The sequence below is a fragment of the Pteropus medius genome, unplaced genomic scaffold (genome assembly GCF_902729225.1).
Source record: "Pteropus medius unplaced genomic scaffold, Ma_sr-lr_union100, whole genome shotgun sequence".
Classification (NCBI taxonomy): domain Eukaryota; kingdom Metazoa; phylum Chordata; class Mammalia; order Chiroptera; family Pteropodidae; genus Pteropus; species Pteropus medius.
The window spans coordinates 4,009,822-4,070,128 of record NW_024356248.1 but is presented as its reverse complement, the minus strand read 5'-3'; the positions used below and the strand labels follow the sequence as shown (position 1 = coordinate 4,070,128).

The following is a 60,307-nucleotide window of genomic DNA, read 5'->3' as shown; positions in this document are numbered from 1 at the left end:
ATTAAAAAAAAAAAAAAAACAGCTCCAGCCAGAAACCACTCCCCCCAACCACACACTCATAAGCCTTGAACCCTTACACACGTAACACTCACCCACATATGTCAACATACACACCCAGAGTGACACACTCAAAACTCGTACAAATGTGTAAGAGGTCAGGCCATGTGAAAACTGTTTTTGCAGGTCAAGTAAGGTCAAGTGTTGGCAATTTTATATGGTGCAAACGAATACACTCACAAGGAACGCATGTGCCTTCTCCCAACCTTTCCTGTGGACACATCAAATTTTGTAGACAGACCTTTTACTGCCTCTGTCTAGGCGGCCCCATACGTCATATCGCACGGCATTGCAGTTTTGTTTCCTTTCACCAACACTGCCGTCTGGGACCGCCGTGTGGTTTTTACTTGTTTGCGGGGTTAACACCTGTTTCCCTGAAGCCCCAGATGCCAGGCTCCAGGAGGTGGGGAAATCAGTTGTTGATCACTGCAGCCTGACGCCTGGAACCAGGCCCTCAATAGACGGTCGCCGAATCCCAGGACACTAGCGCATCAATTGGTGATCTCAATGTCTGCTGTCCCTTCCTCCACTCAACTTTTCTCCTCACTCCACCACCCTCAAGAACACTTGCTGAGCCAGGAATGCCACTCACTTGGTGGTGAAATTACAGATGCCACCAAAGCCGTTCAGGGACAGCGCCAGGAATATCAACGGAGACAGAACTGCAAAGGGGAGAGGGGTGGGCGAGGGCATTTGGGAGCTGTGGGAGGCCAAGGGCGAGAGCTGGGGTAAACATCCATCTTCAACCCACTCATTCTTTTCTTGTGGGGGCACAAGAGGCCAGACCTCTCACCTTTGGTGTCCCGAGAAGCCAGGGCCGTGAGGGTGCAGGACGCAGCGAAGCTGGCACTGTGGAGATTGGGGGGGGGGAGGAGCCGACTGAACACTCTGAGCCTCCCCTCCCCCCGCAGCACCAGACCCTGCCCTCCAGCTCCCCAAGGCCCAGCCACCTCACCTGCCAACCAGCCGTGTGGGCCGCGGGCCAAAGCGGTCCATGAGGATCCCCAGTGGCAGGGTGGTGGCGCTGAGCACGAAGGAGCCGATGGTGAATCCCAAGTTGAGCATCTCTTCCTGGCGTGCGCAGCCGGGCCACCAGAACTGTGCATCTTGGGTGATGTTGGTGGTGTTCCCAGCTGAGGAGGGGGAAGGGAGGGCTCAGCACATGACAGCAGGAGCAGCTGGGCACAGGAGAGAGCAGCCTGGGGTCAGGGGTCCTGCGCTCGAATCCCATACCTCTGATTTACTGCCTGCCAGGTTGGGGGTGGAGGGAGGGGGCCTCTGTAAATGGCGGCAACTAGTATCTGACCCAAGGGAAGTCCTACACCCAATCAGAGGCCTGAACACTCGGAGCCTCCCCTCCCCCCGCAGCACCAGACCCTGCCCTCCAGGTCCCCAAGGCCCAGCCCGGCCACCTCACCTGCCAACCAGCTGTGTGGGCCGCGGGCCAAAGCGGTCCATGAGGATCCCCAGTGGCAGGGTGGTGGCGCTTAAATATGCTCACGGACATCAAAGTATTTACCAACATGTAACATTCACTTAATGTCCAAGCTTGGGGGGGGGGCGTGTAGACCCCCAAGAGGAAGCACCCTCAAATCTGGGGACAAAGTAAGTGAGTGATACTCGGTTGATGTTATAGGAATTCACTTAAAACTCAGAGGACGCTTTCCCCATAAATGACATTCTGATGAAATAATAGCTAGTAATTATTGAGCACTTAGCTATGTTCTTCTAGGCATTGTTCTTGACGGTCACTGTATTAACTCACAGCTAATGAAGTCTCTCCAGTCTCCAGATGATGAAACTGGGGCACAGAATTAGGACCATGGCACTGCCCTCCGATACCCTTTAGACATTAACCTGGAGGACTTGTCTTCCAGGTAAACTGCCAACTTGGAGTTGTGACAAGTTAAAGAAAAAGGACAGTGATGAGGGAAAGAGGGTGATTTCGCTTCACTCAGTGCTCAGGGAACCTGAGGTGGCTGTTCCCTGCCTTCTTTTTGTTACTTAGGCATCATTGCCAAGGGCAAACTCAGGGTGCACTTGGAAGGAGGAAAGGCTGGGGCCTACATTCTCACCACGCACTAGCTGTGCAAGCTTGGACGAGTAACTTCCTCTCTTTGAGCCTCAGGCCCCTTGGCTGTAAAAGGAACTTCCTTAGGAAATTCAGTTGAAGGTGAGCAAAGACCTTTGCACAGGGCCTGGTCCAGAGACTGTGCTCCTGAAAAAGCTGATGAAGGGGAGATGGTGGCCGCCTGAAAGGTCACTGCGTGGTCAGCCTCTTCTCTATGTGCTGAGGATCCCACAGTGAATAAGACAGGAAGCTTTTGGCTCTTGTGGGGCTTATATTAGATAATAAACAAGGAAAAGAGCAGATACTGATTTAAAGAGTGACAGGTGCTATACAGGAGGATGTGACAGCACCTGAATGCTGGGGGAGGGGGAGTGGTATCTGCCCTCAATGGTGACATGACCCCCGACTTCCGATATCTGAAGGGCATGCAGGTGGCAGAAGGGTGATCTACCTAAGTGTTAACATCAGGAAGAACATGACGAATTTTCAGATCATAAGTGCTGGCCAACCAGGCAAGGAAGTGACTTGGGCCATGGGGAGTTTCCCATTGGTTGGGGAGGATCCTCAGGCACCTGGAAGAAGCGGTTAAAGGTTTAGACCACATGGCCTTTGGGGCTCAGGCTAGCCCCATAATTTAGGGATTGTATGATCACTCTTCATTCCTCCGCCAGGTTTGCCCGCATCCATTTATCCTACATACACACACTCACTGGATATCTGCTGGATGACAGGCACCGTGTTGGGACGTGGACAGTGCAGGAAGAAATGCAAAGGTAATTTAGACCAGAGGCTGCACACGGGGAACCAGACATGGCCCTCACACGAGTTTTGTTTGGCTTGGAAATTTTAATTGGGTGCCAGTTTAAAATCAGGAGCTATAACATAAAAACCCAGAAGTCTGGCTTCTCTTTAAGAAGTCAGAAGATCAGGCCATCGCTGGAGCTGAGTGGTGGCCACCCCTCTCCAGCAGGGCTTGCTGGGTCCTCCGAGTCTTCACCTCACTTTTAGCTCTAGGTCCCCCGAAACCTCACCTCACTTTTAGCTCTCGGACATTAGCCATCTTACACCTGCCCTGATTCACCAATTACTAACCGCCCAACCTCTGTGAACACTTGAATTTGCAGCCCCTGACTTTTAGACACTGTCCCTGCTCCTAAGTCTTTGACAATCGAATGACACTTTCCTCTATGAACAGTCCCACTAGCTCTCAATTAATTAACACCTACTTTGTGCCAGGCTTTTTAAAGTAGTATCTCAATTTAATTCTCACAACCACCGTAAAAAGTGAGTATATGATCGCCATGTTATAGATGATGAGGCTCGGAGAAGCAGAGTTGCTCACAGCCACACAGCGTCCTACAGGCAGGCTCCGATTCAAACTCAAGACCGTCTCCAGAGCCCGCGCGTTCCCCTGCACCACAGAGCCCCCTCTGTCCTGAACGGGGCAGCTTAGCACGTTTCCCAGGCTGATTTGAATGCTGGCAAAGAAACACGTCCTTCCATTGGTGCGGGATCCCAGCCACCTAGGTGGCTAAGAACTCCAGGTCAATTAACGCATTTGTTTCTCAGGTTTATCGATCAGCCTCTTGTGAGTTTGACTAATATGAGCTAGTTCCTGAGACCCGATCACTCCGCGTGGCTGGATAAAGCCAGACTCCCGAAGCAATAAGGAAGCAGGCCAAGATGCGAAGACCTCTTAGACCTCTATCGGTGTCGGGATGACAGAAGCGGTCTCCGAAGTCCAACCCTTTTACAGACCAGTCAAGTGAGGCGTGGGGTGGGACAGAGAAAACATACTGGGTTAGTGATAGAGTTAGGCTTAGAAGCCACAGAGAACAGTGTTTCCTCAAGTGTGGTCCACACAGCAGGTGGAGAGCTCCAGATGGGCTTAGGAGGCATATGCAACGGTGTTTGATGTTTCATAGTTATTAGCCTTCTGAACAAGCATCAAAAACATACATACGCACACACAGATGTATATGTACATACAAATATACATGTATACCACACATGTATATGTGTATTTATTAGGAATACATATGTATACGTATGGAGGCATTAGAAACATGTGCATGGTGTGTGTGTATAAGTAACATCAAACCCAAGATTCTAAGGATGTTACGCTTTAAAATGAGGTTAATTTTTTTTAAGCGAGTTGATTTAAAAGGAAGAATTAAGTAAATAACAGCACTTATGGCACACAGAAATAGCAAAATCATGAAGGTGAACTACAAATGACTAGGTCTGGGGAACGCCGGAAAACAGGAACGTAGCTGAATTCTGGCTCCACTAGCTGTGCCGCTGCAACCCTGAGGCTCTGTTACCCCATCTGTGAAATGAGGGTCGTGGTGGCAGCCACTTGAGAGGCTGGCTCTGAGGATCGCCACACAAACACTCACAAAATGACCCCATTTTTTTTTTTTGTCTCCTCTGTCAGAGAGATCTTCCTTAGAGCCTGATGCTTCTCTATCCTACAGCTGACATAGTCACATTCACCAAAACTCCCAAAGGACTGGGCTCTAGCTAGTTGTCCTGTCTATGTCTGAACTCCCCCAGGAGAACCCTAAGCTGAAGTTCGGGGACTGATGTCTACACGAGGCGTAAGAGAAAGGTTCCGGAGTCAGATCTGGGTTTGGATGCTTGCTCTGCTCCTTATTTATTAGCTGTGGGACCTCAGGCAAGTTACTTAGCCTGTCTAAGCTTCGGCTTTGTCTTCTACAAATGAGATTAAGAATAACACTTACATCACAGATTTGTTGTAAGGACTAATGATCTAACTAGCGAACAGTAAATGCCTAATGTACTTGAACCCTTGTTTTCACATTTCGGCACTTATGTGGATATACAATAGTGTATGATAAACTGAACTGCCCCTGCCTAAATTCTGAGTCATAGAGCCCCCTTCAGTCATGACAGCCCTTTAGCTGAGTTAACCACGCACCCCAGGGTGTACCTCAACAGGAGGACAGCAGAAAGCACTGAGGAGACAGGGGGTGTGGACAGGAAACCCCAAAGTTGACACCAACGAACACCTCAATAATGAGCTCCACGTGTGTTAAAATGACATCATTTGGTCCTCACATCACTGCTCTGTGGCACGGAGGGTGAGGGCTGTCCCCTCCATTGTACAGACTCAGAAGTGGAAATCAGAGAGGACAGGTGACTTGCCTAAGGCCACACAGCAAAGGCTGGCACAGCTGGGTCCAGAACATAATAACAACCCCTGCCAGTTGCCTGAATTTTGCAATCCTGCTCTCGTTTCATTTTCACGACAGCCCTGAAGTAAGGATTATTGGTCCCGTTTTACGCAGGGGGAACCGAGAGAATTAAGAGTGTTAAATATCTGGTTCACATCGGCCAGCCAGCACGTAGCAGAGCTGGGAGTCATGCTGTGTAACCATCTCCACATACCGTGGGGACACAGACTTCTGGGCTGATTCTGTGTTCTTGGGACCCCGTGGAGGGAGGCCAAGACCTCAGTGAATGAGGCTTCAAGAAGCACGAAGTAGGTGTGTTTAACGGGGCAGCATGACTGAGACGGAATGGGGTATAGCACCCCCAATCGCCCTGATGTCTCAAGGACTGAGGCTGGAGTCCCTTGAGTGAAAGGAAAGTGGGGAAAGAGAGACATGTCGTGCCCTCCTTCCCAAGAGTGGACAAATAATTACTGAGAATGGGGGGAGGGTTCGCTTTGGTCACCTCTAGTGAACCCAAACAACCAGGCTCAGACGCACACTCACTTCTGGGCAACTTGACACAGCAGGTGGATATCGCACACCACACACAAAAATTAACTCAGCGTGGACCAAAGATATAAATGTAAGGGCTAAAACTCTAAAACTCTGAGGAGAAAACACGGGTGTAAATCTTTGCGACCTTAGGTTAGGCAATGCTTTCTTAAACATGACGCCAGAAGACAAATGCAAAAGAAAAAATACGTAGATTGGACTTCATAGATTCTGAAAACTTTTCGTGCACCAGAGGACAACATGAAGAATGTGAAAAAGACAACCCACAGTGGGAGAAAAAATTTGCAAATCACTAGCCGATAAGAAACTTGCATCTAGAATATGAAGAACTCTTACAACTCAATAAAGAGAAAAGGCAAATAACCAAATTTAAAAATGAACACAGGATCCGAAAAGACATTTCTCCAAAGATATACCAATAGCCAAGAAGCACATGAAGATTCTCAACATCATTAGCCATCGGGGAAATGCAAATCAAAACTACAAAAAGACAACACTTTACTTTACGTCCACTAAAACAGCTAAAATTAAAAAAATGAGCAACGAGTGTTGGTGAGGATGTGGAGAAATCGGAACTCTTGCACACCGCTGGAGGGGATGTAAAATGGTGCAGCTGCTTTGGAAAACAATCTAGCAGGTCCTCGAAATGCTGAATGTAGAGTTATCCTTAGGGCCCAACAACTCCACTCCCAGACATTTACATAAAGGGGAAGGCAAATGACCACAGAAAAACTCGTACCCGAATAGAAGCGTTATTCATAAAAGCCCAAAAGTGGAAACAGCCCACATGGCCATCACTGATGAATGGATAAATAAAACATGGGAGAGTCATACAATGGAGTATTAGTCACAATGGGAAGAAACCAAGTCCTGACACATGCTACAACCTGGAGGAACCTCGAAAACACCACGCTAAGCGAAAGAAGCCTGTCACTAAAGACCACATATTGTATGATATCATGTGTATAAAATGCTCAGAATAGGCAAATCTATGTTTGTCATAGGCAGACCTATAACAGATAGTAGATGAGTGGTTGCCTAGTACTTGTGGGTGGAGGGAGGAGTGGGGAGAGTAGGCACTGCTCATGGGTACAGGGTACCTTTTGGGGTACAGAAAATGTTCCAAAATTGATTGTGTGGTAGTGGTTGCACGATTCTGGATAAACTAAAAACCATGAAGACGTATACTTTATTTTTTTTGTTTTGTTTGCAGGTATTAAGTACATTTATTCAACTGCAACTATTTCTTCAAAGACCATTTCTTTATTTATTTTTAATAGGTCTTTTAAATTTTATTTTTCAATTACAGTTGACATACGAGATTATACTAGTTTCAGGTGTACAAGATAGTGATTAGATACTAATATAACCCCAATAAGTCTAGTACCCATCTGACACCATACATAGTTAATACAATATTACTGACTATATTCCTTATGCTGCATTTTTATATGCCCATAACTATTATTAAATTGTGTACTTTAAATGGGTGAATTGTAAGGTATGTGACTTATATCTTAATAAAGCTCATCGACATTTTTAAAAAGCACAGGTGGAAGGAGAGGCAGCAAAAGGGAAGCAGGAGTTTTGGGGGTGATGGAAATATTCTAAATATTGATTTGCTGATGGTTCCCAAGGTGTACAAATTTTGTCACACCTCATCAAAATGTGTGATATAGTCTTCCATAAAGTTGATTTAAAAAAGAAGACACGTGGAAAAGGCGGGAAGGAGCTACTGGATCAAGGCCATTAGGACAAGTCCTCCCTCGTCTCCGAGGTAAACAACTCAGACGGGACCTGGACGCTCCACCTCCATTTGCAAACGCAGCTCCCCAAGGCCTTCCTAGCTCTCTGCCTGGTTCTCGCAGCCACCCTGGAACCCTATCATTTCACCCCAAGCCCGCTCCTCCTGAACCAACCTGCCTCCCCAGGCCAGCTGCTAACTCTAATCTCCACCTCCTCTGGTCCCCATCGCCCTGTCATTGGGGCCATCCCTTGATGCCACCTGCTGCTTCCTTACAGATAACCCTAGCAGGGGCGGAGCAGCCCCTGGTGGAGCGGGTGCTGCCCAGAGCAGAGTTTAAGACCTCCCTAGCGCCACCCCGGAGGCCTCAGCTCTCCTCCCACAGCCAAAGCAGGTGCCCCCAGTGACTTGGGCTGAGGAGCCGGGTAAAGGGGGGAAGGTCACTAATATTTATCACGCACCATTGACTCTCACAGCACTCCCATGGGATAAATAATATTATTCCCATTTTGCAGACTGGGCAATTGAGGTTCAATGTTTTAAGGAACTCACTGATGTCACCCAGCTGGTAAAACTGGCGGGAGGTGGGATTCGAACCCAAGCTAACCTTCTTCCAAGAGCCTGTTTCACCATATGGAGGTTGGAGCAAAAGAATAAGCAGGGGAAGTGCCACACTCCACATCCATCCAGCTCCTTAGCCAGAGCTTGTCAGCACAGCTCTCTTCCCCCCACCCCCACTCCCAAAAGGAAGACACCCTTCCAGCAGACCGCCCAGGGCAGTTATCAGTGAGATATGGTGAGATCCGGTTAAGTTAGCTTAGATATGGAGCATTAGACTTCCCACTCCCTCTTGGAGTGTCACAGAAGTTGAAATAGAACAGGGGACCCTCCCTAAAGCCTAGCCTAGAGGAAATGAGGCTATTAACTTTGTACAAATGGGTGCTTTGAAGACCTGGGAGCCAAAAGGTTCAGAAAAAAGACTGCAGGCCCTTTACAAACAATCAGCTTTGCAGGCTCTCCTGGGCCTTACTTAGCTTGACCAGAGAGCCCTAGTCAGAAATCCCTCACCAGCTTAGGAGTCAGCACTTCCCCTTCTAGAAGTCTCCATCTTGCTCTAGGCCTGAGGCTGCCAAAGGTTTAGGACTCAGAGGTCAGGCCCAGGACCAGGATCCCCTGCAGGATGCCTGGCATTCAGCGAGGACTGGATCAGATAAAGGAGGCAGAGAGTGCCGCCCATCCTGTAGATGGAGTCTGACAGGGGTCAGGAAGTGGGCTGTCCAACCCCCTGCCCGGTGCTCCGGTTTAAGCAGCCCTGCTTTCTGTCCACTCGGCCACCTGTCCTTCTCTGGTGTCCACCTGCCCCCGCTGCTGCCCTTCCCCCAGCCCGACTGGCCCCTTCTCGGGCATACCTTGGCACAGGCTGGAATAGAAGCCCTCTTTCTTGAGCATGATCAGCAGGGAGCCCCAGCCCAGGAGCACGGCGGAGAAGAAGAGGTTCTCCACCACTGCGGTGCAGACCATCCACCAGCGCCTCTGGTATGCCTGCTGCAGCGTGGGGGCCATGCTGGCCGCTAGCCTGTACAGGAACAGAGCACTGAGCGAAGGGCCCCCCAGCGGCCCCTGGCTAGGGTCTTGCATCGTGGTGGCTCCTGAGACCCCTCGAGCCTGCCCACGAGGGGGCCTTCATGGAGACCCCATAGAGCCCTGGGCTTCCCAGCGGGTGCCGCTGAGCCGGCTCTGGGCGCACTGGCAGTGCCAGGGGCACACGCGGCACTGAGTTCCCGCCGGGCCGCTATCGGAGATAAGGCAGGTCCCGTCTGCTGGCAACATCTCGCTGGTGCGCTGCCCAGCTCTTCCACCTCGGCCAGAACGCTTAGACCCCGTTCCCGGGGGCCAAACCAGCACTTCCTTAAGTTCCCAAAGGTCAGCAAGGGGCAGAGCGCGCTCTGAAGCCTTAACTAGCCAGTAGCCGACCTCCTGCGCCAGGAAGGACCCCCAGGAGCAAGCGTGGGGAGAAAGGGGAAGTCCGAGGCTGACATAAGAACCCCCCACTTCCTGTGGCCCCTATAAGACCACTCTTCTCCTCTGGAGCTAGACGACAGCAAGCCCTCCCTCTCTACGCACCCGGCCACCCGTGTCCCTACAGTCTCTCGGTGCAAGGCAACAGCTGCCACGTGGACGGTGACCCAGAGCGGGCCCTCCTGCGCCCCTGGCGCCCCAGGGTGCCCCTCACTCACTTCGTAGGGCTCAGAGCACCACTCCGCACGCCCGGGAGCCCGCCCACCCGCTCCTGCCAGGGGAGGGGGCGCGGGCTCCAGCAGGAAGTCCGGCGACCGCCGACTTTATAAGGGCAGAGGCGGCGGATGGGCTGGCGGGCGGGTGTGTTTACCAGGAGGGAAAGCGCCCGAGCTCCCCCCGCCCTGGCCGTGGCCGCGGCCGTAGCCGCCGCCGCGGGAGGAGACGGGACGCGCGCGGGGCGGGGGCGGGGAGCGGCCAGGGGGGTGAGGCCGAGGAAAGCAGAGAAGAGCCGGGCAGGGAAGAGCAAGAGGGGGGAAGGAAAGCATAAGTCGCTTCTCCAGGGGTGGGGGGTGGAAGGGGGTGGGGGACCTCATTACCCTCATTCGTGAATGGGGCTTTGGGTTCAGGCACTCTCAGGGGCCGTTCGACCCCCAGGAGTGTCGCTCTGAACAGAGGAAGTGTAGCCAGAGGGGGCCGAGAGGGGGAGGGGGAGTCGGAAAGAGCGGAGTAAAGGGGAGGGAGGGGCGCGCTTAGAGCGACCAGACAAGGAGCCGCAGGACCCAGGGGCTCAGGTAACGGGTTCTTCTTGTAGAGCCTGGGTGTGTCGGGTGTCAGGCAGCCCAGGTGGCTCTCAGCGGATACGTGGCCGCGGACCCCTACCCCCCACCCGCTGCTCACCTGGGCTGGGGTCCAAACGCCCCTCCTGCCGCAGCGGACGCCTCTGGGAGCGCAGCTCCTTGTTGGCGCGTCCACGCTCAAGGTGTCCCGTGTTTTGCGGGCCCAGCCCAGCCCAGCACCGGCGCTCAGCACTTCTCTGCTGGTTGGGTTCAGCCTGACATTTAGGTGTTCTGGCCTCCGCTGCCCCCTTGGAACAAGTCAGGGAGCTGGGAACCCTCCGGGAGACACCGGACCGCGAAGCGGGACAAGGACGAAGTGGACCTACAGAGTCAATAGTTTACTTATACCCATCCGGGGCAGCACCCTGAGGTAGGGGCGGGGGCTCCCTTCCCATCCCCTCCTCCTAGGTCGAGTTTCACGCGCGCGTGACTCACCCTCTGGTCTTCCGCACGTGCTCCGGCACCTAAAATTTCTACGCTCACCTCCCCCCACCCCCCTTCCTTCGGCCCCCCAGACCAATCAGGCAGCGCCCTCTGTATCCTCGATCAAAACAACCAAAGATTGGGCTGCAGCTGACAGATCGCGACGCAGGGCAAGCTTGGGTGGAGTTTTAAACTGTGCAGTTGAGCGTAATGTTTTTAAGAGCAGAATGACACAGGTTTCTTTGGAGTTAAGTCAAATCGAGGTCTGAGCCTTGATTTGGAAACTTGATTTGGAAAAAGCCTGGGTTACCTTGGGCAACTTGCTTTACTTCTCTGAGCCAGGAGGTGAGGGGTGGAATTGGGTGTTAGGACCCAGGGAAAATGCCAAGCACAACGCTTGATACCTAGTAAGGGTAATGTTCATTTTGTTGCCGCTGTCGTAATTTTTTCAGAAGGCCTTGTGACGGGATGCTTCCAGACACTGACTGACTGATCGATCCCTGGTCAATTTCTCAACTTCCTGGGCCTGTTTACTCATTTGTAAAAGAGAGGAGGTGTCACTACTTGGACAGGGGTATGGATTCACGAGATGACAAAGGCAAATCAATAGAGAGAGAAGTTTAATACAGTATGTTGAAAGTAAAATTGGTGATAACCACAAAGCTCTCTGGGCATGCGAGCAACTGCCCAGAAAGTTTCAAGAAGACATCGGACAACAGGGCATCTCTGAACAGCTGAGCCACCAAGCCAAGCGAGGAACTAAGATTTGCTAAGTGGCTATTATATATGCTGGGCGCTTTCCAAACGAAAAATGATCATTAAATCCTCAAAACATCATGGTCTCATTTAAACCTCACAGAGGGAAAAGACAGGCAGCTAGCAGCTGGGACACGGTGAGTAGAGGCAGGATGCAGACTCAGATCTGTCTGACTTTTAAGCGTGGCCCTTCCCATCCCTCCAGGTTGGGAGGAGGGCAAGAGCAAAGTCATCACAGCAGAAAAGGCACAAGGGGTTCTCGCTGGCAAGAGTACAGGGTCAGGCTCTCATGGTTTCACTTCTTAAAATTCATCACTGACTGCCAGTTCAAGCTCAAACTCTGTAGCTTAGCACCCTAGAACGCCTTGAACCTAAGAGGCACTCCGTAAGCACCTGTGGAATGAAATGCAAAGCCAGCTGGTTTCGCACTTCCTTGCCTTTGCACCTGTTCCTTCTTGTGTGAATGACCGAGTTCCTTCTGCATTTCACCCCTCCACAACTCACCTCAAGTTTCACTTCTTTCTGGAAGCTGTCTGATCTCCTAGGCTGACTTAGGAGCCCTGCCCATGGACTCCCCCAAAACACTATTCTAATCTCTATGGATTCCTGATCTCGAATCATCAGTTTACATCTGCCTTTCTCCCCGTGAGATACAAATCTCTTGGGGGCAGCAATCGCATTGTAGGTGGTTTGTATACCTGCTACCTCTCACAGGACCTGGCGTGTAATAAACCCATGGTAAACATTGCTTGAATAAATAAAACGAAATGATGGGAAATGAAGCTGAAAAGGCAGGCCGGTTCATTTTGAATGACCTCTGTGAGGACAGTGACTTCCAATGCGGTGAGATAGGTGACTGGAAACTCTTGATTTTGTTTTCTTATTTTCTTTTGGCTTTTTTTTGGTTGTTTGTTTGTTCTGAAGGAAAGGAATAGATATGGATGGTCGGGTTTGTGTTTTTAATAAGTGGAGGAGGATACGTGGAAAAGGAGACTCTGAACCCTTGGCGCAATCTATGGCTTGAGGAGCACAGTGTCGTCACATTGGACCTCCTGCAGGCTCCTGGCGGGAACACAGCTGAGTGGACAGGAGTACAGGCTCGGGAGTGACATGAGGCTGGTCCTGATCCTGGCTCTGCAGGTGATTAGCCATGCAATTTTGCCCAAGGCACTTAGGCTTCCTGAGCTCCACTCTTCTAGTTAAGTGCCAGAAAGAATAGCAAATTGGATTCCTGGACCCAATTCCAACATTGGTGGGAGAGGTTTCCCCCACTCCGACAAACAATTCACAGGACACCCGCAGGGTGTCAGAATTCAACTCAATTCTGACACAATCTACTCAGAGAGAGCTTCAGATTCCATAGGTTAAGGGTTCAGTCCTGAGGCCGCCCCCACCCCAAACACACACACACACACACACACACACACACACACACACACACACACACACACCGCTGACGTCAGCCACAAGCCCAGGCTCTATGTGCTTTTGGCTAACCGGCTACAGACTGGAGGTCCCAACAAACCCCTCCTTGGGTTCCATTAAATTGCTAGAGCGGTTCACGGAACTCAGAGAAACATGTTACTAGATTCCTGCAAAAGGGCATAACTCAGGAACAGCCAGATGGAAGAGATGCATAGGACAAGGGGTGAAGGAAGGGGCTTGGAGCTTCCATGCCCCCTCCAGGCCTGCTGCTCTGCATCTCCACGTGTTCACCATCCAGAAGCTCCCCCAATCCTGTCTTCTTGAGTTTTTATGGAGGCCTCGTGACACAGAAACGATTGATTAAATCATTGGACATTGGCGATTACTTCAACCTCCAGTCCCTCTCCCCTCCCTGGGAATCAGGAGGGGTGGGACTGAAAGTTCCAACCCTCTAATCACTTGGTTGGTTCTCCTGGCCACCAGCCCCCATTCTTCGGTGCTTCTGAAAGTCACCTCATTCACATCACAGAAGACACCTTTATCACTCTCAAGACTTAGGAAATTCCAAGGGTTTAGGGAGCTGTGAGCCAGGGACTGTGAGAAATATATTTTGAGAAATATATTTATATATGAGAAATATATTTCGGTCATCTGAATGACCAAATACATACTTCTTACAATATCTCAAATAGAATCCAGTTCACTAGGTAAGAAATTACTTATAATAACAAATAGTTATTATAAATGTTTGCATGAAGAATATAAATAGAATAGAACGGCTGCTTTGGACAAGTTTGGCAGTTCCTCAAAGAGTTAAATATAGAGTTACCACTCTGGCCAGCAATTCCACTCCTAGATATATACCCAAGAGAATGGAGAACATACGCTGACACAAAAACGAATACAAATATTCAAAGCAGCGTTATTCGTTATAGCCAATACGTGCAAACAACACAGTTGTCCGTCAACTGATGGATAAACAAAATGTGTGTATACTAATATACAATATAATATTAATTGGCCATAAAAAAGATTAAAGTACTGATTCATGCTACAAGATGGATGAACCTTGAAAACATTATGCTCAGTGAAAGAAGCCAGACACACACAAAAACAACACATGTTGTATGACGGCACTATGTGAAACACCCAGGAGAGGCAGGTACATTGAGACAGCAGTAGACTGACTAGTGGTTGCCAGGAACTAGGGGAGGGAAAAATTGGAAGTGATTGCTGATGGGCATGGGTTTCTTCCTGGGCCAATGAGAATGTTGTGCAGTCGGATGTTGGTGATGGTTGTACGACGCTGAATATACCAAAATCCACTGAACTGTCCGCTTTTTTAAAATTCTTAATTAAGTTTATTGGGGTAACACTGGTCAATACAACTATATAATTTTCAGGTGTACATTACCATTTGACATTTGTATATTCTATTGTATGTTTACCACCTAAAGTCCAGTTTCCTTCAGCTACCATATATTTGATCCCCTTTACCCACTTCACCCTCCGCCTAAACCCTATATTTATACCCCTTTACCCGTCTACCTCCCCCTTCCTCCCCCACCCCATTAGTAACCACTAGCCTGTAGTCTGTGTCCATGAGCCTCTGTTTGTTTGTCCTGCTCATTGGTTGCTTTTAGATTTATATCCCACCTGTAAGTGATATCATGTGATTTTCAACTTTTTCTGTCTGGCTTATTTCGCTTAGCATGATTATCTCAAGGTCCATCCATGTTGTTGCAAATGGCAATCAATATTTCATCTCTTCTTGTGGCTAAGTAATATTCCATTATATATATGTACCACAGCTTCTGTAGCCAATCATCTATCGTAGGACACTTTGGTTGCTTCCATGTCCTGGCCACTGTGAATAATGTTGCTATGAACATTAGTGTGCTAATATCTTTTTGGATGAGTTTTCAAGTCTTTGGGGTAAATGCCCAGTAGAGGGATTGCTGGATCATATGGTAGATCAATTCTTAGTTTTTTGAGGAAACTCCATACTGTTTTCCATAGTGGCTGTACCAGTTTGCAGTCCCACCAGCAGTGTATAAGGGCTCCTTTTTCTCCACATCTGTACGCTTTTTAAAAGAATGAATTTTATGACATGCGAATCCTATCTCAATGTAAAAAATTTTAAAAACAACTTTGCATGTGTTTAGGCATGAGGGATTTGATTGTGAATAAGACACAGACCCCACCCTCAGGGAACACAAAGTCCAGTGGGAGAGAGACTCAGACGAATCAATCGAATAGTCACATAGGAAGTGCAGTTCCATCTAAGGGAAATGCCATGGAGGAAACAGATATGGTGCTATGAGAACATGTCATTGAGGCGGGAGGATGCTGACCTAGACTGGAGGTCAGGGAGGAGTCCGTAAGGAGGCTGCTTGTGCTAAGATCTGAACGTAGCTTTCTATATCTCGATCAGTCAGATTTATCATCTCCTAAGAGAAAGACACAATATATTCAGAGGTCCTACAACAGGAAGATGCCTGAGACCTTCAGAGAACTGAACAAGGGCCAGAGTGGATGAAGCACACGGAATGAGGGGACTGTGAGGTTGCAGCTGGAAAAGCAGACATGGGCCAATTGTACTGGATCTTCTAAGAGTAAGAAGCGCTCGGTAAAGACTAAAATGACCCACGCCTTCCCTAATTTGCTCCTCCTCTACTGTTGCCTGTCTGGTTTAAAAGCACCACCCTCCACCCAGTTGCTTAAGCCACGGAACTGGAATCACCATGACTTTGTTCCTAGCCTCACCTCCACGTCCAACCTGCCAGCGAGCCTGTGGTTCCTACGCTTAAAGACCACTCATCTCCATCCACTGCCATCCCCCAAGCCCAAGTCATCATCAGCTCCCACCTGGACTCCTGCAACCCTTTCCACCTGGCCTGTCCGATTACACCACGCACATGACCCCACCGTCCAGTCAGAATGACCTACTGGAAACACAGATTCAATCAGGCCACTCCCGGGAAGCTTCTCATGATGATGGAGGAAATGTACAAACCCCCAACAGTGCCCCGAGTCTGTTGGGCTTCACCTGCGGTCCCCAGCCTCCCTCTGGCCTCCCTCCACCATTGTGCTTTCTTGCCCATTAATACTCCATGTTCTCTCCTGCCTCAAGTTCCTCCTGGGCCTGGAACATTCCCCTGTCCAGGCCTAGCTAAAGCTTCAGATTTTGACTTAATGGTCACTTCCTTGGGGACGCCTCCTTGCCTATCTCCAGCAATATAATCCTTTGCTCTGTGACCTACATAACATCCAAATTTCTCTTTGACAAAACTCACCCCAATGTGTCCATTTCCTCTGATGGACTGTATGGGCCGGAGAGCAGGGACCTGTGCCCGCCTTCCTCACCACTGTCCTCCCACCACTCAACTCAGAACCCACCATCCACCGAACCCCCTGCCTGACAAACCCACCCATCCCTCAAATCTCACTCGCCTGTGACTTTCAGGGGAACAGCCTGCTCTGAGCACCCAGGCCTGGGGGCGCATTCCACACAGCTCCCGGAACATCCCCTGCAGCACTTTAAAACAATGCTCTTCACAAGACTCCTCACAGGTCAGACCGCAAGGATTCTTCTGAAAATCCCTAAAATTCCATGGAAAATTCTATATGCATGTACATTTTCCTAAAAAATAGTCCGTGGCTTTCATTGGTGTTTCGAAGGGGGTCTAAGATCAGAAAGAGGTTAAGCACCTCTCTCAAAGAGCTGAGGGAGCCGTCTTTCCTTCAGAATCATATTGCCAACCCAGATGTCTACTATGTGTTTATGTGAACCATCCCCACTAGAATATGAGTTCCAAGAGGGCAAGGGTCTTTATCTATTTTGTTCACTGATGTATCCCAAATGCCTGGAATGGCGCCTGGCTCACGCTCGGTGTAGCTGTGGAATGACCACAGTTTCAGGCAATTGTAACAGCTATGAGAACTGGGTGTGTATTGGTTACTTATTGCTGCATAACAAATCACCCCAAAATGTAATAGCTTAAAACAACATTTATCAACTCAGTTTCTCTAGCTCAGGAGTCAGGATGTGGCTTCAATGGGCCTTTTATCTAAGGATCTCTAACGAGGCTGCAAAGTGCTAGCCAGGGCTGTAATCATCTGAAAGCTTGACCGGAGGATCTGCTTCTGAGCTCACTTGCGGTTGTTGGCAGAATTCAGTTCCTCCCAGGCTGTCGGCTGGAGGCTGCCCTCAGTTCCTTACCACGTGGCCTCTTCACGGGGCAGCTCACCAGACGGAAGCCTGCTTCATCGGGGTAAGCAAAAGGAGAGGGAGAGAGAACCAACTAACAAGATGGCCATTACAGTCTTTTGTACCTTAACCTCGGAAGCGGCATCCCATCCCCTTTGCTGTGTTCCATTAGAAGCAAGTCTCCAGGTCTCATGGGAAGAGGGTTATACAATGGATGAACAGCAGCAGATAGAATATTGGGGGCCATCCAAGAGGCTGCCTACACCAGAACATTTACCAGCGTTTTCTCATATGGTGTCTGGCTCATTTGAACACCCAGAGCAGAAGGCACGAAAAAAATGCCTACAGGTCAAGCAGACGATGACGAGGGAAGAAATTAGTGGTGGGAGGTGTGGTGGACACCTCTACCTATCCTCCAGCAGACTGCTACCAAGCAGGAATGCAGGCTGAGTTGTCAGATCTTCTAACTTTTCAAAAGAAGCCAACGTCCAGATTTTTATGAGACATATTGTGATTTTTAAAAACATGATGAACTAGCAAAAACACATCTGAGGATTCGTTTTTGACTCTGCTCTATGGCACAAAGGACCTAAGCCATCCTAATACCCTTTTACGTTTGTTCCATCTCTGCTATACCCACCCCTCAGCCCTTACACTTAATTCACTGAGGGCAGGGAACTAGAGAATTCACTTTGGATACTTTCTACAGCTCTCTGCATGTAACAACAGGTGACAGTAAATACCGTTGAATGAAACATGAGGTTGCTGACCTGTATCTCATTAGGGAGCATTCCCCCCAATCCTAGGGGACTGGTTAAAAGTTGGCACTGGTGTTTGAGTAGGTTGGAATCCTGGCTCTATCATTTGCTGGCTGTGTGACCTTTAGCTAGTTACTAATTTTTCAGAGCCTCATCTATAAAGTGAGAATAATCATACCTGCCTCAGTTGTTATAGGGAGGGATTAACTGAAATAAGTACACTTATTAGCACAGTGTAGCAACTCAATAGCTGTTCTTACATCATCCCTTCTTTCTTCACTGGCTCCCTGGCATGGCTCCTTTAATCCATTAAACCATCATTTACCACTATCCACTTGGCTGGCAGCTAGAGGGAGCCTTAAAATAACAGCTGTCATTCACACTGCCAGGGTTTACATCCCTCAACAGCTTGCTGATCCCCTTAGTAGAGAAAATCCTAACTCTTTAGCAGCTCACCAGGATCTTTTGGAGCTGTGCCTGGCCAGCCCTGAAGTCTCATCTCTCACCGCTATCTCCCTCCACACTCAGCGCTCCAGGCACACCCAAGCTTTCCCGAAAGCTCCATACTTCCTGCCACTTCACAGAAAGTGCTATTCTCTCCAGCTGGAACTTCTTCCACTCCTACCGCCCCTCCTAGATGTTCCACCTATGTGCTCAGAAAATTCTTGATGTTCCTTGCTAAACCTGAGGACAGGTACAATATCATTTTTCCTCACCACGCCCCTCTTCCTAGCACAAAGCCCGCATAGAACAGGCAAATATAGAATTGGCCACAGCAGTGCTGATTCCGTGAGCAGACAGCGCCACCTGTTGACCCAAACTTGCACTTCAGTACTTAGCAAGGAGCGTTTGCGCCGTCCACCAAGGTAGATGGACAATGGTTTTGAAGCTTTCCAGAGGTCTGTCCGCTGTCTCCTGACACCAAAGTAGCAATTAAACCAAAAAAAGAGAGAGCTAACATTATTACTTAATGTGAGAGAGCTAGCATTCGCTCGAATGCTTTAGTTTATTAACACATTTAGTTTCACACTCAATGAGGTAGATAACCTTTATTGCCATTTTGCAGATAGGGTGACTGAGGTAATTAAGTGCCTCACCCAACATTACACTGCTAGAAAACTTCACCTCGAGCGGTCTGGCTTGAATCTGCACCTTTAAGACTGAAACTCACTGCCTCTATTGTTTCCTTCACTCCACACTGACCTGGTGAAGTTACATCCCAGACACCTCTCTCTACTGTGAAGGCCCACTGCAGAGGCGCTGCTATCAGTGGCATTGCTGTCAACCCAAATCCCATGTGGAGTGAGCAACCCACACATCCTGAAGGCTGCACAACTCCCCAAGGGCACTCCTCAGGGCAGGAATTCAGCGTGATGGTGAGACAGCAAACGCAGCAGTCAGCCCCGGCCTCCATGTTAGTGCTCGACCCGTGTGACTTCCGGCAAGAATCACTCCTCTGAGCCTCCAGTCCCTAATAGGACCCTTGGCCCAGCTGGCTGGACCAGAATGGATGGATATTCGTATGAAGAGCGAGGAGCACAGTCCGATTCAGGTGAGAGGCAGTGATCACTCAATACCCTACCTGGATCACTCACATCATGAATGAGGTTGAGTCCCTTCACGTGTTCGTTATCACCATTTAGAACCAAGAGGTTGGCTGCTTCCTTCTTAAATCCCATCTGCTTTTCACTCGCTCCTCTAAATATTCCTTTATGTCATTTGTGAAAATGCCTGCCTCCACTTAATTTTGTTAATATATACTTATGTATATCATTAATTACTTATTTTGTTAATTTATAATTAATTTTTATTAATCATTAACATGTAAATTCAATATATTTTATAAATTATAAATTATTTTATTTTATAACATAAGTTTCTTATGTATTTTAAGTATATAATATATATTAGCTGTATATAATATATATTAGCCATGTATATTTAAATATATACTATGTTTAAATGTAATATGTATATTTAAATGTATATTTAAATATACTTGAATACTTCCTATACTCTAGTCATTATTCTAAATACTTTACACATATCAACTCATTTAATCTTCACAACAGTGCTATGATTATCCCCACTTTACAATGAGGAAGCTAAAGTACAGTGAAATGACACATTCAGTGTCATACATCAAGTGGCTGACCTAGAGTGAAAACCAAAGTCATGTACCAGTCTATACTTTAAATGCTACATCAGACTCCCTCTGCTGGTGGAGGCTGTGTCCGCTGCCTTTACTCCCAGGTGCCAGGCACACTGCTTCTCACATAGGTGTTGACAAACTTGTTTTAATATATATATACACACACACATGCACATGTACGCAGTCACATTCCAGTGTGACAAATACCCCTTCTTCAACCAGGAGATAGCACTACCATAGTCTGGGCTCCTGGAGACTCCAGAGAGAGCCTAGGCCTGGCAGTCTCACAGATGACACCCAATGGGAGCAAGTGGGAAGGGGCCGGGTGCACCTGCCTGGGGCTTCACACAGGCCCAGAACTCTGCTGCACCCTCTTCATCAGCTCTTCATCCTGCATAGACAACTCTGTCAACTTTTTGCCCATCCGCTCATGGATGTCCAGGTACTTGGAAACACACCGATCCAGGCACACAGACTCGCCCTTGGACAGTTCTGCTTCCTTGTAGTGGGGAGGCACACACTTCCGGTGGCAGGCACTGGTCATTCTGGGGGAAAGGAAGGGCAAGGTTAGGTCAGCAGCATCCCGAGGCACACCAGGAACTCTCAACCATCCCTGCCCTGCTATACTGACTCACCTCCTAGGAAGGCAGTGTGAATCCTCAGTTTGCACCTCAACCATCTTGGAAGGTCCTTGAGGAGCCTTGCCTAAACCCACGTCTAACACTAACTAAACAGGAACCATTAGCTGAGTACTGGCTATGTTCTAGGCATCACGTTAAGTGCTTGACATGAATCTGTTATGCAATTCTTATAATCCTACGACGTAGGCATGGTCATTATCTCCATGTGACAGATAAGGAAATTAAGGCACAGAGAGTTTCAGGACCACATAGGCACAGGCCTCAGCCTCCCCTAGATTGAGGAAAGCATTTTTCAGAAGTCCACCTCTATTCTCGGAATAGAAAGGATGACCTAGGATCATGCTTCTAAGGCAAGGTCGCGCAGAGTCGGCTCTTACCTATTGTACATATCAGCCATCATCTCTACCTCCAACTCCGCTGCCAGCTGCTGGGCCCTGAGCGGATCCATCTCAGCTCCGCACGGTGGATATCTCCTTCTGGCCTCCTGGTCCTTGGAGCGGACATCACATCACCGTCAGTGCCCACCCCTCCTGTTCACTTTCCCAACCCAGGGGCTAGCGTATGAGGAGACAGCAAAGGGCATCAGACTGGCGGGGGCCACTAACCTCACTGAATTCAACCACCCCATTTCACAGATGTGGAAACTGAGGCCCCAAAGGAGAACACTGCCTAGCCCCAGGTCACACAGCACGTCGACAGCGGGGCTGGAAATTTAGCCCTGGGACCCCGATGCCCATTGCCTCTAGATAACTTCTATCCAGGAGAAAATCGAAAGACGGGTACGAAAACACGCTAAACCTTGGGCCTGAACCTCCGAGGCCCTGAGAGTTCGATCATACGCGTAATTAATGCGCCCGGGCCCCGGACCTGGGGCTGCACCTCAGAAATGACGGCGCCATCGTCAGGGTCACCTTGATGTTAGCGGTCACTCACCACGGCCCGAAGCCGGTCACAATGCCCCCGGTGTCCCCAACTTCAGGTAAACGCTAGAAACTTACGCAAGACCCAGGTAGGGCAAAGCGGAAGCACGTGGGGTCACTTCCGGGAGGGAAGTCCCGCCTCCTCTCTGATACAGACTCGCTTCCGGAACGAAGTACCAACGAGGCGGCGCTGGGAAATCGGCTACCATAGAGAAGGAGCCGCGGGCCCTAGCTGAAGGTGGAGGCGACTTGCAAATGCTAGAGAGGACACCCAAATATCATAGAGGTTTGGGTGGAGTACAGATCGCCTGCAGCCCGGTTGTCAAATCTCTGGGGCTGTCCCCAAGAGGATTGAGTGTATTGGTTCTGTAGAAGGGGCAGGGCGTCAGAGCTCAAAGAACCTGGTCCCCACCCCCGGAGAGGTACGCCAGGTTACAAATCAGGCGTGGAGCAAGAAGAAGGCCCCCAAACAGTAGGTCCCCAAACAGTAGTTCTCCGTGTGTGCTGCTCGTTAAGGTCACCTGAGACGCTTTTAAAAATCCCGATGCCCAGTCCCTCACCTCATAACATATCAATCTCTGGGAGTAAGACTCAGGCATCAGTAAGTTTTTATTTTTATTTTTATTTTTTTTAATGCATGCAGCACCTGGTCTTCCTAGGTGGTCTCCCATTCAAGTACTAACCAGGCCCAACTGGAGATCAGACGGGATCAAGCATGTTCAGGGTAGCTTGGCCATAGACATCAGTAAATTTTTTAACTCCCCAGATGAATTAGATGTACATTAATGTGCATTAGATGACATTTAGAAATTTGAGAGTGAAAATGACACTGGAAAAAAGACTTAGAGATAAAAACAGATGAAGATAATATGGCTAAATGTTAATTGTTAAATCCTGGTGATGGGTATATAGAAGTTCAAAATACTGTGCTTGCCACTTTGCCGTGCGTTTTAAATTTGGCCTAATAAAAGTCTAAAAATTAAAAAACATAAGAACAATGATTTCTTTTTATTGAGCATCTCCCATGGACTAAGGGGCTTTAATGACGTTGTGCTTTTTTTGGTAATGATTTTTAAAACTTTTTTTTGAAATAATTATAGGTTTACAGAAAGTTTCATAAATAGTACATAATTTCCTTTTTGCAACCAAGTTTGGGAACCAGTGCTCCAAGAAACTTTGTGTGACTACAGCTGCCTGCATGCAGGTCACTGCACTTTCTCTGGGGTTGCAAAGAGGCACGGTTCCTGCTTGTAGAAAGAGGAGACATGTACACTTATGCTTTATTCAACTTCTGTTAGACATGCTGCCCTTTGAAGAAGGTGGGCTGGACACTTTATGCGGTCGGTCACATATGCTTTCCTAATTGTCCAAGAAAGATGTTCAACACTGGGCCTCATTACTGCTCTAAGGACTCATCTTTGTTAATCCCTGTTTCCTGATACTTTAAAATTGAGGTATAAATAATATTCATACAGTAAACTATAAAATACATGAATCTTGCATTTAATTTTAAAATACATATTCATTCCTATAAGCACCATTCAGATCAAGATACAAAGTACTTCCAGAATATAACCATGAAAAGTTATTTCATGTTCCTTCCCATTTAATACCCCCTCTCTTACAATTAACCACTATTTTGACTTCTATCACCACCTGTTTTGCCTTCATGAAGTTCTTGTAAATGGAATTATATATTATTTTCTGTTTTGTGCCTGGCTTCTTTAGCTCAGTGTAATGTCTGTAAGATTTTATCTATATTGTTTTGTATTTTTCTTTTTTATTGCTGTTTAGCATTTAATTTATTCTTTTTTATCGCTGTTTAGCATTTATTTGTATATTCGTTCTCCTATTGACGGAGAATTTATTCTTTTTTATTGCTGTTTAGCATTTATTCTTTTTTATTCTTTTTTATTTATTCTTTTTTATTGCTGTTTAGCATTTAATTGTATATTCATTCTCCTATTGACGGACTTTGGGGTTGTTTCCAGTTTGAGGGTATTATTAATAATGCTGCTATGAATACTATTGTCCATATGTTTTAGCGGACATATGTTGCCCTGGTTTTGGCTTTTGAAAATATAGTCAACATATTGTAGAATATGAAGAAATTTTATGAAAAAAAAAAAAGACATGGGTTCTTACAAAAAGAATCTGTTTCCTAGATGGGGTTTTTGTTAAGTGAAATGAAAAGTTGAATATCGTATAATGTCATTTAAATAACATTCTCCAAATGACAAAATTGTAGAGATGGAGAAGAGATTAATGGTTGCCCGGGGTTAGAGCTGATGGGGGAAAGGAAGGAGGTGTGTCTACAAAGGCATCGCACAAAGGAGATCTTTATGGTGATACAATGGTTCTCTATTCAGGTGGTTACCTGAATCTACACATGTGATAAGATGCCATAGAACTATGCACACCATTGTGCCAATGTCAGTTGTACCAATTGTGTCAAATTGTGCCAATTTCCTTCATTGCTTATAGTTATGTAAAATTTACCTTTAGTAGAGCTAGGTGAAGGGTGCACAAGGACCTCTTTGTACTATTTATGCAATTCCTGAAAGCCTACAATTATTTCAAAAGCAAAAGTTTTAAAAATCATTGCAAAAAAAGATAACAAACAAAAAAAGGTAATGTAATTAAAGCACCTAGTTCATGGTAGATGTTCAATAAAAAGAAATCACTGTTCTTATTTTTTTTTAAGTTTTAGACTTTTGTTAGGGCAAATTTAAAATGTACAGAAAAGTGGAGAGCACAGTGTATTGAACTTCTATATACCCATCACTAGATTTTAACAATTGTTAACATTTAGCCATATTTTTTCATCTATTTTTATCTCTATCAGATCAAGTCTTTTTTCCACAATGCTATTTCCACACTCTCAAAATTTTAGTAATTTCTTAATGTCATATAATGCACATACTCAATTCCCCCCAATTTCTCAAAATGTTATTTTTTTTTTTTTAGGCGAGGCAACCCTTGGTTGACCTCACAGATTGCAAGGACCTTGTCAATTTACAATCCCTTTTATTATTATTATTTATTCTTTTTATGCCTACAGCACCTGGTCTTCCTAGGTGGTCTCCCATCCAAGTACTAACCAGGCCCGACCCTGCTTAGCTTCCGACCCTGCTTAGCTTTCGAAATCAGACGAGATCGGGCTCGTTCAGGGTGGCATGGCCGTAGACTCAAAAATGTTTTGTTTTTTAAATTGTGGCAAGAACACTTAACATAAGATCTACCCTCTTAACATTTTTAAGTGCACGATATACTATTGGTAATTAGGCATAATGTTGTGCAGCAGCTCTCTAAAATTATTCATCCTGAATAACTGAAACTTTAGACCCTTCGAACAGCAGCTCCTCATTTCCCCCTCCCCCCGGTACTTGGGAAATCATCGTTCTTACTGATGATGACATTATTATCATTATTGTCTATGAGACTGTGTCTTTTCCTTCCTGTATTTATATCATTGGGGATTCGAAGACCCATAAGTGGAATCTCCAGTTGTTCCTGTTAAGATTCTTCTTGTAAAAGACAGTTTGCATAGCTCCCGCCTTCCAAGGTCTCTGGAGTCCAGATACGTCATCCGAAACGCTGACCCCTGTCAGCCCTATGCTGAAGCTCTGGCCTCTCACTCTATCCTGCCATCTGTCCCTTCCCAGCCTCACAGCCTCCCCAAGGGGAGTTGTGTATTTGTGACTCCCCATGGTCAGTCCTCTTGGATGGGACCTCATCTCTGAGGAAGGGATACGGGGTTGTCGCCCAGGATCTATCTCCCCATGTGGGCCCTGACCACTCATGAGAGGTGTGGACTCCCCTGAGATGAGCAGGAGATGAGAGAATAAGAACGTCAAGGGCTTTAACGGAATGGTGGTTCCGTGACCTGGAAGAGAAAGCCGGCACAGTCTTAGTCACTGTTATCCACCATTGCTGTTCCTCACCACGTCTCACCTCCGCTGCTGACTGTCAGGTCCAAGCCACCATCATCTCGCACTTGAGTTATTGTCATAGTTTCCTCACTGGTTTTGCCCACTTCATTCATTCTCCCCCTTCAGGCGATCCTCAGAACAGCAGCCAGAGTGATCTTGTTAAGAACTAAAGTGAGCTCATGTCACTTGGCAACCTAAAACACTCCAAGGGCTTCCAATCACAGAGCAAAAGCCGAAGTCCTTACAAAGGCCTCTAAGGCCCCACATGACTCGGCCCCCCACTGCCTTTTATCTCTCACTATCCTCCAGCTCCATCACTCTGCCCCAGCCATGCTGGCCACCCTTCTATCCATCAGACACACCAAGCACTCCCACTTTTCCACTTGCTGTTCCCTCGGCCTGGAAGGCTTTCTCCCCAGATAACTGCATGCCTCACTCTCTCACTTCCTTCAGGTCTTCACTCCAATATCACCTTCTCAAGGATGCCTTCCTTGGCCCCTCTAAGTATATCACCCGCGGCCCCCAGATAAAACATTTCCTCATCTTCTTCTCTGCTTCATTTTTCCCTCTAGAACTTATCACCATCTAACATGACATATTCTGTTTATTGACTTGCTTACTCTCTATCTCCCCCATACAAAATGTAAGCTCTAAGATCTGGTGTTCACTGCTGTATTCCCAGCACGTACTAGGTGTTCAAAAATCATTTGATCAATGAATACATGAATTGTCTAAGAGAAGTTGTAATGAGTGATACAACGGTTTTATTTTTTGCTGTTTGCAGTGCCTAATGGCAGTAGGGCAAGAAGAGAAATAAGTTTTAATTTTTAAAAAGGACAGCAGACCAGAGAGATACATGGAAAAGCTCACCGATCTTGAGCAGATAAATTCTAGATGGGCGAAAAAGACATCTTCATACTAGAGCCAGCCAGCAACCATCAATATTGGACTATTCAACCACTGGTACCCAACCTTCGCTTTCAAATCATCCCCAAACACAGATCCCCAAGTTCTAATTCCGTATTTCTGTTAACTAATTCATTTATTCAATATATATTTATCAAGCAACTCAAATGAACCAGTTAATTTGCTAGTTCCCGGGCCTATAGCCATGAGCAGAGTAGATAAAGACCCTACTTCATGGAGTTTCGAGTCTAGTGAGAGAGTTAGATAATAAGGAAATGAATAAGGTAATTTTGGATTCAAATAAATATTGTGAAGAAAATAAAACAGGTTGAAACGATGATGAGGAACCAAAGGCCATGAAGCCCTCTCTAAGGAAATGAAATCTGAGCTCAGAGCAGGAGGATGAGGAGGAGCCAGTCTTGCAAAGACCAGAATCAAAAAGGTTACAGTCCTGAGTGTGGAAAGAAATCCATTTATCTGAGGAACCGGAAGGAGGCCAGTGCGGTTGGAGTTTGGGGACATGGAGGAGGGGCCTGGGGGAGTCACAGGCTCCCCAAGTGGTGGGGGGTGTCCCCTGCACACATTCTGCAACAGTGGTGCCTTTCTTAGACCACGGGACACGTAGAGAAGGTGAAGATTTGTTTGTTTGTTTTTTCTGAGCAAAATCTCCATTTAGTACAAAAATTTGTACAGAGCCTACTGCTGTACCAGTCACTTCACTCAAAATAGAACTCGGCTTAGGATTTTCTAGACTAAACCTAGCGATCCATCTTCTCCTCATTACCCCGCCCCCCACCATGCCTCTCTGTCCCGTGGACGCCGAGAGACAACCCTCCCTGGGTCCAGTCTGCAGCTGTCCCATGCGCCTCCCCCCTTAGCCCACCCTTCAGCAGCCGCTTTTGTCTGAGGAAGAGTAAAAGGGGCTATTTAAAGAAACAAGGGGACTGGGGAGCAAAGGAGGCCTCGCCTGCGCTCTGGATGAACAGGGGAGGCCAGAGGGCTGGTGACCATCCAGATGGGCCCGCAGATGGTTTTTCAGGTCTCCAGGGCCAGGCAAGTACATTGAGAAGAAAGATGACCACAGGATGCATGCTGCTGGGGTCAGCGTGAGAGGGACGGCCGTGCTATGATTGAAAGGTACCACCTGTCAGGTCTCCGTGGGAAACCCGAGCCTCCCAGGCCAAGGAGAGTGTTGTACCAACAGGGTGTAAACAATGCTCTTCTGAGGCCCAAGGCTCCTGAAGTGGGGGGTGGGGTGGAGTGGAAGGAGGGAGGAAGGTAGAGGGGGGACAGGGACGGAGGAGCTGGGGGCTAGAGGCCTCTGGGGCTTAAAGGCAGCCCAGAAGTGAGGCCGCTCAGCTAGAAGAAGGAGACAGCTCCCAAGTCCGAAGGCAGAGGCCGCACAGGTAGGAGAAGCCCTGGGCCCCTTTCTAAGCCCCTCCCCCGCCTACTCCATCTGCCAACTCCTCTCCCACCTTCCAAGGGTGGGAGCCTTCAAGCCGGGGGGACCCACAGTTGGAGAAATCCAGACTTTTTTCTAATTCTCTCCACTACTATGTCAACTGTCTTTAGAGGCCAGACTCAGGGACCCAGCCTTGGAGTGCTGAGCAGCTTGAGATCACCTACAGAGCAATCTGCTGGTGGCCACCTTGCAGAGGACTTGACAGGGACCTGACAGGGTAGAGCGTCTCACCAGTCCAGCTGGGTAGGAAGACAGACTCCCCAAGCAGTTAAGGGTGGCCTCTCCCAGGGAGGGTCCCTGGCTGGGGCAAAAGACAGTAGAAACCTCAGGACCACCTGAAGACAGATGGGGTGACAGCGGATCTGGAGGTGTCAGCAGAACCATCGAATGTCATCTATACTATTTGGGGCTTGGAACTCGGGCTCCTGGGTTCCTTTCCTTTGGGTCTGCTGCCAAGAGCCGGGAGAGAGGGAGAGAGGAGCTGTCTGCAGTGCTGCCTCAGACACGAAACAGGGACGGGACGAGGGCTTCCTGGGGAAGGAAGGAGGAAGGAAAGTGGAGAGGAACGAAGGAAGGAGAGGGCCTACTGTGCCCTTAGAAGAGAGAGAGCTGAATTCCTGAGACATGACTGTCTGTCCTCCCCAACCAGGGGTCCCCTTGCTCTGGGCAGAAGCCTTTTAATGGACACTGGCTGAGGACCTGGTTGGAGTAGCATCTTTGGCACAGGCTCTAGACTGGTCGTCAGGGGTTCTAGGAATGATCTGGCCATGTAATTGTCCTATGACTTTAGTCAAGGGACTTTAACTCTCCCAGCTCCAAATTCCTAATCTGTACACCTATTCTCTAGGATTGGGGGGCTGGGGGCGGGGGGCGGGAGGGAGCGAGCGAGGTGAAGCGGGCACTGCAGTGAGAGCTGTAAACTGCTCTAGAGTTGTGAATGCTGGGGGTGGGGGTGTTATCCTGGTTGCTGAGCGTTCTGAGTTTCTTCACTCCTTGTCTATTTATGACAAGCCTGGAGGGTGGAAAGCTGAGGTGATGAACAAGCAAGATGGCCAAGGAGTGTGCGTGCATACGCGTGTGAGTGTGAGTGTGTGTGTGCGCGCGCACCTGCCCTTCCCCTCCGACACGCTAAGCGTGTAGCATGTAGATGAAAGAAAAGATGGTTGCAGCACTCTGCTATGTCTAAGCCAATCACGACCGCATTCTGAGGTATAGAAAGGGCTTGTTATCGACTTCCTGGCGTTCCGTTCTCTTTGCCTTGTCTTACTAACTAAACGCCCTCACGGCTGGGTCAGGGCCTTAACCTGGCACAAGGCAAGGCAGAGGCCAACCCACGCCGTACGAGCCGATGTGCACTGAGAGCTCCCTCCAGGCCAGGTACGCCTCAAAGTACTTCCTGTTCACTGGCTTTCGAACCTCCCGCCACCCCGCTGCAGTGAGACCTATTTTTACCTCCAGAAATCAAGACACCGGGAAGGCAGGTAGCTTGCTCAAGGTCACACAGCTAGTCAACTCTGGGAGCTGGGATCCCATCGTAGGAAGCCTCCCACTGCTCCACACCGTCTTCCAAACAAGAGCGCAGGGCAGGAAGGGGTCGTGTGGGTCATTCAGGTCAAAAAAGGAAAGAAAGCAAAAAATAATGATAGTAATAATTCATGGTCAAACAGGTGTGGAGGAAAGTGTGTTAAATAAGGCTAAGCAAAGTTAAGATTTCTCTACTGCGGGGTATCTAACTGCTAACGAAGAATATTTCTAAAAGGGTAAAGAGTATGTTCTTTCTGGAACAATCTTAGCCAGAGAATAAATCCCCTCCCCCGAGCCCCTGTTAATGTCTTAGGAGACCCTAGTTTTCTACAGAACACAGTTTGGAAAACCTGATCAAGGCCAATCCTGTCATTGCCAGTGGAAACTGAAGCCCAGAGAGGCAAAGGGACTTGCTCAGGTCTTAGTGTGAGTGACTGGGAGACAGTGGTCAAGGCCAGCTTCGTGGCCTCCTGGCTCCCTGCTGATGTGCATTCCAAGTCCTGGCTCATTTGCTGCCCTCTAGCTCTAATGCGTGCTGAACTGCGAAGGGGCCCTGGCAGGAGGGGCGGAGCTGGAGGACAGCGTGAGCCTCTTTGCAAATCCTGGCCTGCTTCCCAGGAAACAGTGGGAACACCGAATCCAGGCACCCCAGGACTCTGGTCTAGGGGCAGTAGGACCCACATCAGTGGCAGGATAGAGCCATGGCCCTCATCTGTCTGTCTTCCTGCCTCTGTCCCAATTACCCAGGTGCCCTGTCGCCCAGAAAGATGGCACTGCAGAGGGCAGGAGGTATTTTTAGCCAGTGACAGGAGTGTCTACTTTTCTTTCTGCCTGAGTCATGCCCTGAACACTATTTGGGGATTCATTTCTCTGTAAACAGACCCCCGAGAAGGGCAAGGGGATTCAGGAGCTGGCCCTGTCCCCCCACCCACCTGTTTTCTTAGATCCTAGAGTAGATACAGTACTTGAATAGGAAACCCCAAGTTAGGGTGTCGTAATCTCCCCCACTCCTGCCACCCGCAAGCAGTTGGGGTGGGGGTGTCAGGTTTCCCTGCAGAGATTAGGGAGAGAACATTTCTATTCTTCACCAACAGAAAGTCTTCCATGCCCAGGCCCACCTTTTCCTAGAACCAGAGGCTGGCAGAGGATGCCAGAGCCCCAGAGACGAGCTGGCCCAGGCTTTCCCAAATTTCAGGCATTTTTCCACCACTTCCATGATTTAGCGACATCTGTACCACCTGCATTCTGCTTTCCTGAATACCTTTCTCTGAATTAGCTGATTTTTAAATTCCATACATGTACTTTTATTATTTTTTTGTTCACTTTTTAATTTTATTTTTTAACACCTACAGCACCCAGCATTCCTAGGTGGTCTCCCATCCAAGTACTAAACAGGCCCGACCCTGCTTAGCTTCCAAGATCAGATGAGATTGGACACGTGCAGGGTGGCATGGCTGTAGACCAATACATGTATTTTTAAACGAAACTTTATATCACTATTAGAAATAGAAACTCAGTATCATTGGCCAGAAATAGAAAGTAACTAAAAATAAATACAATGGAGACCAAACAGTATTACTAGACTCTGTCTTGACGCTCCTGCCTGCTTTGGGCTGAGTCCGAGGCTAGCCACCTCCATTCAGAGGGGAGAGTAGCACCTGCTCCACAGGTTTTGCTGGATGCCACTATGGCATTGTAGCCGCCTCATTGTCTTGATCCAAGAGGCAAAATCCTCGAAAAGGCATCATGCGACCTAACGTTCTGTGGCCCCAGTCACAACCTGCGGGGGGCCGGGAGGTGAATGCCACCCAACCTCGAGTCGGCGGGGCCCTCACCCCACCTCTGGGGGAGCAGCCCTCTGCCCCTTCACTTCACCCCAAGGAAAGCGGGTGCTCGGGTCACATGTCCAAGTAGGGGGGACCCAGAACCGAACCACAGGCCTCCAGACTCCAGGCCAGTGCTGTCTGAGGGCGGGCCTTCATCTCACGCAAACACGGAGCATGACCGGGTCGGCCTGTCTTCTCTTCCCAGAGATGGAGCAGAAGGAAGAGAAACCCTCTGAGGATGGGGCCACTGTCTCCCCAACCGCAGGAACTCCGGGGTCACTGGGAGGTGGAGCCTCTGCAGAGGGGGAGGCCAAAGGCACGGCGGTGAGCACCATCACAGAGGGGCCTCCCGATGGGGCAGGAAGGCAGGAAAGAGCTCTAGCCGGGGATGGCGTGGCAGCTGAATGCCAGGCGGAAGCCGATGGGTTGGGTGAAGTAGAGGTGGAGCCCAAGGTGAAGGCCGAGCCTCCAGAGAAGGACGATGGAGAGGAAGAGACCACAGCTGCTCCTCGGGAGCTGAGTGACGGGAAAGAAGAGGACAGAGCTGAACCCAAGCAGGCTGAGGGGAAAGAGGAGGCAGCGCAGGCCTCTGGGAAGCAGAAGGCTGGTGTGAAAGCAGCCGAGCCCGAAGCCGGGGAGAAAGGCAAGGTGGGTGACGAGGCCAAGGCTGAGCCAAAGCAGGCTGCTGGGGAGCCAGAGGCCACGGCGGCCTCTCAGGAGGAGAGCCACCGGGCAGAGATGCCCAAGGCCGAAGCCCAGGAGAAGGCCGGTGCCCCAGAGGCCGAGTCGGACTCCGAGAGGAGGGCTGCTCCTGAAGCCGAGGCCAAGGCCGGGGCCGAGACCGAGCCACAGGAGGGCGACCTGGAAGAGGCAGAGGTGAGTGAGGCGGAGCAGCAGTGGGAGGGGGCCCCACCCCCTTCTGGAGTCCCCAGGCCCCCTGCTTTATTCCTTGGGGAAAGGCCAGTCTTCCTCCCACTGATATCAAGAGCCCGGGGAGCGGGGTGCAGCACTGTGGTCTCAGGCTGCCTTCCAGATCGTTCTGAAGCCTTCACAAAGCCTTGAGCAGGCTCTTGTGTGACTGCATGCTCACACGGATCACGTTTGTTCCAGAAGCCAGGCAGTCCCAATGAAGAGCAGGACCAGAGTGTGGAGAGAGAGTCAGAGGAAGGGGCAGGGGTGACCCCCAGCTCCCCCGAGGAGTGGCCTGAGAGCCCCACGGAGGAGGGCCACAGCCTTAGCCCAGGTGAGTCAGAGCCTAGGAGCCCAGGAGCCCAGGGGCTGCTGCAGAGGCGACCCCCAAGGGGCGGGCAGGGAGCACGTCGCCGTCACTGGTGGCCCCACTTCCCTCCCTCCTGCTCCTTTCCTCCAGATGGGGTGGGCCCAGACACTGTAGCCTCTGGAGAGACCAGTCCTTCAGCCAGGTAATGTCCAACCCCGGGGCCCCGGTGCCAGGTCCCCCTACCACCTGCTCCCTTCGAAGTCTGCCCTCCCCTGAGCCTGGGCCTCCCCAGCACCTGACCTCTAGACGTTCCAGAATTCCTGGCGTTCAGGCCCTTTCCCAGGGCAGAGCCCAGGAAACCAAAGCAACCAGAGCCAAGGGCGTGTGCGGCACACCTGGTCCACCTCTCGCTCACGGCTGACGCCCCTCGGCGTCCTGACAGGTCTTACAGGGACCCTCATCTTGCCGCTCAGCATGCTTCCAGGCTTCAGCACCATCCGTAGAGCACGGGCAGAAAGCCTGAGTTTGGACGAGGACTCTGCCGCTTACCAGCTGTGTGACCTTGGCCATGTCACTCGGCCGCTCCTCATCTGTGACGTGGGTGCAGTCACCGTGGTTCCCTCACGGGATTATTGCGAGGCTTACATTACATAACGTGTGCAAAGCACCTAGCACAGGGCCTGGTGCCTGGCGGGTGCGAGATCAATTGAGAGCTTTATTCTTGCCATTAGAAGAATCTTCCTTTATTTGGACCGGAAATCCGCCTCCGTGTCACTTTCTTGGGGAAAGATAACCAGTGACTAGTCACTGAGCACTCAGGCAGTTACGTGACAGACACAGCGGGGCGCTGTCCATTCCCCTTCTTACCCAAGCCTTAGAACCACCTCGTAGGTAGGTATTGTGGTCCCTATTTTATAGATGAGGAAGCTGAGGCTCAGAGAAGTGACATGACAATCCCAAGGTCACACAGCAAGTAAGAGGCAAAGCCAGGATTCTAACTCTGGTCAGACCTCGGACTTGTCCTGGTCCTGCCCACACATCCCACCAGACCACATGCTCCCCAAGTTAGATTGAGCCTCATTTTTCCTTCTCAGCCCTCTCCCCGTGCTTGGCACAGAGGAAGTGTGTGCCCCTTGGAGGAAGTGGGTGCCACAACTGTGCATGCCTCTTCAGACCACACCCCGGCCAGCCCCGCCCCCACCCTACACCCTGTACTGGCTAGTCCCAGACCCTCTTACATGTCTTTGAACCTTTCCACGTAGTGAGTCTTCGCCCAGCGAGGTGCCCCAGAGTCCCACGGAGCCCCCGCCCCCACAGGAGAAGAAGAAGGAGAAAGCGCCGGAACGCAGGGTGTCAGCCCCTGCCCGGCCCCGAGGGGCCCGTGCACAGAACCGCAAAGCCATCGTGGACAAGTTTGGCGGGTAGGATGCAGCCTTGGTTGGGCTGGGCTGGGCTTTCTCCGGGAACCATGGCGGGTCTGGGGGAGGCCTGAGGGGTGGTGGTAACAGCCCAGGCCGAGGGGGGAGAGGGCCTGGGGCTGGGGCTCCTCCTTGAGGGGGCCCCCCACGGCCTCCCACCTCTCTGGCCTGGGCTTCTCCATCCCTCCCCTCACAGGGCAGCCTCGGGCCCCACGGCCCTGTTCCGTAACACTAAGGCAGCCGGGGCGGCCATCGGTAGCGTCAAGAACATGCTCTTAGAGTGGTGCCGGGCCATGACAAGAAACTACGAGGTGGGCACGGGACAGGGACCCTTCCCCAGGGCCGCAGGGCAGTGCAGGGTCTGAGCAGATGGGAGGCCCAGAGCTGGCCGAGCCCAGGCCCCACAGCCCGAGGCTCACTGAGGCCCGCTCCGGTCCGCCCGCCCGCAGCACGTGGACATCCAGAACTTCTCCTCCAGCTGGAGCAGCGGCATGGCCTTCTGCGCCCTCATCCACAAGTTCTTCCCTGATGCCTTCGACTACGCCGGGCTGGACCCCGCAGAGCGCCGACACAACTTCACCCTGGCCTTCTCCACAGCAGAGTAAGCCGCAGCCGCAGACGGCAGGGCCGGTGGGGGCTCGGGGCGCCTAAGCCCAGTGCCTCACGCACAGCGCTTGGGGAGGGGGCTGCGGCCACACATTGGGGTAACCAACAGTGTTTGATGGCCAGTGAGTGAGACCGGTAAAATCCCTGCTCGCCATGGCTTATGCTCCAAAGAGAGAGAGATCATAAACACACACGCACGTGAAATAGAGTGCCAGGGGCAGGTGCCATAAAGACAGTGCCAGCAGGTGCCATAAAGACAGTGCCAGCAGAGGAGAGGCGGGTCGGATCTGCTGTTTTAGACAGGGTGGTACAGAGAGTCAGGGTCAGGGTCAGACTCAGACTCAGCTGTTTGTCGGCTGCGTGATCTTAGGCTCCTTCACCAACAGATCTGAGCCTCCATATTCTCTCATCCAAGTACTAACCAGGCCTGACCCTGCTTAGCTTCCGAGATCAGACGAGATCGGGTACATTCAGGGTGGGGTGGCCATAGATAGAGCCTCTATATTCTGATCATTAAAATGGGCTGAGGTTTCCTCTTTTGCGGGGCTATTGTGAGAATTAAGGAACTAAGTAAGCAAGCACCCTATAACAGTATCTAATTTGTGGCAAAAAATCTTAATAGCTGTTCCTGTATTATAACGAATGATATCACAGCTGTTATGATAACTATTATTTGCTTTGGAACCTGGAGGAGGTTTTATTGTTGAGATTCACATAGCTGTGTGCTCGGGTGGAGCACACAGGATGGAGAAAGGGGAGTTTCTAGAAAGGCAGGAGGGACGTGAGGAACAGTGTGGTCCTGAGAGGCAAAGACGAGACTTCCGGTTGGTGGAGAAGGGAGAGGCTCTCTCACCAGCAAAGCACCGAAACCAGCCTCGGCCGGAGACCTCCATCTCTACCCACCTGCGAGGCCCAAACGCCTCGATGGCCTTCGGGCCCCCAAGGAGTTCATGCAGGGAGCCCCGGTTCTTCTGGCCCCAGAGAGAAGCTACTGGGCTTCTTGGTAGAGACAGGACGGTGCAGAGGGCAACGGCCAATGAGGGCGGCTCCGGGTGCATTTCTAAAGACCTGTGACAGGGGAGAAGCCACCTGGGATGCTAGCTGTGCCTTGGCCTGGGAGGCTGAGTCCTCTGGTCCAGTCCAGGCCTGGCCACCAACTTGCAGGGCGGCCTGGGGCAGCAACCTTCTCCTCTCTGGGCCTGTGTGTCCCCATCGGCAGAAGGAGAGGATTGAATATTGATCTGTGCTTTTCAGACGGTATTTTGTTTTTATTCAGCAGATTCCTCAAACCAAATATTAAGCGAATGCCCAACATACAAAACAGATTAAAACAGATTTTTAGGTTGGGAGGGGTTCCTGGAGCTCAGAGCCCAACCTCCCTTCCCAAGATGGCCCTGGAGGCATGTCTAAAGGGCCCAAGAGCACCACCAGGCTTGCCGTTCCAGAAGACTCCTCCCAGTTTCACAGGGTCCTGCCCGGGGAAGGGATGAGTGCCCCGGGGGTGGGCGGCTAAGAGGGTCAGGAGCACATGTCCTGCTCTGGGCTCAGAAACACCTTTAGTGTTGATGACAAGCCCCGGAATAGAGAGGGATTAGCTGCCAGGCGTTCTGCTAAGTGCTCTCCTTGGAGCATCCTACTCGATGCTGACAGTGATCTTAGAGTGTGGACACAAGTGGAGAGGTTATGTGACACCCTGGGGTCGTACGGGAGGGCTGTGGCAGAACCGGGATTTGCAAGTGGACTCCGAGTTGGGACTGAGAGCTCCAAGTGAACATCAAAGGGCATGTGGCTCCACCCTGACCAGATGTCCCTGTCCCATGGGGCACAGGTCATCGTCCCGTGGCTGCCTTGCCTTGGTTCCAAGCCAGGCAGAGCCAGAAGAAGGCGGAAGGAATGGTCAGTGATAATGACAGGCTGACAGGAGGCATCAGGCAGCAGTGAAAAGGGGAGGACATGGTGGGGACCGTGGAGCTGGAGGGTGGAGAATAGAGGTTGAGGTGCTGGGTTTGAATCCTGCCTCCTGTCCAGCTCTCTGACCCTCAGCAGCTGACTTCACCTCTCTTAGGGGTTGGCGTGAAGATTAAGTGTGCAGAGTAAGGGAGCCCCTGCTTTGGCCATCGCACCCCACTGCCCGTTCTAGAACTGTCCTCTGATTCCTTGGAGTCCTGGGATGAGGGAGGGGAGCAGCCGGTGCTGGAGCCCCCGTGGGCTCGATCAGCCGTGCTGCTGGAGGAGTCAGACCCGCTCCGCAGGGCCAATAGGAATGAAGCTTTTGCCTGTCCAGGGTGGAGGGACAGGGCCCACAGGAGCCAAGATCACTGCAATGGTTCCAGGGAGCTTGGCCCATTCTTCGAAATCCTCCAGCCTGTGGTCCTCTCCCTTGTGCCCAGGCCAGTGAGGCTTGGGTTTCGGCCCAGCTGTCTCGGCCCCGAGAGAGGATTTCCGCTGGTTTCTCCTACTGCCAGTGCCCATGGCGATCTGGCAGGCCGGGACTGCCGGGACCTGGCTCCAGGGCAAGGATGCCAAAGGTGTCAGGCCAGCCTGGGGTAGAGTCCCAGCTGTGTCCCTCACTTTGACCTTGGGCAAATCACCAAACCACTGAGTCTCCAGTTCCTCTTCTGCCCTCCAGTTGAGGGCAGAGGGTAGGCGTGAATGAGACGGTTCAGGCGGAAGCACGTGATAAAGTGCCCGGCACAGGGTAGCGAGGCCCCGCCAGCGGTTAATTCAGATTGTCAGCCTTACCGAAGCCAGGAGTGGCACGGCGCCCCAAAGGGCAGCCGGGAAGTTAGAGAAAGAGGACGTGGGGCTAACTCCCATGCAGTCACATCAAGCAGGCCTGCCTCAGGGCCTTTGCACACGCTGCTTCCACTGCCTGGGATCCTCTTTCCCCGGATTTATTCTCTTTGACCTTCCCTGAGCACCCTGTTAAAAACACCCACAATACGGGAATGTACCCTGCCTCCCTTTCCTGCCTCATTTTGCTCCATAGCGCCTCTCACCATCTGATGTGCCGTCTATGTCACGGGTTTGATTACTGTCTCCCACCACGAGAATGTTGGTAACACGAGAGCAAGAAGTTTTGGTTTTGTTCAGCACTGAATTCTCTCAATAAATACACAGAGACCGAATGGAGACGGAGATGGGGCAGCTGCAAGCCAGCACTCTGGCTAGGACCGGGGTTCTGTCCTTTAAGCTCTTCCTGAGGGGCCTGGCCCTCCGGAGGACAAAGCCGGGAGCATGGGGAAGGGGCGGGTTAATGCAGAACTAGAGACCAGAGGATCTCGCTCCCATATGAGAACACAGTGCAATGGAAATGCGAGCTTGGGGATCAGACTAAGCCGAGTTTGAGTTTTAACGGTCGAGGCCTCCATTCCCTCACCTGTACAGTGGGATGGTTGGCCTGGGTGACGTCCCGTCTCCAACACACACGATCCGTCCTTGCCGAGCTGCCCACCCTGCCTTTCCCCTAGCTCCCATGTCTTTTGCCCTTGGCTCTCTGCTCCTCACCCCGCCCCACCCCTGCCTCCCAGGAAACTGGCCGACTGTGCCCAGCTGCTGGAGGTGGATGATATGGTACGGCTGGCAGTGCCCGACTCCAAGTGCGTCTACACCTACATCCAAGAGCTGTATCGCAGCCTCGTGCAGAAGGGACTGGTGAAGACCAAGAAGAAATGAGCTGACCCAGCCTGTGGGCAGAGGTGGGCAGGACGCCCAGCTGGCCAGCCATGGCCCCGAGGCTCACTTCTGCTCCATGGAGACGGGAGAGTCGGGGCTCGGGCAAAGGGCAAGTGGCACCGGTCTTAGCACCATTAAAAGTACTTTTGTAAAATCCTGTCTGGCCCCTCAGCACGCCCTCCCTCCCCCACCCAGGAACCTCTCTCACTCTGGAATAAACTCCGGCTGCCGGGGCTGCTCACCTGATACAATCCTCTCAACAACCATGAGAGGCATTTGGGAAAGTTCAATGGCCTGGGTCCTACTGCTAACCAGCTGTGTGACCTTGGGCCAGTGAGTTAACTTCTCTGAGCCTCAGTTTACCACCGGAATGGGGATAACAGGAGTCCAAACCTCATGAAGGTGTTGCGAGGGTTAAATGAGATCACGAAAAGAAAAATAACCTTACCTGGCACCTGTCGCATAAGTATTCGATAAGTGGTGGCCAAAAGTAAAAACAAATCCTTCATGGCGAGCCATCGCTGGCACTTACCCCAATTCTCTTCCCTCTTTCCACACTCCTCCCAGATTAGGGAGTTCCAAGGCAGGGGCTGGAATCGAGGACTCCCTAGAAATCTCACCCGAAGTAGGCTGGTGGGGCCTACGCTGATTTCTTTGGCTCAAAGATACTCTACATTCTGCCTCTTAAAAGCAGGTACTTTTCCAGTAGCTTAGAACCACTGCACCCAGAAAGTTCTTCCTTTGGGTTAAGTTAATCCCTCCAACTCTGGCTGATGTTTTGGCTTGTTTTTTATTTTTCCATTGCCCATTAGAGATGAACCGCTGAGCTGATGATAATGTCCTGCTAACAATCCTGTCTGGCTTTATCAGCCACTCGGAGAATGTGTGCTGACGTGAACAGGCCATGAAAAACACAAAAATGAAAACCAGCCAGCTTGGCACTGCAGTAGGTGTGGACCCTGCCCCGACGGGCAGAGTGGACCTGGCAATCCACTGAAGCAATCCACTGTGCCTCTGTTCCCTCAACTATAAAATGGGGACATTACCCTTCTGGATGCGTTAACGGCCCCTCTGGCCAGGAGGGCCTAGTCCCTCGTGGCCCCAGGATGTCTGGAGTTACATGAGGCTTGAGGCCATCGGTTCATGGCTGCTAAGTCCCCAGCCTTCTCCTCTCCTGATGAAATCACCCCATCCGTTCAGTGAACATGGAGCCAGATTCCACAATTCATCTGTGACTTAATTTAATTTAATTAATTAATTAAAATTATTATCTATTATTATTATTTTTTTTAAGCCTACAGCACCTGGTCTTCCTAGGTGGTCTCCCATCCAAGTACTAACCAGGCCCGACCCTGCTTAGCTTCTGAGATCAGATGAGATCGGGCACGCTTGGGGTGGCATGGCCGTAGACTTTAATGGCTGCACAGACATATGGTTTCCGTGACTGCTCCTGGACGGGACACTACCTCCACCCCGAAGCTTGGCCCCCAGTACGGAGCAGCCTAAGGAGGCTGCAAGTGGCTTTGAAACCATGTAGTCAGATTTCTGGGATGGAGATCATATGCACCACTTAGTGATTCATCACTGGAACAGAAAGGGTTAGCACCTAAACTATACATCTATCAGCAGCCTGGCTGATTTCAATCACATCATCAACCAAGTGCCCAATCATAAGTGACTCCCTCCATGTGTCTCGCCTCTCACCCCTACTCCCCACTTCCCACCCCTCCCACGCCCCCCCATGCCTGGGCCTCAGGGAGATTCTGGTTGGCTGCTGGGCTCATTTCCTGTGAGCCAGCCTGGAAGGTGACCTGCATCTCTAAGATAGAATGACTAGTGAGACCAGGATCCCCGTCAGAGAGTGCTGGAGAGCTGGCCTGTGACTTTGCAAACCTAAACTGCCTGACTCTGGCTCAGAGAGAGGGAGTGGGAAAGCATACCTGTGGCCAGGTGAACCTGAGACTGAGTCCATACACACTACATACATAACCTAAGAAGGAAAAAAAATGAGCAGGGAATGGGCCACAAACGGGCTCTGGCCCCCAGTCCATGCGTGCGTGTCCATCACGCACGCATAGAGGATTGGAAGCAGAGTTAAGAGGGCCGGTTCTCTCCAAACTTGAGGGTGAACTCTTCAGCCTCCCTGTAGAACAGCTCCGGGTCCTGTGCTAGCAGGTCGGCGAGCTCCACACGCACAGGCTGCTCCAGTTCCGGCCTATTCACCAGCACGCTGAGGGCCTCCAAGACTGCGGAGAGGCCGGATCAGACCATCAGCAGAGACAGAGAAACCCCAGGGAAGGCGGCAGCGGCTGCTCACTCCCGGACCCCCCTGCACAGACACACGCACTCCTTGGGAAACCCCCAAGGAGATTCCATAGCTTGGGATGACTCTACAACCAAATCAAATGCCCTCACACTCCCGGCTGATGATGCCCGAAGCCCTGACTGGTTCCATTAGTGGTTTTCAAACTACGTTCTGTGGCTTCAGAGGCACTTCCGCAGGAGGGGTCGGTGGGATGAGTGGGTGTCTGGGTCCCGCTCCCCTTTTAACAACCATGCCATTTTCCTCTGTTTGGTATTAAGATTCCAAATAAACTTTTATTTGGAGAAAAAAGGTTCTGAGGCTAAAGACTGGACACCCCTACTGCCCTGTGGCTCTGAGCTTTCGCAGATGCCCTTGGCCCATGGCTCTGAGCTTTTGCAGATGCCCTTGGGAACGTGTGAAGCAGTGACCTGTTGCCCCGGGCACGTGTGCACAGGCACGAACACGCAGTTCTGAGCTAAGAACGTTCCCAGAGCCCCCAAAGCTCATCCAAGGGCTGCTCTGCCCGTCCCCGCAGGAGCCCCGTTCCCAGGGTAAGATCTCCCAAGTGGGTCCTGAGGCAGAATCGCGCACAGTGATGACACCTAAAGGCTCGAAGGGACACGCTGTCCAACACGGTGGACTCTAGCCACACATGTATCTAAATTTAAATGAATTAAAATGAACTACAATTAGAAATTTAGTTCCTCAGTCTCATTAGCCACATGTCAAGGGCTCAAGAGCCACACGTAGCTAGTGACCACGGAATCGGACAGCACAGCAATAGAACATCCCCATCACGGCAGACAGTTCTGCCCGACAGGCTGCTCTAGAGTCAGCCAAGCCTGGCATCGCGTCCCAGGTGTGCCACCTGCCAGCTGTACAACCTTCGGCAAGTGCTTCTCCTCTCATTTGCCTGAGTGTCCTCATCTCTTAAACGGAGCTAATGAGAGCACCGTTCCGTGGGGTTGCTGGAGGGATTAAGTGAAGCTGGTGTGTGAAGCTCTTCGCACAGTGCCAAACGTGCTAAATTAAGTGATGTGTGTTATTATTTTGGGGCCAATCCCCTCAACCGTCATGTAGGGCACTGAGCCCCGGGAAGGAGCAAATCCTTCACCGAGGTCCACAGATAGAGCAGCGGGCCTTCCCATCCCAAGCCCTTCCCTCTACACTACAGCCCAGCTGCTTCTCTCTTCCATGAACCTGGTGACGATGCTCTGTCATACCTGCCCAGGTGTAAGAACACAGGCAGGAGCAGGTCAGCCAGCCTAGGATCTCAAGAGGCATCCCTTCTGTCCGATGACAGGCTTGGCTGAGTCCTGCAATTTTTCATCTCCTCTCTTCTGGGCTGCTCTAACTCAAAATCAGTCCGTACGCCGCACCCGGCATCAGCCCCACCCTTCAGGCAAGGCCCAGCCTCACCTTGGCTAATCTTGATGTTAGGCTTCCAGTTCTCCTTGTTGATGATGGGCAGGCAAACCCGGCCGCTGCTGTCCACGTTGGGGTGGTAGATCTTGGTCGTGAACATCACCGTGGGCGGCATGAGTGGATACGCCTCAGGAAAGCTGATGAGCAGGTTGAAGGCCTTGAGGTTGTAGGGCGGCTTTTTCTGGGCACGAGAAGAGGTTGCTCTGAAAAGATGCAACCTCGGTCTGGTCCCCACCCTCACCCTCATCCCCACTCCAGGGTCCGAGGCATCCTCTGCTCCATGCGTAGGAAGAATCATGAACAGGGACAGATGGCACCCATATTCATTTGTCCACTGATCTATGGTTTAGTGGAGGAGTGGAATCGCAAAAGGGTACTGGCCTGGGGAGGGAGGGCGCAAAAGTCAGATCCTGGCTCTAACTGTGTGACCATGGCCTCAGTTTCCTTATTTGAAAAATAGGTAAAGTTTGACTAGATAAGCTCTAAGGACCATCTCAGCTTCGCCCCCCTGCCCCCGCCACTCCAGCTTTATTAAAAAATACATGACATCTATCACTGTATCAGTTTAAGGCGTACAGCAGGGTGACCCGCAGTCCCCAGCCTGGGCATCGTGTCCCTAGCACTTACTTGTCTTACAACTGGACGTTTATATCTTTTAACCACCTTGCTCATTTCCTGCCACTCCCAACCCTCTGTCTCTGGTAACCACGAGATCTCTTTTTCTAGCAGTTTTTTGGTTCCACATATAAGAGAGATCACACAGTATTTGTCTTTCTCAGTTTGCTTTCAAGGTCCACCCTTATTGTCACAAATGGTCATCTCAGCTTTAAAGTCTTGCTGAGAATTATGGACGAAGAGAAGGTCTGTTTGGGAGCTGTTAGCAACAGCTAACAAGGGAACCTAATTATCACGGGTGAAGAAATGAAGAGAGTGAAGAAATCCTAAGAACTCAGAAGATTGGGGGTGTAAAATGGTGCAGCCACTGTGGAAAACCACATAGTGGTTCCTCAAAAAATGAAACACAGAATTACCGTAGGATCCAGCAATTCTGCTACTGGGTAGACACCCCAAATAATCGAAAGCAGAGACTCAGACAGGGATTTGCACACCCATGTTCACAGCAGCACGATTCGCAATAGCCAAAAGGTGGAAACAACCCAAACGTCCATTGGTGAATGACCGAATAAGCAAAATGCGGCCTATACATACAGCAGAATATTATTTAGCTTTAAATAGGAACGAAACTCCCATACATGCCACAACCTGAACTCGGCAGACATTATGCCAAGTGAAATAAGTGGACAAAAAAGGATAAGTTTTGTATGGCTGCACTTATGGGAGGTACCTAGAACAGTCAAATTAATAGACATAAAATAGAAAGTTAGTTACCAGAGGCTGGGGAGAAGGAGGGATGGGGGTCCGTGTGTAATGGGGACAGTTTCAGTTTGGGAAAATGAAAAAGTTCTGGAAGTGAGTCCTGCATAACGACGTGAATGTACTTAGTGCCTCTGAGCTGTCCTTTTAAAAACGGTTAAGGTGGTAAATACTGTTACATGGATTCTACCATGATTTAAATAAATAGAGAACCCAGGGGCTGGAGTGACCAAGGGTTGGGAGCTGCCAGGATCAGGTAGAAAACCCTCCAGGCTTTGGGCAACCTGAAGATCTTCCTGAGCACCTACTCTGCGCTGGGCGTGACACATAGTGGCCCATGTTGCAGAGTGTCGAAGTTACATGGACTCTGGAGCCAGCCTGCATGAGTGTGATTCTAGGCCCTGCCACTCATCAGCTGTGTGACCTCAGGCAAGTAACCTAACCTCTCTGTACTTTCATATGGGAATAATAACAGACTTCATAGGACTTACGTGTGGATCAAATGAGTTCATTTATGCTAAGAACAGGACCTGGGACATGGCAAGCCCTATGTATTCGTCAGCTATTATGATGAAAAGTATTATGAAAACTCACGACTATCGGCATCTCCATTTCCAGACTGAGGAAACTCAAGTTCAATGTATGTAGCTAAACTTGCCCAGGGTCACAGTGGCAGTGCCAGGATGGGCAGCCAGTGCTGTCAACTATATGTCTCTACACGTGAGCACCACTCTCCATTCTTAGAAGGGAGGAACCTCAGAAACTGGATGACCCTAACACAGAGCACAGGGGCCTCCAGGCTGGTTCCAAAGCCTCAGACTCTTTCAAAACCTTCATTACTGAGAAAACAGACAGAATGACATGTGTATTTCAGCAAGGATTTAAGAGAGGTCCTCTTCCTCACCAGAAGGCAAAAAAGAAGCCATAGTGGACTTGGATGTGTCTGAAATAGGAGATGAGGCAACTACAAGGCAGATAAAGAAAATGTCTCAGCTTCATGTCCTCGATGGCAAGGGAACGGGACCTGGAGAGCAGAGACAAGGCCAAGGGTTGGCCTCAGAAAAGGCTGAAAGATATTGGCCTCTTATCTGTGAGCTTTGAAATCTGAACAGCACCACTCCAGTATAACTAAGCAGTAACATTGTTGGAGAACCTCTCCTAAATAAAATATTCTCGGTTCAGTTTGCTCATTTTCCCTGACCCCTTCAGGACATTGGATGAAATATGCTTTATTGTGACAACCTGACGCCTCTTGCGTTCAATATGTTAGCTTCACCGACGGTCTTGATATATAACAAATGTCTGGATAACACTCTAAGGTTGGCAAAATTTTGGAAACTAATCTTTACCCTCTACCAACCGTGGGAAACAGGAAGTTTATCCCCATCCTTTGATAAAGACCCAAGATAGATAGATAGATAGATAGATAGCTAGATAGATAGATAGATAGATAGATAGATAGATAGATAGATAGATAGATAGATAGAGATAGATAGATAGATAGATGAGAGATAGATAGATAGATAGATAGATAGATAGATTTTTTTTTTTTGGATGCCATTTGTCTGCTGAATCTTCTGTGGAGGGCTTGGCAGCTACTGGTTTGAGAAGAGGGTCTCCTACCTAGTCTAAAAGTCTTTTAGCTTTTTCATCAGTCAGCTTCAACCTCAGAAACAATCAATCCAGACTCAGAAACAATCAATCCAGGGGCAGTAAAATGACAGGGGCAGTAAAAAAATGGCTCTAAGGCAGGGAAAATTCTTGCCCAGTCCTAACCCTCCCTGCCCAGGTCCCCGGCCTCAGTCCCCTCAACCTAAAGCCATGATCTCGGGGACACTCACAGGCAGGAGGACTGCATGCCACACCAGGACGTTGTTGTCATCACTGGACAGGTTACATAGGTATGGGGGGAGCTCGTTCTGAAGATTCTCCAGCTCCTGCAGGAGGCACAGCAAGGGGACAGCTGACTAGTCTCTCTGACTTCAGCTGCTCCCCGCCCCCCGCCCCCAGAGGCTGTCCCAAGTCCCAAACAGGCCACCCTAGGGGATGGAAGCCGGCAAAGTCAGAGCCCCCATTTATTGAGCACTCAGTATGTGTCAGATGTGGCGCCAAGTGCTTTAAGTGACTTCTCCAGCATTAGCCTCGGCACCACCCTGTACGTGCTAGGCAGAGGGAAACGAAGGTCACTGCTTCACGGTGTCACAACTTAGAAGTCAACTTCCCTTGGGGCCTTCTCTCCTGAAACCAAGGCACTTAACCTCGGTCCTCTAGTCCTTTTCCTAGAGAGTCACAAGGTCCTGATACCTGCCCTCCCTCCCTTCCTCCCATAGTCTCCACTGAGTGTCCAGCATGATGACGCGCCCTGACAGGGCCCGTCATCAGAGACGTCGCCCTGCGCCTGTCAGACTCCTCCAGCCCAGGACTGGGGAAGGGGAACGACTCAGATGGACCACGGCAAAGCAGAACTCTATACACCAAGCAGAGAAAGAAGGGCATAAGAGTGACGCGCATTCCCAGAAATGTGACCCAATCACCGAGACATCACTAGATTCTCCCAACAGCCCTTTCTCGAGCATCGTCTACGGACACTTGACTAAGGCGGAGCCCAGCTCTCAAGAACTTCATTGGCATAATGGCAGAAACGGGAACGTGATTATGTGGACAATATGTGGAGACAGAACGAGGAAGGAAAGGAGAGGGCAGCAGGAAGGCCTCGCAGAGGGTGACAGTGGACTGGGCCACGCAGAATAAAGGAGCCCACTGTGCAGAGAAGGGGGAGGCACCGAGGCAAAGGGCCCCGCCAGAGCCACTGCGAATGGCGTGTCCCATGCGAGATTAATAGTTATTACAGGAAAAGGGTTCCGTGGTTGAGTACACTGAGAAACACTAGGCTGAACAGACTTCTTGTCTGCAGGACTTCCCAAAGCCTTGAAATGCCATTGCGTATCGTCAGTCTTCAAGATGTGAGTGCCCAGGGCATGGGGCACTTCCCAAACGTATCTGACCAAGGAGCCCTTTCAGGGTCCATCCTGTGGGACAACAGACTTTTTGGGGGGGTGGGGGGGAACAATTACAATATTAAAGATTATTAGACATTCAAGGGCAGGTCATATGCTCGGAAACACCGAAGGTGTAAACCAGTGATTCTCTGCTCAGGGCAATTAGGGGATACTTGGCAATGTCTGGAATCATTTTGGGGTGTCACCATGGGGCAGTGCCACTCCTTATCTAGTGGGTAGAGGCCAGGGATGCTGATAAACAAATTATCAGGCCCAAAATGTCAACGGTGACGAGGCTGAGAGGCACTGGCAGAAACAAAGGCAGAGAGAAAGCTTCCCACGGCCCGTCCACGGATGGGGAAGGTCCTTTAACACTGTGGACCACCTAAATGTTCTCTACGCCCCACACGTGAACACACCCCCGACCCCACTTCCTAGCTTTCTGCCCATCCTCCGTGTCTGTCCATACCAATAATTGCTTCTAGAGCCTTCTGCCTACGGTCTACTCTCTGATCCTCATTGATCTTTTTTCCCCGCCAGCTACAGTTGACATTGCCTGTTATGTTAGTTTTGGGTGTACAGCATAGTGGTTAGACACTACCCTCAAACTAGAAGCATCTGCTACTTCAAGGCCTAGTTCCCATATCAACTGTGTCTCTTTGGCAAGAATGAAGGCCAAGGCTGAAGAGAGAAGCTGCGGAATGGATGTTTTCCGACTTCGCTATAACCGGGAGCACTTGGACTTTCATCAGTTATAAGTGAGTTCTGCCAAACCTTTCCCAAAGTCCGAGGATGTCGAAACCCCAGTGAGGACATACAGCTCTTCCCGGATGCCTGTTAGGAAATCACCCGACTCAGAGTAACAGAAAATGAAAGTAGAGAGGCCACTGAAAGAACCTTCTGAGTGGAGCTCCCCTGACCTGGGCTCAAATCCCAGCACCGTCACTCCCGACTGGGTGACCCTGACATCTGAGTCATTAATTCTGAGCCTCCACTTCCTCATCTGTAAAGTGGGGGTATATGACTTACCTCACAGGGTTTCTGAGAGAATAAAATAAAATAACTAAAGTAAATTGCTTGGCACTTAATGGTGCCAATGGGATAAACACCAAACACCGACTCCTGCTCTTTCCCATTTGGCTGGAAAGACCCTCCGCCCCGTCTTGCTGCCAGCCTCCAGTTTGGGGCTGCACCTGCTCTGGGTGCCCCAATCTGGGACATCTTCTTCTCCGAGGCGGAGGGTAGCAGGCACACCTTTCTATTCCCCTCAAGACCGCACCCCACTCTGCACATTGTAGGGGAACTTCTGAGCTACTCAAAGTCTGGGAGGTGTCGGACCCACATCACCAGGGGCGCTCTTCCTTCCCTATCTCTTCCCATCTCCATCTCCCGGCTGTACCCCAGTCCTGCAAACACTCTGGGTTTTCCCTCCTCCGGGGGGAAACTGCCCCCTCCCTATCCTTGTGTCTTTAATTGGAAAGAAAGCTCACTGAGGACAGGGTTTTCTGCTCATCTCTGCCTCCCCACCTCCCAGGGCAGGAGGCAGCACATAACAGGCATTCGAGATCTGCAGAACGAATGAACGCGCGCCACCTACTCCAGGACGCCTTCCAGGTCCGCCACGGCAGCTTTTCCTCCCAAGAATACCCAGGGAACTTTGCTCGCGACTCCTACTCAGCATCCCAGACTTCTCGAGACTCTAGTAATGCAGGTACCAAATTAGGGGGCGGGTCCTGAGCTATTCCGAGGCCAGGACCGTGTCCTGGTTATGTCAGTTCAAAACCATCCCGCCCCGCCGCCAAGCAGAGAGCCTGGTTCCTTGAACCCTTGGGCACTTGAGACGCAAACAGTTGTTATCACAAGTTTCTGGCAGAAGAAAAGAAACCGAAACCAGTTTGGGAGAAGCCAGCTCATCCCCATCTCCAGCACAGCTCAGGGAGCCTGCGACATCCTCGCCGGATATGCTCCTGCCCCCCAAAACTCCAGCTCTGGCCCCTCTGGAAGACCCACTCCTCCTCTAGGAGAGGACCGGGATAACAGGGTTCAGGCCGCCCCGGAACCGGGACAAACAAATGCGCAGGGAGAGCCCGGGGGAAGGGAGGATGGAGAAGGGAGTGGAGAGGGCGAGGGGATCCGTGAGAAAGGGGTCACCTCCACAGAGTTACCTTCGCCACTCGCTTGTTCGCCGTCATCTCGGGACGGAGTGCGGACTCTGGCGACTCCAGCGAGATTATGCGCCGGCCGGCGGCCTGGTGGCGCCCCGCCCCGGGGACCCCACCTCCGGGAGCCCCGCCCGCGCTCCGCTCACCGGCGCGCCCGTGACCATGTGGACCTGCTCCCTGCCTCTTCCGCTGACACTGGGAAGCGGTCGAGGGCAGGAGCCTCTCGGGCCCTGGCTGGGGCCCCAGGGCAGTGGGCTGGGATACCCGGAACTCGCGCCCTTTGTTGGGGCACCGGGCGGGCCCGGGAGCGCGCGATGTGGCCGGATCCCGGTATCCCACTGGGGGGCGCCGTGCACCAGGCAACGAGCGCTCGCAGGCTGGAGGCTGGGGTCCGCCCATCCGGGTTCTGATTCCAGCTCCGCCGCCGGAGGCCGTGGGGCGGGGCGGGGGAGCTCCCTCGTTTGCCCGCTACCCCAAACAAACACTCCCCCTAAGTCAATACTGGATGCTGGCTATGCTGTCGCAGCTCCCGACAGGTTGCTCTGCGGCTCCACCAACAGACCGCCGCCCTAAACTCCCCCAGCGAATTCCTCAAGCCCCTAGACCAGTCATTCCCCCTCTCTGAGCCCAAAGCCCCATTACAGCCTCCAAAGACCCCTTCCCTAGCAGTTTGAGATCCTTTGTGTGGTTGCATGACGAAAAGCACCCTGCAAAGGGGCGCCGTTGGACCCATTCTCTCTTGGTTTAAGGTTTGGGTCCTTTAGGTTTAGCATCTAGTTGAGTTCCTACTATGTGCCCAATAGGGAAACAGTTGAAGGGGGCAGCCCCACGACGGATTAAAAGAGCCTCCCTTATTTTACCATCAGTCCGTTACAAACAGCGGGCGTACCTTTTGCCCCCACAAACTTTAGCCAGGAGTGCAAGGGCAGAGCAGAGATCCCTTCCCCCAGCCCGGAGCTGAAGCTGCGGTGGGACAGCAGCCGCTGAGCGCCGAGCAGCATCTGGGGATGAATGAATGTCCTAGTAATAACGAGACTCCTCGGGAGGACCGAACCCGTCTTCTTCGCCCCCACCGCTTTTCGGCTCGCTACCTCCTGTCGTTTTCATCTAAGTGTCTTGGAACCAAATGACTTCTCCGTTCAGATGTGGGATGTATTCGTAGAACGATTAATGCTGTCCGATTCAATTCAATAAATTTTAAGTGGGCATCTTCTATATTCCAGAAATGAATAGGACATTGTCCACAATCCCTTAACCCAGGTACCGATGAGGCAACCCAGGCACTTGACCCTGCCTCTGGTCATTCATCTCAGTTAACGTGCATTACTGCTGACTGTCAGGCACTGACTTTAGAGAACAGCCAGATGAGAAAGTGGGGTCCTTGTCCTTGAGAAGGGAAAGAATACAGCCCTTGCATTTTTAATGCAAAAGTGGTAAGCATGTAGGGTAAGGATACAGGGAACCATCTGGTGCTGTGAGAGCCTGCAAAGAGTCACTCGACGCAGACTTAGAGAGGGGCAGAGGTTTCCTGGAAGAGAGAAAAATCCAAGAGGATTGCAAAAGTACTGTGAGTTAGTAACAGTCAGAACGTGGGATTAGGGAGTTCCCAGAAGAGAGAACGAAGGTGCAGTATATGGAAACTGAAAGCAGTTCCACAATGTGGAACGGTCTGTCCCGCGCTAGAGAAACTCTGCGTCCCCGACTCGAATTCAGAGTCATGGATTTAGCCCAGCCACCCCATCCTGGGGTGAATGCTAACCACCCATACGGCTGGGACACTCACGTGCATATCTTCGTACCTTCACACAGTGCAGACCTTTGTGTGTCAGAACCAGCCCCCAGGAGACTCGAACTCTAGTTCCACATCCGCCCCCCAGAGCAGGATGGCCTCCATCCACCCCTCAGTGCAGCGTGGCCTCTGGTGGGCTGTGGAACCCCCCACCTACTTCCCAGGAACGCTGTGAGGCCAAGCTCACAGAAGTGGAGGAACTTTGAAAATTGTAACGTCCAGCTAGAAATAATCAGGATTCAATCCCAGCTTGATTATTAATGGCTGAGTAACTTTGGGCAAATTACTTAAGCTGTCTATCTGTGCCTCCATGTCCTCATCTGTAAAATGGGACTTAGAAGAGTGGCTGAGTCTGCAGCCATGCTACCTTGAACAAGCCCGATCCTGTCTGATCTTGGAAGCTAAGCAGGGTTGAGCCTGGTTAGTAGTTGGATGGGAGACCACCTAGGAAGACCAGGTGCTGTAGGCATAAAAATAAAAATAAAGGATTGTAAACTTGACAAGATCCTTGCAGTCTGTGAGGTCAACCAAGGAGGGTTGTCTCCCCTAAAAAAAAAAAAAAAAAAAAAAAAGAATAGTGGATATGAGGAGTAATGAATTGATATTCAGACGATAAGTGACAGTTATTATAATAATATTTGACTCTGTATGCCCATAGCACGTCTAAAAGGACACATGATACTGTGAGTATCTTTGGGGAAGGTAGCTAGGTGACTGCATATGGGATGGGGGAGGAAAACTTTTCACTATGAATCCCATTTCCTCTTAAATTTTTGAACAATGTGAAGATGCTACCTCTTCAAAAATAAATAACTTTAAATTTAACAACTTTCTATCTTTAAAACTGAAAGGTTTTTTTACATTAAAATGTTTATTCTTGGCTTCTCTAAGAACATAAGACTCTCGGCAGTGCTAGGCCCATGATCCCTCATGGGGATGTTGACCAGCTGGAGTTGGGGCTGCTCCTTTAAAGCAGGAATGCCGGCCAGTTTACTGGTTTTCCACGAGCCTCACCACTCCCTGTTCCTCCCAGCCTGGTTGGCCTCACCTGCTTTTTTAGCTGCCTAATCCTGTAGGGAATCCCCGCTCTGGAGTCTCTTTACACTGGCTAACTTCCTATCTCTCGAACCCTCTCTTTTCTTTCCTGGGGTCAGGGTTTTTCATGCCGCATGATGGCTGTGGCCTTTGCAGACAGGGAAGTGTAACTGGGAGGTGTGACAGTGCCCGTTCCCGGTCAGAACCATTCCAGGGACTTCACAGGGAAAAAATTGTCGTCTTCCACTCTTGGCAGCTCTGTCATTGCCGGGAGAGGGGCAGGGGTCACAGAGACCATCTGAACAAAAAAAGGGAAACATACTTTTCCGACACCATAGACAGTGCGGCATGTCAGTCATGTGTTTAAAGACCACAGCGTATGCATTTATGTTTGCATGTTAGAGACTAAGCTGGAGGACACTTAAGAACACAATAGAGTAATTATCAGCTGGGGAGGAAAAAAATGTGGCTTGTATACAGCCTTTTCAGATGTTCTGCCTTTCATCATCTTTGAGTTATTATACACTCTGTAAATTGTAGTAAGTGATGGCATGCAAAATAACTCTCATACACATGCAAATTATTTTTGTCCAATAGAAGTTTAATTGATTTCCTTTCTCCCACCCGACGGAAAAATCAGCTTTGCTTTTATTTACATGTTCATTTCAATACTCTTGATCTATCTATAAACGTACCTGTTTTCGAATTCTCTTTGGTTCTAACATCTGCCTCGTTCTCTTGTCAATTAATGAGTAGAATGAAATCTCAGATATGTATCCATTTTATATCTGTACAAGAGTCATGATTTTGCCTTTTTCTGAAAATTATCTTAATCGAGTTGTAGACTAATCTGGAAGGATGCTTAAGAAACTGACAAGTGGTTTTATGAGTCCCGGGATGGAGCTGGAAGGAGACTTCCCTTCCACTGTTTTGTACTTTTCAATTTTCCTACCATGTGAATAACTCTCCATTCAAAACTATAAACAAATACAACATGTTTTTTAAAGAAAATTAATCGAAAAGAGGAAAACAAAAACAGGACACATAACCTAGCAATGAAGAACATGGGATTCGAGGTCAATCAGTCCTAGATTTCCAGCTCTGATATTTTCTAAGTGATTTAGGGCAAGTTACTTAACCTAAGTTTTAATTGATCTGTAAAATATCTTTGTGAGGATTATGCTAGATTTTAAAATGAAAAATTTTAGCCCAGGGCCTGACACACAGTGAGCACTCATAACAAACCTGGACCACGATAACGTGATAATCAACATCATCATTGTCATCTCCATCGCCAACAAGTCCAGTGTCTCCCGAGCACTGAACGAACCCACTAAGAGGGTGTCAAGCAATTTTAGGTGGTACGAAATCACATATTAAGAAACTTTTTTCTTATTCAATATTTTTCTGGCCCTTATTGATTTCTCAAAGACAAAGTTTCAGTTTAGGGCTAGTGGTCTTTTGTATCCAACACATGCTAATTTCGTTTTTTAACAAGGAATGAGGAGGCATATAAGGAAGGAGGTATAGAGGTTTCAGCAGGCAGAATCAGCTAGAATTAAGTAACGTCATTCTGTTTCACGGCATTTCTTTCTTTCTTTTTTTTTTTTTGCCAGTTAAATTTTATTTATTATATAAATCCTATAACTTGATATGAAAAACAAAGCGACTCCAATAAGTACTACAAAGGCAAAGGACATGAACATTTGACCAGAGAGAAACACAGCTACTCAAAAAACACAAATATTTAACCTCATCAATAATCAAGAAAATGATTGAGATGCTATTACTCGCTCATTCAAAGCACAAGGTTAATAGCAATTTCTACTTTTTCTATTTTCTAAATGTACTTATCAGTGCTATTTTTAGTCATAAAAAATTGAGTCTTTGAAAAAGAAACATTGAAAGTATAAGAATTTCTGCCAATGCAGAAATCATAAAAAGCATGAAAACGAACCAACAGTTGTATAGGCAGCAAGGCTCAGATCCCTGGAAGCCAATTCCTTTTGTCTTGGTTCCTGAGTTTTATTATGGGATTGCCAATAAAGAGAAGGCTGTTCCTAATTTACACTGTGACAGCCTCCCAAGTATTAGGGTCTACATACACATGCGTATGTATGTATGTATGTAAATGTCTATATGTAAATTTCTTCTTCAAGTAGATTATTATGCCAGGATAGGACTTCTTCAGAATCACTCAACCAGTGGGGATGCCCTTGGTATTAAAGAGGCTGAAAATCTACTTCAGTGTTGTCTGCAAGACAGCAGTGTCCTAGACCTTCTGTGGCTAGCTCCTTAGAGAGTCTGAGGTTAGTCCTGTCCTTCAGACATAGCCCAAAGGACATTTTTCTGATTTGATGCAGAACAGAGTGTATCTCCCGCTTGCTCAGATCATAGCCTTGAGGCAGATCACACAAAGCTCAAGATGCACAGGGCTGGAGCAGCATCAGGGCAACCAGCCCAGATAGTATTGTATTAGTCAGATCAAATAATCATGTTAGGGTGACAAAGTTAGGAGAATGAACTTCAAATTCTATAACTTTGTTCAGCATATTTCTTTGCTTTTATAATATCATAACTTTCATTGATAAAGAAATGGGAAACAGAAATTGACCGAGCAAAAGCAATTGTCTGAAACCTGAACGTCACTAAATAGTCTGCATAAAAGCAACTTTACAGAAAACAATATACAGACAGGAAAAGTAAACAAATTTCATCGGAAGTAACAATTTAGTCAAATGATGAATTTGGTGTACAATATGTCATAACCCTTCTCTCTGTCAATTCGGTATGACTACATAGACTTTCTTCTCTGGCACTGAAGTCCTCGTAGCATTTCTTTATAGGCACATTCATTCCAGGGCTACATTCTGACTTTCAGGGTCTCTAGGTACTTTGGCCTTGGGGGGACCCTTTCTCCATTAAAAAAAAAGAAAAAAATATTAAAACTTAAATTTTATGACTGTATTGGCATAAACAATATAATCCAGGCTATATTCATTACTGTATTTAGTTTTTAAAATTTTTTTGTAAATTTAAAAAGAAATTAAAATTAAAGGATTTTCATAGGCCCCTAAAAGCATCCTAGGCTTGAGGCCCTGTGTTTGGTCTGCCCTGATTCATTCTATTAATAGTGAGGGCTACTGACTTTCCATTTACAGAGAAGCTGTCGAATTTCCTTCTTATATAAATAAGTGTATTCAAGTAAACAAAATGAGTCCATTAAATAGTATGGTATTAGTCAGCTTGACTTGCCATAACAAAATGCCGTAGTCTGGGCAACATAAACAATAGAAAGTTATTGTCTTCCAGTTCTAGAGGCCGGAAGTCTGAAATCAGGGTGCTAGCATAGTAGAGTTCTCAGGACAATCCTCTTCCTGGCTTGCAGATGGCCTTTTCCCTTCGTGTCTGCATATGGAGGGGGTGTGTGTGTGTGTCTCTCTCTTCCTCTTCTTACAAAGTCACAGTGCTACTGGATCTGGGCTCCGCCCTTACAACCTCAGTAAACCTTAATTACCCTTCTAAAAACCCTATATCCAGACACGATCACACTGCAGGTTAGAGCTTCAACATTTGAATTGTGGGGGAACACAGTTCAGTCCATAGCAAATATAATACATAGTAGTACAGGGGTGTATGAGAATATAACAAAAATGAAAGCTATCATTTTGCAGAAGAGGAGTCTAGGGCTATAAAGCCCCCTGGAATCAAGACTAGAATTCCTAAGCCTTTTGGACCCTTCAGGCACGTTGGGATGAAGCTCCTGGGCTCCTGCAGCACACCCCTGGGAATGGGAGGACCCCTTCCCCACTGGCCTTACACGGGCACAGGGGTACGGGACTTACCGCACAGCCTGCTCTTGCTGACCCCTGGGGTCTGGGGATTCGGCTTCCAGAGAACCCACCAGAACTAGGCTTTGTTTCCATCAGAACACTGCCCTAAAAAACCATTCGGAAAGCCCAAGAAAGGACAAAGTCCCTTTAAATCCAGGCGGCAGCACCTTGTTAAAAAATAATAATAATAAAGAAATGAGGGAGCTTTGAAGTAGAGTAAATTAGCGTTCTGTCTAGGGGCCTTTTCAAAGGCCTGCAGACTGACTCTTGTCACCCAGGTAACCAGATCCTGATCAGAGGACACCTCCTGAAGTGAAAAGAAGGGGCCCTAGCTACCCCACCCCTCTGGGGGTTTTGTTCTCCCTCACTTTTCCATTTCAGCCCAATGGAGAAGACGCTGAGGAGAGAGTCTGGAGGTGAAGCAGGAGAGACAAATCCACCAACGCGCCAGCCTCTTGGGTCCGCTTTTCGTGCCATCTATCTGGATGGCAAATGAGAACGGCAGTAGGGGACGAAAGTGTAGTTCTGTGAGCTGGGAGCTTCTGCCACTAGTCTGAGCTGCACCGTGGACTGAAGCAGGGCCCAGAGAGGACCCAGGGAGCTTCCGACTAAATGAAAAGACTCAGCCGGGTTCTGTTCCTGGACAGAACCAGTCTGCATGCTCAGCGGTTTCAGCCAAGAGACAACTCTGAGATGGTTTTATGAGAAGGAGCTTTATTGTGAGCCAGCAAGCAAGGACACTCTAGGGCTTGTTCCCAGAGTCAAGTGTCCCCGAACAAAGCATCACATCCACCTTTATTAGGGGAAATCGGGCATAAACATCAGGGTAGACTTCGCCATGGGACGTTTCTGCACATACACAGTCAGAATACAGGGCTATGCCTATATGCCTGTTCAAAAATGGCAGAAAATTTCTGCCCCTGGATGGAGATTTTAATATTATAACGAGTGTGTAGTGAGAACAGCTCACGAGGAGGTCACTGAAGGGTCTTTGCGGATGCTCTAGCCTTTTCCAGGCAGTTTCAGCTGGTTCGCCCCCTGGTCCTATAAAACATCCTGGGTTGTTTTTTTTTTTTTTTTTTTGAAAAACAGTTCTAACATTTTTCATCAACGTCAGGGTTGGCATACATATAGGTGAACATCTGACTAAGTCTTGGTCTTTCTGTGAAACTTTCGGCAAATTGCAAGATAGCATTGCACAAACCTTATACGTTTCAGGGTGATCCAAGTGGGGTTTTAAGTTAATGGAGGAGAAGTTATAAACTCTAAACAAAGGTTAATCTATGCTAGGTTACCTGTATAGGCTACATGTGTAGATTAGGTTACAGTTGAAATCCCAGATGAATACTAGGCTGAATGAGTCACCCCAGGGATGAAATGATGATAGAATAGAGCTGGGTTAGATAGAAAGCATCAATCCAGCCCTATTTGTAATATTTAAAAATTTTCACCACCCCAAAAAAATGTTTTTGTAGCAACATATATAAATGTAGGCAACTAATGTAAATTTCTACTTATTTAATACAGTGGTGTTTTTAGTGGGAAAATGAGAGTAACCCAGGGCAGGCAGTCACAAGGAACGCATGGCTGAAGTATGCTGGGGTACAGAGGTGGGGAAAGGTAAAGAACATGCCCTAGACTTAAATTGTTACTGTGCTCCTGGAATTTGGGGAAGGGCTTTCTCTCTCCTATCTCACACCCACTTCCAGGGAATATCTTTGTGTCTCTCCTCACTTAGTCTGATCAGTTCTCTAGAGAAGGTAACAGGCACCACCAGTCTCCTAATAGCAGCAGCCAGAAGTGTCTGATGGATGTATAGGAGAAAATAATCGCTAGCAGGCACAGTGGGATGATTTCATCCGTGTCCTTGACAGCCAATATCAAAGGACTTTGCTCATTGAATCATTCAACAAATATCTATTGAATTTCTGCCGTGTGCCGGTGGTGGGCAGAAAGAAAGTCACATGGACCAAAAGTGGAATCCGAGCCTTTCACATGGCAGGCGAGAATTTGGACTCTGGACCACAATGACATCCCTAGGAGTACTCCATATTAGTCCCAGCCACACACAAGTTAGCAGGGGACACAAGTTTGCAATTGGTGTGCTTCTTTTAATACCCACTCTTAGAAACAATAAGCAAAAACAGTAAAGTTTCTGGATACAAAATCAATGTTCAAAAATCCATAGTGTTCCTGTACTCCAACAACAAAGTGACAGAAAAAAGAAGTGGAAAAAATAATTCCTTTTATAATTCAACAAAAAGAATAAAATATCTAGGAATAAATCTAACAAAACATGTGAAGGGTCTATATAATGAAAACTGTAAGACCCTGTTAAAAGAAATCGAAGAAGATACAAAGAAATGGAAAGATATTCCATCTTTTTGGATTGGAAAAATCAAAATAGTTAAAATGACTATATTACCTAAAGCATTATACAGATTTAATGCAGTCCCCATCAAAATCCAATCAGCATTTTTTAAAGAAATGGAACAAAAAAATCATCAGATTTATATGGAAGCACAAAAGACCCCGAATTGCCAAAGCCATATTGAGAAAAAAGAATGAGGCTGGAGGCATCACTCTGCCCGACTTCAAATTATACTGCAAAGCAACAGTAATTAAAACGGCATGGTATTGGCAGAAAAACAGGCACATGGACCAGTGGAACAGAATCGAGAGTCCAAAAGTAAACTCATATTTACACGGGCAAATAATTTTCAACAACAAAGCCAAAAACATACAGTGGAGAAAGGAAAGCCTCTTCAATAAATGGTGCTGGGAAAACTGGAAAGCCACCTGCAAAAGAATAAAACTAGACTGTTGTCTATCACTACACAACAAAATTAACTCAAAATGGATTAAGGACCTGAATATAAGACCTGAAACAATGAAATGCATAGAAGAAAACACAGGAACTGAACTCAAGGACCTTGGACTTAAAGAGAATTTTATGAATTTGACCTCAAAGGCAAGGAAAGTAAAAGCTAAAATAAATGAATGGGACTACATCAAACTAAAAAGCTTCTGCTCGGCAAAAGAAATTGTCAACAAGGTAAAGAGACGATCATCCGAATGGGAAAATATATTTGCAAGCAACGCCTCCAATAAGGTCCTAATATCCAAAATATACAAGAACTCATATAACTCAATAACAACAAAAAAACACAAATGTTCTAATCAAAAAATGGGCAGAGGACCTGAACAGACACTTCTCCCTAGAAGACATACAAATGGCCAACAAATATATAAAAAGATGCTCAACATTGCTAGCTATTAGGGAAATGCAAATCAAAACCACAATGAGATACTATCTTATACCTGTTAGAATAGCTATAATCAATAGGACAAGTAATAACGAATGCTGGAGAGGATGTGGAGAAATAGAAACCCTCATACACTGCTGGTGAGACTGCAAATTGGTACAGCCACTATGGAAAACAGTATAGAGTTTCCTCAAAAAACTGAGAATTGATGTACCATATCCCTTTACTGGGTATTTACCCCAAAGACTTAAAAACTCATATCCAAAAAGATATTTGCACACCAATGTTTATAGCAGCATTACTCACAGTGGCCAGGACATAGAAGCAACCGAGGTGTCCTACGATAGATGATTGGCTAAAGAAGCTGCGGTACATATATACAATGGAATATTACTCAGCCATAAGAAGAGATGAAATACTGCCATTTGCAACAACATGGATGAACCTTGAAATAATCATACTAAGTGAAATAAGCCAGACAGAAAAAGGTGAAAATCATATGATATCACTTACATGTGGGATATAAACCTAAAAGCAACAAATGAACAAGACAAACAAACAGAAACTCTTGGACATGGACCGTAGACTAGTGGTTCCTGGGGCGGGGGGAAGGTAGATGAGGGGAAAAAATTTAAATCATTTCTTCAATTAAATAAGTAAGTTAATTAATTTTAAAAATGTTAGAAATAAAATTTATTGCTCAAAAAAATAAAAATTAAAAATAGCAATAAATAAATAAATAAATAAATAAATGGCACCCACTCTTCCTGTTTATGAGTAGTCTTCTTCTTTTCACTTCCTCTGATGAAGGATGGAGAGGGATCAGAAAGATGGAATTGTTAGAGACCAACAGGTAGAAATTCCAAGTTGTACTGGAATCATTCCCAAGTAATTCATTCACCTCCTCACCCAGACATGTATACCATGTACATATGAAGCTGAGAGTCCTTATGATTTTGATTAAAAATACCTTTGAACTCTAGTTCTAGAAATCATATTGTTCTTTCTATATATATTCCTCAGTGACCTAGCCTTTCCCATAGATAATCAGCAATCCCTGAGGCAGCAAAAGACAGTAGCCCAGACCTGATCAATGGCCACATGTTCTGAAGCTCTGGCAGGAAAAGATAGCATCTTGACCTAAGTTATGTTTCAGTTCCTGAGACCTAAGGTGGAAAAACACCCTGGCTACTTTCCCATGTGACTGGACAGAGGGACTTCGGAAGAGACCTCAGAACTGTCCTCAAGATCTGAAGAAATGATTTATTACCCTTACCTCACCTCCGACCAGTCAGCTCTAAGCACAACCCACAGAGAACCCATAACCCATGGTGTTTTGTAATTTTGTCCTATATAATCCGTAACCTACAAGCCATCAGGGATCCAGGTTTTTGAGCACTAGTTCACCTCTGTCTCCAGGCTTGGCGCCATTTCCTTAAATAAATCTTTACTTTCTTTGCTGCGAACCTCTGTTCGTGTCTTGTTTGGCTTTGATGCACACAGGCAAATGACCCCCTTTTAGTTTGGTAACACCAAGAATAGAATGGTGAATAAGACAAACAGGATCCCTGCCCTCGTATAATTCACGGTGTGATGGGGAAGACAAATAATAATCAAATGAACAATGAGCAAATAAAATGATTGTCCCTGTTGTGATAAATGTCATGAGAAAAAGCAAAGGGACACTCTTGTAGATAATAGTACAGAGGGTGATCAGAAAGGTCTCTGAGGAGGCACGTTTAAAAGCTCTAACCTGGGGGACGAACCAGCCATGCAAAAAGCAGGTGAAA

General features: G+C 48.9%; 3 protein-coding genes and 4 pseudogenes across 7 annotated transcripts in view; 2 read left to right on the top strand and 5 right to left on the bottom strand.

Moving 5' to 3' along the window:
* The window catches only part of SLC43A1 (solute carrier family 43 member 1), a 22,199-nt gene extending 12,980 nt beyond the window's left edge, over window positions 1-9,219 (bottom strand). The window contains exons 1-4 of the mRNA XM_039860262.1: window positions 9,031-9,219; window positions 1,013-1,190; window positions 851-906; window positions 666-719 (exon numbers count right to left, since the gene is read on the bottom strand). Coding sequence (XP_039716196.1) covers window positions 666-719; window positions 851-906; window positions 1,013-1,190; window positions 9,031-9,184 — 442 coding nt within the window. The 5' untranslated portion in view covers window positions 9,185-9,219. The remainder of the gene's footprint in view (window positions 1-665; window positions 720-850; window positions 907-1,012; window positions 1,191-9,030) is intronic.
* An 11,106-nt stretch (window positions 9,220-20,325) lies between these two features.
* Window positions 20,326-21,938, bottom strand: TIMM10 (translocase of inner mitochondrial membrane 10). Of its 2 annotated transcripts, none has more exons than XM_039860273.1 (3): window positions 21,840-21,938; window positions 21,219-21,331; window positions 20,326-20,745 (listed from the first exon to the last, which is right to left on the bottom strand). In XM_039860273.1, the coding sequence occupies exons 2-3, from the start codon at window positions 21,287-21,289 to the stop codon at window positions 20,544-20,546; spliced, it is 273 nt and encodes a 90-aa protein (XP_039716207.1). In that variant the 5' UTR covers window positions 21,290-21,331; window positions 21,840-21,938; the 3' UTR covers window positions 20,326-20,543. The 2 variants fall into 2 exon arrangements, with proteins under 2 accessions (XP_039716207.1, XP_039716206.1); XM_039860272.1 differs by having other exon boundaries at window positions 21,775-21,917.
* Window positions 21,939-24,813: 2,875 nt separating this feature from the next.
* Window positions 24,814-24,949, bottom strand: LOC120600914 (uncharacterized; annotated as a pseudogene).
* Window positions 24,950-30,928: 5,979 nt separating this feature from the next.
* On the bottom strand, window positions 30,929-31,047 carry LOC120600906 (uncharacterized; annotated as a pseudogene).
* A 258-nt stretch (window positions 31,048-31,305) lies between these two features.
* Window positions 31,306-39,026, top strand: SMTNL1 (smoothelin like 1). 4 transcript variants are annotated; one of them, XM_039860135.1, is made up of 7 exons: window positions 31,306-32,287; window positions 32,522-32,654; window positions 32,781-32,832; window positions 33,893-34,051; window positions 34,245-34,359; window positions 34,498-34,649; window positions 38,185-39,026. In XM_039860135.1, the coding sequence occupies exons 1-7, from the start codon at window positions 31,586-31,588 to the stop codon at window positions 38,327-38,329; spliced, it is 1,458 nt and encodes a 485-aa protein (XP_039716069.1). In that variant the 5' UTR covers window positions 31,306-31,585; the 3' UTR covers window positions 38,330-39,026. The 4 variants fall into 4 exon arrangements, with proteins under 4 accessions (XP_039716069.1, XP_039716071.1, XP_039716070.1 ...); XM_039860137.1 differs by lacking the exon at window positions 34,245-34,359 and having other exon boundaries at window positions 34,527-34,649; XM_039860136.1 differs by lacking the exon at window positions 34,245-34,359.
* Window positions 39,027-39,621: 595 nt separating this feature from the next.
* On the bottom strand, window positions 39,622-39,740 carry LOC120600887 (uncharacterized; annotated as a pseudogene).
* A 10,993-nt stretch (window positions 39,741-50,733) lies between these two features.
* LOC120600919 (uncharacterized) lies at window positions 50,734-50,852 on the top strand (annotated as a pseudogene).
* The last annotated feature ends 9,455 nt before the right edge of the window (window positions 50,853-60,307 follow it).

What these genes read in the sequence shown, in the direction of transcription:
- TIMM10 (XM_039860273.1), bottom strand. Translation starts at nt 21,289, where the DNA reads ATGGATCCGCTCAGGGCCCAGCAGCTGGCAGCGGAGTTGGAGGTAGAG. An exon ending in ATGGCTGATATGTACAATAG is followed by an intron (nt 20,746 to 21,218) that starts GTAAGAGCCGAC and finishes CCTTTCCCCCAG; the next exon opens with AATGACCAGTGCCTGCCACC.
- SMTNL1 (XM_039860135.1), top strand. Translation starts at nt 31,586, where the DNA reads ATGACCGGGTCGGCCTGTCTTCTCTTCCCAGAGATGGAGCAGAAGGAA. An exon ending in GGGCCACAGCCTTAGCCCAG is followed by an intron (nt 32,655 to 32,780) that starts GTGAGTCAGAGC and finishes CCTTTCCTCCAG; the next exon opens with ATGGGGTGGGCCCAGACACT. An exon ending in ATCGTGGACAAGTTTGGCGG is followed by an intron (nt 34,052 to 34,244) that starts GTAGGATGCAGC and finishes CTCCCCTCACAG; the next exon opens with GGCAGCCTCGGGCCCCACGG.